General features: G+C 33.2%; 1 pseudogene across 1 annotated transcript; it reads right to left on the bottom strand.

Moving 5' to 3' along the window:
- Window positions 1-32,222: 32,222 nt before the first annotated feature.
- Window positions 32,223-59,152, bottom strand: LOC309630938 (3-ketoacyl-CoA thiolase, mitochondrial pseudogene; annotated as a pseudogene). Its single transcript has 2 exons — window positions 59,091-59,152; window positions 32,223-34,357 (listed from the first exon to the last, which is right to left on the bottom strand). The product of its transcript is annotated as a 3-ketoacyl-CoA thiolase, mitochondrial pseudogene (transcript).
- Between the last annotated feature and the right edge of the window lie 8,122 nt (window positions 59,153-67,274).

The following is a 67,274-nucleotide window of genomic DNA, read 5'->3' as shown; positions in this document are numbered from 1 at the left end:
ATTCTAGTGTGAGATCAATTTTGAACACTTAAGAAAACATTAAAATGTGTAATCAAAACTGCGATAATAACCTGAAAGGAGGGGGATGGGACAAGAGCATGTGACAAGATGCCCTCATCTAGCATGGGTGAATATGAGAAAACTAATTTAAAGAAGAATCATTTGAGCTGTCTTAAAAAATGAAAAGAAACTAACCAGCATGGGAATGTGTGACTTAGGTGATCAGGTGGATTTAGAAGTGGAAGCAGAGAAGAGGAGAGATCCCAGAAAATGTATGACAAAATTCAATATCCCTGAGATGGGAAAGAATATGTCACATTTCAGAAACTAGGAGGGAAATTAAAAGAACACAGAGTGCAGGCAATGAGGGGTGTAATATTGTCAAATTTTACTCTGGAATGGCATTTGCCCTGGAAAGGCTCAGCCCACCAGGTACTTCTGTGTGAAAACTTTCTCCTCATTCTCAAAGAAGAACAAATTATAATAGCACATATTTCAATTTTATTTCCTACTTATTCCTGTTGATTTTTTTTCCTATTTATTTTATTTTTCCATTCTTTTTAATTAAAAATTTAAATAATTTTTTAAAAATTGAAAGTACTTTGAATATCAATATATATCATCATATACAGTGCCATGAATATCAGTATCCCACTGTCTAGATTCAACAAATGTTAAAGTTTTTCTCTTTGTGGTTATTATAAATTGTGATATCTCATCATTAATTTCTTCATGGTGCATTTCTTATCAAAAATATTAGTTTCTTGGGCTTCCCTGGTGGCGCAGTGGCTAGGAGTCCGCCTGCCAATGCAGGAGACACAGGTTCGAGCCCTGGTCCGGGAGGACCCCGCATGCCACGGAGCAACAAAGCCCACGAGCCACAACTACTGAAGCCTGTGCGCCTGGAGCCCGTGCTCCGCAAGGGGAGAGGCCACCGCAGTGAGAAGCCCGCGCACTGCAGTGAAGAGTAGACCCCCGCTCGCCACAACCGGAGGGAGCCCGCACGCAGCAACGAAGACCCAACGCAACCAAAAATAAATAAACAAATAAATTAAAAAAAAAAATTAGTTTCTTACATAACCATAATGCCATTATCACATCTGAGAAAACTAGTATTAGTTACTAATATTAACCAATATTCTGCCCATATTTATATATTCTAAATTGTTCTCAAAATATATGTTACATACTTTGTTATTTTATTGTTTGCTTGAACCAGGATCCAGTAAAAGTCACATAATGCATTTACGCTTTAGTTTTTGAAAGATATTTATGATGAACATAAAATTTGGGGCTATTTTTTTCCCTTTCTGTCCTTTAAAGATGTTCAACTCTCTTGTGCTTTGTTTTTTACATGTATGGTAGTTTTTGATTGGATGCTGGACATCCAACTGGATGCTATATTCCATTATGGAGTGTTTGAATATCATTTGCTGCCTTTGATAATTTTAGGTTTATTTTATGCTTTATTAGCATGGATCTAGTGTACCCTAGTGCTAGTTTATACTTAATACTAAGGTGTGACTTTTTAGGTTTCTAAGGATTACTTGGGGGTGTCTTCAAGGTTTCTAAGGATCACTCAGTGTTTTATCAAGGTCTCTAAGGATCAGTTGATAGTTCATCAAGGTCTCTCAGTCTGGGTGGAATTTAAACATCTCTGAGCCCTGTGTATGTTCCAAGAATTGTTCAATCTATAGCTCCCTGGCATTTGATCTTTACTCGTGTTATATCACCTAACCCATGTGCAAATCAATATTCAGACAAGCCTGAGGGGAACACAGCAGGTTTTTGAAGTTCCCTTTTTTGTTGTTGTTTTATTTGTTTGTTTCTGTGCAACTCCATTCTCTCTAGTACTCCACCTCAAATATTTCAGCCACCTTGCTCTCTGTCTTCTTAATTCAAAGAGACCTCCGTTCTCTGCTTGAGTTCCTATCTCTTTTCCATGATCCAAAATTTTCCTATGAACCAAAAGCCGGAATGATCACTAGCGTCATCTGATTTATTTTCCTTCTCCCAGAGACCACAGTTCTGCACTGCTTATTGCCCCAATGTCTAAAAACAGTTGTTTTGTATACATTGCCCAATGTTCTAGATTTTTAAGGCATGTTGCCTAATTCTATGCCACTAGCTCCTTCATCACCAGAAGGCTTATTCATCTTTTCTAAGTTGTTTTAGTGGTAGTGTATCTACAGTTAAAACTTGTTAAATCCTAATGGAAAGCAGAAATCTAATCTGTTTTTTCCTTGGTTTAGTATTATTTAAGCTTCCTGTCTTTAACAATGTCTCTAATAAACAACATATAACTGTAAATAACAATACTTAAAAACTGTGTTATGGTCAAAATGACCAAAGATGTTAGTGAGTTTCAGTTGACTAATATACCAACTATATAAATAAATTAATCAGTAACTACCAATATACTCTTCTTAATTATTTATAGTTATATAATTTTAAGTATTATTTTTCTTTAGAAATAGAAACTGAAACATATGTCATAACCACATTGATCTACTTAGGCTTCTCTAATATCCACAGTCTGAGAAATCTGGACTTGCAAGGAATTTAGAGCGCTAATATTATATATATAATTATATATATAAGTTATTATATATAATGTATAAATTATAGCATATACAATAAAATATATGATATATAACATTTATAATAAATTATATAATAATATATATTATATATATGTGTAATTTTTTAAAGCATGGTGCTTCTGCTAACAACTGTGCCTTAGATTTTATATATACCAGTAAACTAGGTAAAATGATTCTCTGTGTAGAACAATGATGCTTCAATACTAGTATTCAGCTTTATTTTCAACAAGTTTCCATTGCATAAATTCATCTAAATTAGAAATTTCATAGCTTCTCTCACAAAAACTTTAGAGTAATGAAATGTAAAGTAAAAATATTGAGAAGAGAAACTAAGGAATAGAAAATAGAAGAAAATATTGCACAGGTTCCCTTTTTAAAACTAACTTCTCATACAGAGTGACTATTTCTGTGGCTGAAATTGTGATTGCTTATATTCTCACTGCTTATAAATGTGTCATAAAGATTTACCCAAAACTTAACACTGGGATTGATATATGCAACTACATTAAAAGATTTTTCTGAAGACACTTTTAACATGAAATGAAATTTAATTATGGGTGCCAAAGCAAAGTTCTAAGCAAAAATGGAAAGTCTGCTCAAACTCTTATAAATTATAATTTTCCAAAGCTTAATTTCAAAATAGACCAACATACTAAAATACTAAAATGGCAAAATAAGAAGGTACAAAAGGAACTACTTTAACCCTCTTCTATGTCATTTTCTGTCTTCCCTTTTCAAATAATTCTTTTCCAATAATCTCAGCTATGTAGGTAAGACCTCAACAAATACATACACTATTTTAACACCTGTAGTGTGGTATGACTGTGTTCTCTGCTAGAAACATACCAGTGAATAATGCTAAAGTATTGCCAATCTGGTAAAGAATATAGTGTCAGTGTGTTCTTATTGTTATCTGGCTTTTTAGCGTCTAACCTTCCAAATGGCATTATGTGCTTCATGGTATTTTTCCTTACTGTTGTTTTAATTAAAATGCCCATTCTCCCAGCCAGCAATTGATAGAGCATTGATTTTATTCAGTTACATAGCATTAAGGTATAAAAGACTCAGTCTCGATATAAAATATTAATACTTTAAAGAATGTTTGACTTTTTTTAAATACAAAAGAATGAATGAATAGGAGAAGCATTTCGTTCAAAGTGTAAAGTGAACTGGAGAATTGTGGACAGACATTATTGCACTCAGATGATTCCAAACAGGAGGAAGGAGACTTTTGAGACAGGTAATATGTCAGTTTATTCCTAAAAGAGGCTCGTTCAAATCTTGGTGATTAGAGACAATTGGGATTATAAATATCCTTTGCTACAATCTCCCAAACAGAAGGCTGCAATGAAAGCAAGGATCAGTAATAATTAGGTTAAATGTTCAATCATGTAATTACAAAATGGCACCGAAAAGAATCAAACAACAGGTGTTAGTAACTTTCTTCTCTGAAATTGACTTTGAAAGCATATATCATATGTTTAAGTACACAAAAGCAGCTTCCAATAGAGACAATACAGCACAAACATTTCATTAATCAACTCAACTGTTTTCTCTTTTAACATGTGCTATTGTTTTTGTTACTACATTTGTAAGAATAATCTAAACTCATTTTTATTTCTGTAATTATAATGCTTATTTCTTGGTCTTTTCTGTCACAGCTTTTCATTTCTCAACTTTTTTCACACTCATTTCACTATTGTATGTCTTTATGTATTGCTTTCAAGAAAATGACTTGAATGATTTCTGAGCCCAAAAGACAAACCTGTATTTCTCTGACTTTCCAAAACAAATGACAATGTGGCTGAATATACGTTCTTGGTCCCTCTATAATCCTTTCAAAAGTTGTGTAAATAGTATTGAATTGTCTTCTGGCATTTAGTGTTATTGAGAAAATATATAAGAAATATAAATTTTGTTCTGTGGCTGGCAAACGTTTTCAGCCTTTATATTTCTATTTGCTGGGAAACTTTATAATGTTATCTACATAACTGTCATTGGCATATTTTCTTTCTTCTTTGATAAATAGGGATCCAGTCCCATCCATATTTTCACAATAGACAGGTTTGTGGTAGTTTTTGGCTTTGTTTATTAACCCATTTCTTAAAACTATAGGTGAAAAAAGCCATTTGTAACCCAATTTATTGTGTCTAACAGGCATTCATCTCATGTGGTCTTCCTCAGCTGAAGTAGAATCTTCTTTTTTTCCACCACCGCCACTATTTTAACTGATAAAGTGCAGCACATTTCTATTCTTCAGCATGTAAAGCTATTATGGACCTTAATGTCTATGTACCTTGCCTAGAATGTTTCATAAATGAAGTCAGTACATCACTTCCCCACCCCATCCACCCATTAACATTCTCCCAGTTCGTATCTTCTTTGTTTTGTGATGAAGAATGGAAAAGAAAGTTTTAGTCTGCATGGGAGAGTGACACGAGAGATACCTCAGCATATCAGCTATCTAATGCTATGTAAAAGTTCCTTCAAAACATAGTGGTTTAAACAATAATAAATGTTTATTGTCTCACACAATTTCTCTGAGTCAGGAATTTGACAGAGGCTTAGTTGGTAGGTTCTGGCTCAGGTTCTCTCATGAGTTTGCAGTTAAGATGTTAACTGGGGATGCTGTCATCTCAAGGCTTAGTGAATCTGGAGGATCCACTTCCAGAATGACTCACTCATATAACTGACTGGTAAATCCATGGTCGCTGTTGGCAGGAGGCCTCAGCCCCTTGACTTATGGATACATAGAGCTATTGTAGTGTTCAAATAATGGTTTTTGATGTCCCCAGTCAAGCCAAGGACATCATCACAAAAATATAAACTTCTTTTCCTTTCAATTATATGAGAGAAGTAGAAACCAAGATAATCATCATAAAAGAATGTAAACTCCAGCTGAAAGGACAAAATATGTATAGTAAAAGAAAGTTACAAGATAGGATGTGCTAATTTTTCAAAGAATGGAAAGTTGAGGGTAGATTCATTAAGACTATAAAACTTTTAGATAGTACCTTAAGAAAAAAACAGTACTCAGAAAATTTTTTTGTAATTTGTTATTAAATTGACTTATTTTAAAATATTATATTGTATTAAGAAAGAGGAGATTTAAAAGGGGGGCTGCAAGTCATATTCATAAGTATTTCAAGTAAAGTACAAGGGCTAACCTTACATCCTTACTTACTGATTTTGATGATATAATGTTTGATAACAGAAATTTTTAGTACTGATCTAGCTCAGCTCTGTGGGCCAATGTGCCTCCTTCTGTACTGCTCACATTCACCTCTGGAGAATCCTGAGAAATCTGAAGCATCTCTGTCAAAACACTAGACTCACAGCTTGCCAGTCTGTTTTCTTTGGCTCAACCTTTAATTATGTCTCATTGCCTGTTATTCCATAATTGCCAACAGCCCTCAATGGCCTGAGTTATCTGACAGCTGGGGAATACATGATGACTGAAGTATGTGCGTAGTGAAAGATCACTCAGTAGCTTACAGAAGAAAGACCAAACTGAACAAAGATAAAATGAAATGCAAAGAAACTTAATTAGACAAAAAATTTGCAATTACTGATTACAGAATAGATAAAAGAAACATAAATTGTAATTTCCACAATTTAAAATTCAACAGAGAAACTGAAAAGAGGACACTGTTGAAAATTACATTCATGATTTTGAATAGTTAACAAAGAAAGTATGACATAATAAAGAACAAAAACATAAAAATTACTTGTAGGTATAAAAACAATGTCATGGAGACAAGAGCAAAGGGCATCATACACAAATAATAGGAGACACCAAGGAGAGAATGGCACAGATTGTAAAAATATATAGTCAGACAAATAATAGAAGTAATAACCTTATTTTAAAAATAATTAAATTACTAATTTTTAAAGAATGTCAGGCTCGCTAAATAACTTCCCAGTTGGAACTATAGTTTTTCATGGAAGACAACATGCCAACACTAATCAGCTCTTGCAGGGTTAATTAATTAGAAGAGGGGGAATTGCTAGAGATAGAGCAAGAGAGAGAGAAAGAAGGAAGAAAAATAAGTGAAAAATAAAGAAGGAAGGTAATATGAATATAACTAAAAAAATTGCTAAAGTTGAAGACAAAAAAAAGTTACTAGCATTTTAATTGGAATGTTACTTAAAAATGAATGAGAACCAGAGTGACATCTTTTTATTATTTGTATAATCATATGTCTTACTGAATGAAAAACTGAATGCCAGAAAGCAGTGGAAACACCTTGGAGAGCTTTGAAAAAGGAGGCTGAGAGCCAAGAATTCTGTTTCTTGTCAAGATGTTATTTCAGATAAAGGCAAATAAAAAGAATTTTTAAATGCAAGGTCTCAGAAAATATGTACAATTTCTGAGAATGTAGCTCAAGGAGGTACTTCAACCTAACAAAAATTAAATTAAAGCAATGATTTCCAGAAAGTGAAGGAAGAAACTTATGAGAAAGATTTTTCAAATAATTTATATTTTAAGTGAAAATCAAGATTTGCTTTTTTAAAGAGGCAAAAGTTAAATCAACATAAAACTGGTTAAATTATTCGTCAGATAGAATACGGAAGTTGAGAAAATTTCATCAATATCAAAATTGATTTTTTAGAATTAGATTGATGATGACTTTATAATTGCTCAAATTTTCAGCTTATAAATTAATTAATTGCAAGCCACACACCATTAATGTGAGTGTTAGGCTCTGTCCAAGTTAGTATTTCATATGTTCAAACCCTGGAGTAAAATATAAGTTGGAACGCTCAGTTGCTCTATTTTTTTGTGGGAGTATCAGCTCAAAATTATTTCGTACTACAAGTATGCCCTTGCCATGCCCATGTTGTAAAATTTCTTAAGTATTCTTGAAATCATTTCTGTTTCTGGAACTATTTCTTTAAAACTTTCATTAAGTATTGTTTTCTTTCTTTTTAAGTGTCCTATTTTTAATTAAGGGGAATTGAGAGCTTTCATACTTGACTCCTAGTATAGAGACTGTTTTTTTGCTGTTGCTGTTTATTTCTTTGTTTCTTTATTTAGTTTCAGTTAGCTGACTGATTTATTGATTTTCATTCATGATGATACTCTAACGTATTTCCTTTTATAAAAGCACCCTAAAGAGTTACATATTTATTAGGTTGATATTCCTAAGGCAGCTTTGTGAATTTGAGCTGAGGGAAAAAAACTGAAGGCAGATTTAAGGACCACTTATGATTTACTGGCACTCAGTGCTTTGAAATATTTCAGGCTCACTAAATAAACAATAGGAACTGTGGTTTTAATACAGGATATAATATTCCAATACTAATTTCATCTTGATGAAACAAAAGGAAATTTTCACAGGATAAATCAACATGGTCTGAGGGGTACAAATGTGACTACAACAGTAGTTTTAAGACTTTTCTTTAACATAAAAATAATCACTATTATTTGATTATCTTCATTATCTTGTTATCTTAAAACAATAAATTTCATAATTTAAACTACATATTCTACAATAATATCACTAATAAATTAATAAAAACACTTTTCTAAATATTTTTCTATTACTTTCAAACACTATATGCATCTTAAGCTTATTGAACAATGAAACAGTATAGAAATCTTTTGTTTTATTCTGCAGATAGCACCAGGCCACAAAAAAACTGTGCATTGTTTTTTTCTAGCTCTGATGATACTAAGCTGTCTCAACTGTTTGTCAATATTCTATTTATAAAGTTGGCTTCTTTTAGTCTTAGCATGTTGAGACAGTGTAAACAAAATTCGTTTGCAACACCTGGCCTAGGATATTTAGCTCATGAGAAATCTTGTCCCCAAATTATAATAATTCAGAGTTTCATCTCATGGCCATGGTGTAAAAACAAAGCCACCTGAGAGTGTCTTCATGGCAGTAGGTATACTAAGAGAAAGTTTAGTGATTACATAAATATATGTAATTATCCAGTGAGTGGTGTCATTTCTGTTTGCAAGTCCAATTCAGCAAAAGATTATTTGAAAAGTAAATTGTTGCCAAGAGCCCTTGTGTTCCAGATCTGCTTTACATAGGCTAGTTTTTAAAGTAATAGCTAAAATAACATCACTATCCTGTAGAAATCAGCTGGCTAAATTACCTTAAAAAGGTTAAGAATTTAATCCATGTAATATTGGCGTTGTTTCCTACTTTCAAATATAAAATTAAATATTTTGTTTCTCAGAAATCAAGTCCCAGGTTGTTTTTTATAAAATTTCAATGTTTCCCTAATGGTGGTGCATATAGTTATTTGTCAAAAGAGAAGATAATTTGAAGTTTTTGTACCATATTTTTAACAACGTTGAACTTCTTTTAACATTTCTGTTAGTGCAGATATGCTAGAGACAAATTCTCTTAGTTTTTATTGTCAGAAAATGATTTTATTTGACTATATCCTTGAGGGATATTTTTGCTGAATATAGAACACTGGTGGGATAGTTGTTTTTATTTTCTTTCAATGTTTTCAATATGTTTTTCATTTTTTTCCAGCAACCATTGTTTCCAAAGAGTATTCACTAGTCATTTTAATCATTGTTCTGAATGAGATGTGCCTTTTATTTTTCCCTGACTGCTTTAAATTTTTCTATTTATATTTGGATTTTAGCCAAATGTGTCCAGGTGTCATTGTCTTTGTAATAGTCCTGCTTGGTGTTTTCTGAACAAACACACCTCAAATAACAATTGAGTTCTGTTTCTGTTAGCCATTTGAAGACTACCCCATACATGCCCCACATGCATGGTTCAGGGGTTAGTTTATATACAGAATTTAGGGCTTCCTTTCTCTGACTCTCTCCTTTCATAGATACCATCCCTTATTTTCTATCATTTGTGACTGCCATAAAAAATGTCCTATAGATCTTCAGAACATCAAGATGATGGGTTTTCTATCAGAGATTTAACTGTCCAGCATGTTAAATTGCTCCGTTTAAAACACTGGGGCCTTGGGGGCTTCCCTGGGCTTCCCTGGGCTTCCCTGGTGGCGCAGTGGTTGAGAGTCTGCCTGCCAGCGCAGGGGACATGGGTTCAAGCCCTGGTCTGGGAGGATCCCACATGCCACGGAGCAACTAAGCCCGTGCGCCACAACTACTGAGCCTGCGCATCTGGAGCCTGTGCTCCGCAACAAGAGAGGCCACAATAGTGAGAGGCCCGCGCACCGCGATGAAGAGTGGCCCCCGCTTGCCGCAACTAGAGAAAGCCCTCGCACAGAAACAAGGACCCAACACAGCAAAAATAAATAAATAAATAATAATAATTTAAAAACAAAAAACAAAAAACAAAACTGGGGCCTGTTCTCAGACTAGACACCATGAAAATGAGAAACTCACTCAGTACCTGTTCTCCTAAATGTCATGTGCTGCTCACTTTTTCACTTTGTTCACTCTCCAATGCTTTCTGGTAGTCCCTCACACCCTCCAGATTTTATAGTTATTTTCCCTGTGAGGTTTAGCTCGATGCGACCAAAGTGGGGCTATCATGACTCCTGTTTAAATAGGGAAACAAAAATAAATATTTGGTGAGACGATTACTCATGCTTCTTACAGTAGAATAGCAAATAAATATTAAAATATTTTCATCCCTCTGATTAATATTCGGGAAGTTTATCTTGTGGTGAATGTGTGCATGCTGGGAAGATTTGAAGGTGAGGAGAGGGAGAAAAGAGAACTAGAGTAGAAAAATGAGAGATCTGAGGGGAAGAAAGGTATGATGTTATGTTATATCATTAAGATCTCTATCTATGCGTGTGTTACATATTAAAATATGTATATATAATATATATAAAATATTACACCATTAAGAAAATCTGAGGTATCTAGCTTTAAATAAAACTATCATGAAAGTGATTTGGCTGAATAAAGGGATGAAATTATAGTTATTAATATGAAATACTCATAATGTATGCATGATTACCAAGTAGCACTCTAAAGATTACATATATAATGTTTCAGAGTAATTTGTTATAAACCCTTATTTAAAAACACTAAACAATACAGACTACATAAGGAATTAGAGTTGTTCAGACAAATTCCAACAATTCAGAAAGTAAAAAAGAAAAAAATAGAATTTAATTTCCTTAACAGAAAAGTATAATCTATTCAAAATCTATATGACCCATTAGACTACATGAGTACCTGGACCTTGGTCCTAGACAATAAGTTGCAATTTACTTTATGGCTGTCTTTCCTGTCTCATTATTTGTGTTCTGCGTACTTATGATTCAGTGATGCAAGGAACTAGCTAGAAAGCCAAATGCCTATTCTACTCTATCACCAGTCCTTAAAAGCTGGGAGCAAGACTTTTGATTACACAGATTCTAGAGAAAGTGTCAATTCAAGGCAGACATTAGATGCAAACACATTTAGTAAAATTATGCTAGCATCTGTCATAAACTAAATTTGCCCATCATTTTCATATAAAGTAATCTAACGCCTAGAGCAAGACCCCATGTATGTTTAAATAATAAAAAAAGTAAAACATAAAATTCTAGTAGATAGAATTGCTCATTTTAAGCATCACACTTAAAATACATGTGTTTTCAGATAATAAGCTCACATTAGTGCCCCTTCATCTAAATGTGTGAAATACAAAGCCATGTTGTAACTGCTTATTTTAATTGTCTTTGTGCCACCAGCTGTGGTATTTTCTAATGGCTGTATCTGCCCCACTGAGTTCGTGATAGGTGTGTGTCTGTCAGAATGAAAGCGAGAGCAAGAGCCAGAGAGGTAGTGAGAGAAAGAGGATGTAGTCATGTGCAGAGATAGCTGGGGGTGGTGCTTGCCCTTCTGTGAGCAGTGAACCTCTACCAACATCTGTATTAAATTAAGTTTTTCAGGTTTTGACCATACCCTGAAATACAAGATTTCATGGCCCTGAGTTCCTGAAAGAGTTCAAATGTTGATTTCTGAGTGAAAATAAAAGTAAAACAAGGAATTACCCCAATACTGCCAATACTTTTAGTTCTAGTGATTCAATTATTGCACCAAATATTCTGGTTATTAGCTATAATATTTATTATGATCCATTTAGAATAAAAGATAATGTCAAGAAAGGAACCAAGATTAGGACTTGTGGACAGAGATGAAAACCTTGGTAAGAAAGTTGCCCTGTGATAGATTTTTCTAATTCTCAAGCAGTTATTTTTTACTCAGAACTTAGAAAATGACTGAAAACGTCAAGTTGTACATAGCAACCTACTAATAAAATCACAATGGCACTATACTAATATTTATTTGACATATCTTGGACATTGATAATAAAATAAAAGGAATGTATTTTAATGCAACCCTACTATATTTGAAATGTTTTCAGTTGAGATCATTCTGATCCATTCTGTATCTTTTAGCTTTTGCCCAATCAAGACAAGCAAAAATTAGTAAAACCATTTTGTTCTGTAACATTCCAATATTACATTGAATTACAATGTTTCATTTTGCTTCAAGTACTTATGCCACAATTTTTAAAATGACAAAGCATAAATAGCTGATGTTTTATGTGATCAAATTTTGCTTTCCTATCCGAAACTTACCTTGCTGTAATTTAAATCTTATTAATGGTCAGTATATGGGGTGTTAGAGCATTTTAGTACCATGTATATATCAACGACATTAAAATGTATAATTCTGGCACTTTTTTCCCTCTCACATATAATTGTCTACTCAGCATAGCTAGCTGAATTGGAGTAACAGTCCCAACTTAATATGTCCAAAATCAAACTCTTATTTCACCTATAAAATATACTCCTCCCATACTCATCCCTACTTCATTAAGTATCAAAATTCACACACAATATCTTAGTAGATAATTCAGATTATTTCTCTAAAATGTGTCTAATGTGTGATGATTTTTCACCATCTTCTTTGCTACTATCCTGATCCAAGCAACCATCATATTTTACCTGGACTTTTTCCATTCTAACTGATCTCCATGCTTCCTTTTACCCCTCTGCAGCAGCCAGAATGATTCTTTTAACCATAAATTGGATTATGTCATTCTTCTATTCTGTACCCCAATAGGCTTCCGACTTTATTGGATTTTTCAACCTTCTAACGATGTCCTACAGGACTTCTGTGATCGATGCCCTGTTACTTCCATGACCTCAACTCCTAGCACTCTTCTTCCTTGCTCTCAACCTGAGTAATTGATCTATTTCCTTGCTGTTCCTTGAACATGCTAAACAATTGTTTACCCTCCATCCTCGAGTCATTGCAGATGCTGTTTTCTCTGAGCAGTACCTTCATTGGCTAGCATATATAAAAAATATATATATATATAAAATACTTCTTCATACCTTCCATCATTCCCTGTCTCTCTGACCTTCCTTTATTTTACTGTATAGAATTTACCATCATTTGATGAATTATAGATCTGCATATTGTATGCCTCTTCCCATTAGAACATAAGGTCACAGAGAGGAGAGACCTTTTTTTTTAAGTGTTTTATTCTAAGTGTATGGAAAAGTGAGAGATACCGCAAACTATGTGCTCAATAAATGATAACCTGAAAATGAATCTTTCTTATCAGCATAAGAACATATTATGTATCTTCCAACTTTAAAAGTATTTATTTAACCTGATAATTCCTCTAATTACTACCTCATTTATCTTTACTAGTTGAAAATAAAAATTTTAAAATATTGGTTATATTCACTGTTTCTATTTTCTAATATCCCATACTCTTCAGTCAGTGATAAGACTTTATCATACTGACCTATAACCATTGTTTGACACCCTTGATTATGCACTCTTTTTCTTTTCACTTTTTCTCTAGGACAGAACTACCTCTGAATTTGCTACCTACCATACTGGCCAGTTCTCAGTCTCTTTTGCTGGTTGTTTCTTCTCTCTTGATATGTAAATACTGAAGTAAACTAGTGGGTTTTTTTTTCATCCTTTCCATTCCCTCTCTCTCTCTCCTCTCTCTCTCTCTCTATATATGTATGTATATATATATGGATGTATATGTATATATACCCCTTCTTAAGTCATACCATCCTATCTCTCTTTAGAAATTATTTTACTAAAACTCTAAAATTTAAATCCTAACTTCTCTTTTGAACTGCACACTTACATACTTAACTGCCTACACTTCATCTCAACTTGTATGTCTAAGCATTAAATGGTTATTACATTTAAGTTTTAATTTTTTTCCCAAACGTGATATATAACAAGCAATTCCAATCTCAATAATGAGTATCATTGCCCTTTAAGCTACTCAGGTCATAACGTTAGTGTTATTGTTATCATGTTAAATATATCCCAAACCTAACCACTTCTTCTTTTTTTTTAAAAATAAATTTATTTATTTATTTTTGGATGTGTTGGGTCTTTGTTGCTGCGCGCGGGCTTTCTCTAGCTGCGGCGAGCGGGGGCTACTCTTCGTTGCAGTGTGCGGGCTTATTGCGGTGGCTTCTCTTGTTGTGGAGCATGGGCTCTAGGTGTGCAGGCTTCAGTAGTTGCAGCACTCGGGCTCAGTAGTTGTGGCTCACGGGCTCTAGAGCACAGGCTTAGTAGTTGTGGCTCACAGGCTTAGTTGCTTCGCGGCATGTGGGATCTTCTCGGACCAGGGCTCGAACCCGTGTCCCCTGCATTGGCAGGTGGATTCTTAACCACTGCACACCAGCGAAGTCTCTAACCACTTCTTAACTCCATCACTAATATCAAACTAGCCAAGCCACCGTCATCTCTAATTTGTACTAGATCATTAGCACACTACCTGACCGTTCTGTTTCTTCTCTTGCCCTCTCCTAGGTAAATCTCCACGTAGTCCCAGAAGAATTCTTTTCAAGCAGAAATAAGATCATGTGACCCCCGAGCTCTTAAACATTTCAATGACTTTGACTTAACATCCTCAGTTTCCAACGCGTTCAATGTATTTCTGCCTCACTGACCTTCTTTTCCTTCCTTGGGCATGGAAAGCATGTTTCCTATTTAGGATACAAGTTTTGCTTTTCCTGTTCACCCATTCTGTACTAATCCATATTTCCTTAGACTTCCCATGGCATACTCTTTCACTTCCTTTGGGCATCTGCTCATCTTTTACAGAAGTCCACCCTCTTCGAATGATTAAATATGTGTTTCTTTTCCTCTCTAACCCTTACTCCTGCTGCACAGATAATTATATACTTAGTAATTTCATTTTCATTTCTGTAACTGGAATATTAACTTCAGGACCACAAAAGTTTGTGTAGTACATAGTAAACTCTCAATAAATATTTGTTAAATGAGTAAAAGAATGAAAAGATGGATGATTCAAAAGCTACAACCTTGGCCAAAAACAAAGAACAAATGGTTAAATTACTTTCAAAACATCACGTATCTACCAGGAAATAGCACACCCACTTTTAATGTGATATATGTATTCTTTCACAATAGTACGTATTTCTGTGTCTCTACATATACATGACCTCATGACTTCAGAAGCCATGCCAGAATAGTTGTGATGGTGGGAAGTGAGAGAAAGAAATAGTACTAGACTATAACCAAATATGTTTTCCCCTTATTCTAACAAGAACCTTTCTTTTTAAAAATCTTATTCTCAAGTTTCTAATTAAAGACTATTTTTCTTACAGATCACTACTATTCTTATTTAAATATGAATTATACCAGCTAGATGAACAAACCATATTTTAATTAAGAAGATGTGACAAAGAGTGATAAGGTATAATACAGATCTAGAAAAAAATTAATCTGTATATTAGAAAATTTCTTCTCTACAGATCATATAAAGGGAGTGTTTGAAAGATGACACAATTCATTATGGTTTATTGAGTATAGTTTGCAGAGAATGTTAAGGAGCAAAGTAGTACATTAAGCTGTAAGTCAGAAAATAGTGACTAGTTCAAACTGAGTCACTAATTAGTTCTGTGACCTGTGGCAAGTCACTTAACCTCTCTGGATCTCAGTTTTCTTATCTATAATATAAAAGTGTTAGATTCAATTATCTCGAAAATCCAGTCTATGTCTGAGATTATATAAGAATTTGAAAAAAAAAGTCTCTGGGGACTGAAAGTGATAAATGTTATCCCTGTCTAGTAATAGGAAAAATATGAATTTATCAAATTGGTTCAGTTAACTTTAGACCTTAGTCAAGCTAAAAGTTTGAATAAATTGATTTGAAAAGTCTGAACAAATTGAATAGACATACTGACTAAAAACCAATTAGTCTATGTGAGTTTCAGACCAATTTTGTTATATGATGCAGTGATAATATAATAATAATAAAAGAAAAACCAAGTTTTATCCCTACTAAACAACTTCTTTATGAAATAGTTAAGAAGTTAATTTCTGGGCTAAATTGTCCTTGAATATAAAATATATGGATGATATTCATGTAATATTCTTTCCTCTATCTTGTATTAAATAATATTAAATAATCTTGAAAATGTGAATTGAGAATTACTTTTCTGTATTGTCCTCCAGTTGCAGCCTCAACCCCACTCTTTCAAAATCTCCTACTTTCTCTCATCATATCTCCTTCTTAACAGAATAAACGTCTTATTCATTTTACTTTTAATGTCATTCTGAGGATATTTTTGTTGTATCAAGCTACTAAAATGTATCTTAATGATAAAGAAAAGTAAATGATAAAGCAGAATTTTAAGAAGGGAAAAATATTAGTACTGATAAAATTATTACTAAAAAAAAAGTAAATAAGGGTTTTTGGTTCTGCAGACTATCTGCTAGAACTGGATGGTCTTTTATATGGTAGCTACAGGTGACTACTGAGTTCCAGAAATGTGACTAGTCCAAACTGTGTGATGTAAGTGTACAATGTTCACTGGATATCAAGACTTAGCCACCCCCCCCAAATTATAAATATATCACTAATATTTAATATTGAATAAATATTAAAATGATAATATTTTAGATATTGGGTTAAAATAAAATATATTATTAAATTTCATTTACTTTTCTAATGCAGTTAGTAGAAAATCTAAATTAAAATGTGATTCACATTGTATTTCTATTGGAAAGCACTGACATAGAATGTTAAATCCTAGTATGTTCTTATTACAGTCATTTGAATAGTTAGAGATAGTACTAAAGGTCATCAAAACACTTAGTAAATTTTGTTTTCAACCAAAATATTTATTAATAACCTGTTATGGCACTTAATGCATAGGTTAACATAAAAAGATTTAAAAGAATACACTGTCATATACTTCTTGCTATACATGTGTCACAAGCCTAGTATTTTCACTATATAGAATGGATTAACCCAACTGAGAACGACTTTCTTTAAAATATTCCTATATATTGGGTTTTTAATTTTTAAAGTTTCAGAAAATGCTTTAATGCACCCTTCCATGTAGGTTTCTGCCACATAGAATTTTAGTAAGTTATGGTACTCTAAAATAGGACACTATAATATTTAGAATATTATATTACCTGCATAAAATAATCCAAAACAATAAAAAGAAGCAATTGCTAAAATGAAATACATCCTATTCCTCCAAATTATGAGCACTGATGAAAATAAAATGTTTAATTTTGTAATTCCATTCAGTACCTTTCATTACTCACAGACTTACCAGATATCCTTTAATAGTTTAAAGTTATCATAAGTGTGACTTTTTATGAGGTATATTTTATACTTCATTATTTTATGAAAAAAACATACTTTCATCATATATATGTATCCATTCTATTTCTTCATGAAAACTAACAAGATGTTTGAAAAATATATCTTCAAATATCAAAATATTTTTGAAGAGACGTGTGACAACAAAAATGACTTTTTCCAACAATGAGTAGAGATGTTGAATTTTTCTCTGAAGAAAATAGATATTTGATCACAATCAAATGGATGTTTTAAAAGTGGAGCAATTTGGGTTTTGGATATTTACATAGATTCTTTTTTATTTGACAAGCATGATGCTTGGTCAGGTTTACTTCAAAGTTGACATAAGTTTGCACAGTACCGCTAAGAGAAAGCATTGTTGAAAAAAAAAGAAAAGAGAAGAAAAGAAAACTAGAATGAAAGCACAGTCACTATGGAAGTTTCCTGAGTTTTGCTTTACAGTTAATTGAATTCTTGAGAGCTATCACCCACCTATGAATTTACAAAAATTGTTATTCTGAAGTTTAATTCTTTATTCCATTACACTGATGGCTTCACCATCTGCAAATGGGCATTAATAACCTTACCTAGTGTTTCATTGAATTTCTGTGCATGTTAAATGAGATAATGCCTATAAAGTACTTAGCATAATCTCCAGCACACATTTTAGCTTTCACAGTTTCAGCTTGCAACCTAACTCTTACAGTACAAAATACAAGTGTCTCTCATTTTATGAAGGCATTGATAGGCTAATTTTATTTTTAGAAAATATCGCATATCTACTTTTATGCATAGCTTGGTTTCATTGGAGTAACTATAGAGAAGTCATCTTAAAATCATTTATATATTCATGACTTGATTGTTATAGTAAGGCATATGAACAGTTGGGTTAATTTAGCATCTCATTCCAATATATCTTGAAAAGAAACAATCTTTAGAACATAAAATAGAAGATTATGGATAGATTAATAAATCTGAGTATTTGGTGAGGGGGATGCGTTTGACTCTCTTTTCTTGACATACTGTCTGCCACTGATAGCTGAATGGGAGATGGCTCTCTAATTTACTGGGGAGCTCTATTTAAAAATTTTCAAAAAAATTTTATGTCCCTGGAGAAACTAGCTTTCTGAGCACCATAAATATGAGGTAATCTCACCCCTCAGAAAACCAAACCCTGCATTTTTCATTTCAAGCTGTTCACTGGTACAGCTGAGATTAAAAGCTTTTGACTCACAGGAAATGCTTCATCTTACTCAACTAATTATTTGTTATCCACTGTGGGTGTTATACAGTGTACATTAGAATACATATTTTGGCTGCTCAGACTTATTTTTCTTTCAATTATAATTTTACCTGTATTCTAGTGAGCTGAGTTTTCAATTAGGTAATGTACTGTTATTTATTTATGTGCACATTTTTCTTGGTATTTGTCTGCTTATTTGCTCATTTTTTTTCTTTTTAATAGATAGGGAAAGATAGCATTTATCACTTCGAGACCCCAGAGAATTTTTTTTGTAATCATAGTATTTCAGACATGAAATGGACTTAATATATAATTGAATCCAACATTTTTATAGTATAGATGAGAAAACTAAGATCTGGAGAGGTTAACTGAATTGCCACAGGTCACAAAGTTATTAGTGGCTAAGTTTGAGCCAGTTACTATTTTCTGACCTGCATCATAAGTACAAAGTCCTACTGGTTTTGCTTCAATGTATTTTTCAAATGGTTCTCCTCTTCATTGTCAATACTACTGCCACATATGAGACCACAATGTTCTCATATAAAGGTTTAATCAATTTCATCTCAAGAGGTTTTCCCACCTTCATTTGTGCTATTTCACAGCTGTTGAATATATTGAGGATATAATCCTTTCTCCTTCTTATTCTCCAAATTATAATCTTAGATTAGGCAAAAGCTTTTATTAAACAGGACCAAAGCCAGAAACAATATATGAAAGTTAGTATGTCTAGTTATATATTATTTTTAAATCCACTAAGGAAATCTTTGCCATAACAAAAGCAAAAGATGAATGACATAATGGGAAAAAATGAACGCAGCGCAGGTAGTATGTGACTAATATCCTTCATTTACAAATAATTCAGTGAAAGAAATAAGAGGTGGTAGGAAAAAATGAGAAAAATATATTAAATAGATATCAAAGTGATGGGGATGTGAATGAAAGTCAATCCTTGTATTCTCTCCGTATCATGTAAAGTTTATCTGGTTGGGTTCAGTTAATGTTTATAAAACCCAGTTTACATTTCAGTAAAATGAGTCTCAGAGAGGTTGAGTTGTTCAAAGTCAGCATGTTCCAGTTAGTTCATGCATGATAATCCAGGCCAGGCCAGGGTTCTGAGACATCTTTAGGTTAGAAGTGGTCAGTGAGCCTTAGATATTTTAGAGATGTTGGTGATATATATATATATATATATATATATATATATATATATATTATGATACTAATCCTTGAAATTCATTGTCCCAAAGTGTATTATTGGAGAGGGAGGTGAAATTGGGTGGAGGAAGCACATCAATTTCTGGAAACCTCTAGGACTGTTTGTCCCTGGACTCCTGTCTCAAAGCATATGACAAAAAATTTTGCCCCTCTTTATAATCAGAAGCCACAGGAAGACTGATGATAGGTAGATACAGATAGATTTTTTAATATGAAACATTGTATACATTTGGTGGGGAAATTCTCCTGGCTGGGATATATTGAATTGTTTTACTATATCTTATGATTCCTTTTGATATCAAAATATCTCTTCAAATTTTGAGAAACTAGTTCCTATGCTTTGGAAATTTCTAGCAGTCAGGAATTTAATGATTTATTGAAGTCTGCCATTATGGAATCATTATATACTATGTGTTTTCTCACAGTGATTTAAGTTAGTGTTTCCAGATGACAACCATCAAAAAAAAAAACAACCCATAAATAAGCAAGTATATAAAAATTTGTCAAGAAGATTATTTGTTTTGGTATTGTACTCAGTCTTAATGCTGTCATAAGTGTTAACAGGTGACACTAACTTAATTTATATTATTTTAAAAAATTCTTTTGGAATTGACTTCCATAGAGGTTATTAATCCATACAACCAAATGATTTCACTTCGTTTGCTACTAAATTTCATTCCCTTTCACATGGGCACAAAAACATTTGTAACATCTATTTTAGCTCAGAATCTGATAACAAATATCAGTTCTACTCTCTAATTACAGGGGCTTCATTCAGTGTTCATCACCCATATTCTGAATGCACTCATAAAATTAGTTTGGTGTATATGAAAAGAAAACAACTTCATTAAGAAAAATAAGAATTCAACTCTGAAGACCAATAGAAACATTTTTGATTTTTACAATAATAATTATTTTGAGTAAACAAAATAACCAAAACAAATTATCTGACTTTTTGATGGATGGAGAACTATAATTCTCTCAATGACATTCTTCAATAACTTATTTTAGCATTTTGTTCTTTGATTCTTCAAATAACCATTTCTCATTTTAAAAAAATAATTTCTAAAAGGATGTAAATGATCCTTTGATATATACTTGATTTTTTTTTACAAAGAGAATTGAAAATTTTTGGACTATATTTCCTCTAAAATTATACATATTACCTTAAGAAATTATTTCTAATCAATCCTAATTTCATTATATATAATAAAGCTAAAAACTTTAGAAACTTTTTCTAAAATTAAGTATTTTTAAGTAAGGCTTACAACTATTTGAATCTTTAAAAAAAAAGTTCTTAGCTATTAAGCTATTGTATCTACTAGAGATCTGTAATTTATTCTAAAATTCCAACGAATAATCCAAAATGAATAGAAAATTCAAAATGTGATTTATTTTCTCTACATCAGATATTTTAAAATTTAAACACATAATGAAGTGGCAATTTCATTTTATCAAATAAAATGCACTTTCAGTTTCATTACTAGATAGACCAGCCACTAACTTAGTATTACCACTGGTTCAGGCACGCAGAGGAAATTTAATTTTCTCTTTGTATTCTGGTTGACTTCTTCCCCTCCTCCTTGCACACCTGGAGTATTATAATCTTATAAATGCAAGATTGCATTACATTCCCTCTGTAACCTCTTCTCAATCAAAGCAAGTACAATAGAAAGAGAGTAACCATTTCCCATGGTAACATCCCTCCAACAGTTTATCAGCTCACTGTGGTATCATACCTTCCAATAATCTCAATGCAAGATATCTTTACAAATGGGTCCTGTAGATTCTTTACACCATGAAAGTCATTAGCAAGGATAATTAACTGAGACTGTGGTGATGAATAGAGCTGCATTACTGATCAGTGTAATAGAGAACAGAAGCCACTAATTACAGATATAGAGCCTTGGAGCTACCGAGAAATGTAATCTAACATTGCTGCCCAGATTCCACACAGACTAATATAAGTGCACAATTAAAACAATAAGGTCTTCCCACAGATAATGCTTTTGGGATCATTCCAGGTGTAAGAAAATGTGCCCATCTGCATGAAGTGGCTTGTGATCTAGTAAGAACAATGCCTTAAGAAAAACTTCTAAAAAATTAAACATACCTTAATATTTTGCTAGGTACTCTCATCACAACCTTGGTCTTCTATCACATACTTTAGTAATTTCTTTGAATTTTCAAAAGGTTAAAAATAGTTTCACCTTTATATGAGTATACAAACAGCATAAATATAATAAATCTTCACATCCATAGAGTTAGTTAGAATTGTCTGTTCCTTAGATACAAAGAAGGCATTTTTCAGCTGCACAGAAAGTAGTAAGTTGTAGAGCAGTGTTTCCCAAAATACTTGATGATAAGAATTATATGAGGCCTTTGTTAAAATTCAGATTACTGGAAAGTACCCTGGGCAATGAGAATAGGATCTCGAAGGGGAAGGCTTAGGATTTCAATGAGAGCTCTGGATGATTTTTATCATTGGGCAACTTTGGTGCAGTAGAAAGAAATTGGTTTGGGGACTTTAATACTGGTTCTTTGAATCCTGAATTTACCTTTTCATAGCTGTGTACCCTAGTGAGAGCCATTTCTTCTCTCTTAGTCTCAGATTCTTTATTTTTAAAATATGGAAATATATTATCAGTGCATATATTAGAAATGTATATAACTTGCCTATTAATGTGTTTGTACATTGTACACATGAAGCAAATATCAGTTCCCTCGCACTTTCTTCTTACCTTTAAGGGTTCTTTTTATTCAGTAAATATATATATAGTCTCACTAAGAGTAAGGAAACTATATATATGTGTTTCAAATCTATTATAAAGAAGAGGAAGTAAACTCAGGAAAACAGCCTTCTATTGGTCTTCCTGGCTTTTGTGTATGACAGCACCAAATGAACATATCTGCCTGGACAGTGTCCTTCTGTCATGCTTAGAATTTGGTAGCTGGTACATCCTCTAGTTTTAAGTCAAGAGAATTTTAACATAAAGCAGGGGTTTACATCCATTTATATAAAATCATTTGTGATAACATTCTACTGCTAGCAAAAAATTTTAATAACGTCAGGTAACATATATAAATTTTAAAAAATTATCATTAAAAAGTTATCATACATAATATCAGCAACTATCCAAGTATTTAGAAACAGCTTCTCATTATTATTACTTTCATGGAATGCAAGAAAAATGTTTTGGAGTCTAGTACCATAATTTGGAGTCAGACTCAAAGAGGTAATAATTAAAAAGTGCTTATCACTGAGTTATTTTGCTATGATTAACTTCTTGATTCTAATAAGATTATAACTGATAATGGTAGCCTCTCAAAATTGTGTCAATAAGAAGCCTTGCTGGAAGAGTTTCCTGTTTGAAAGGGAAAATGTGGTCTTTTTCTCCAAAAGTATAATCCTTACCCTTGACTGGTAATTATATACCTGTTTACTTGACAAATATTTCTTGATGACACACATATAGGCCAATTGGAGAATAGAAAAATTATGTCGACACAGAAGAGGTCATAAGGATCTTCAGTTCTACAAGTTATGCACATACATTTTTACAAAATGGCTCAATGATTGACAAAGAAAGGAGGTACAACTGTGAATTCAGAGGAGGGCTAGATTACATACAGCCTGGATGACCAGCTAGGCACTATAACACTTCATAATTTATTTAATGGTGTAAGTCAGTTCATAGCTAACTGAGCTAATAATTAATAACAATTGGGCTAAATAAGAGCCAATAATACCAAAAAAAGTGTTTCCTAGCTTTTGTATTATATTTATGTAATTTCCTGATATATATACCCACTGGTCAAATTAAGCCATCTCCAAAATAAAGTTAAATAAAAAATTGAAAAGAATATTTTGAGTTACTCGTAGCTCTTTTTTCTTTACTAGTTCACAATTTCAACACCAAACCATTTTAATGTATTTGTATTTTGACAATAATAATTTCATACATACACGGAGTTGCTTTTCACTATTCATCATACTGTCCACCTTTTATCAAACTGGCTAAACTCTCATGCAAAAAATATCTTCTTACCATAGACTTCACTATCCACATTGTTTTTAATTTCACTCCTCGTAAAGATGCATTAACTCAATGACAATGTCAGGCTAAGCTTTTGCAATAAATTAATGAACAAAACAGCCCATGGAGTTTACTTCTTAATGGAGAGACATAATAAACAACAACAACAAAATATTACCTTAGAAAGTAATAAGAGTGATAGAAATGATAGAGCCACATAAAGCAGATGATGGCTGAGGGAGAGTAGAGTGTTAATTAAAAATAATCATGACAGGCCTCCATAGGATTGTCATACTTGAGGAAAATGTGGAAGAGGTGAGGGACAGAATAATCCAAGCAGAGTCAAGGACTAGCGCAAGGACCCTAAGGTAAGAGCATGTACAATGTATATGCAGAGGTGATATTTAATATCAAATAAGTTACTAGTAGAGATAAAACCTCTAAGTCATGATGCATGCAAGGTATGGCTACTGGGGTTCTGCATTGAATTTATTACTTCAGAGCTTTAGGCTTCTAGTCAAACCATAGATGTTCATATCTCTTTTCAATTAACTCTATTAATCCTCTTCTACTCTGGAAAGGAATCCACAATTTTCAGCCATAGAAAAGCTATTCCTTCATGAACTCTTTTTGAAGATGGAAGACAAACAGAGAAAAATGACAGGATAGTCAAGGCGTATCCTGAATGTTTGAAGCAACAAAAGTAACAGAATTGGAAAACAGAGTATCCAGTTCCAATTTAACAGTAATGATATCCTTTACCCAGAGACATTGATATTCCCCATATCATTCTTTTTATGCAAATCCTAAAAATATAAATAAACAGCAAACAAAATGCAAATTTTATAATTATTTTGCTTCCCTCTCAGACTCAATGATTAGCACAGGTTCAATTTTTAAAGGGATGAAAAGAACAGAAAGAATAATAAAAGATTGGGGGTTGTAAATAATAGCAAAACTAAGTATCTGAGGCAAAATCATTGAATTAGACATAAAGCAAAGCTTTGAGTTTCCAAGAAGTCTGTAAATGGGAAGTTTTAGGCTCTATCGTTCTCACAATAGAATAATAGCATTTTCTGCTATTAGCTTCAGCTTTTTTCTAAAAGTACCACTTTATAGATCTTATTATTCTCCCACAGATAATTTCTATGTCTAGTAAAACAGAGAACATTACAGAGGTATGACAAAATTTTATTGCTCTTCAAAGGCTAAGAAAAGTATTTTTAAAAGTTCAATATTATAAATCAGTGACTGGCATAGAGTAAATATTCAATAAATGTCAGCACCTTCTCAACGCCTTCATTTTCTTCACCTGTTCTCATTTTATATGTGCAACTAATTATACAGTTATTTAGAGATTTCTAATGAGGCTCTCCCTTGTGCATTAAAAAATGGGTTGAAATAACATTTGATAGAAATATATTCCGTTAAGTGGTTCTGTGTTACTGTCAATAGTGTACTGCTTCTGCCCCTAGACACAGAGATGTAACACCTCTCAGAGGCTCACTTATTACCATATCTAATTAGTTTGTTTACCTTAATTAAAATTTTGGCAGGTTTTATTCGAAACCTCACATTTTAACTACACAATAAGAAATTTATAGGTACTTACAGGAACATTGAAAAGTGTAGCTTGAGAAGAATATGAAACCACTAAGATAAAGACACCCCTTAAGGAGTAAGGAGATTAAGAAGTCTTAAAGCTAAAGGGTCTAGTCAAGGCTTCAATAGTTCACCATCAGCACCCCACCCTCCTCCACCAAGTAGTCCTTCACCCTGTCTGTGATAGGAAAAAAATGTTTAGATCAGTTATTTCAAGCAGTCATGAATTGTAGAGAAAGCACTGGAGTTTCAGTTATATGCCAAAAGGTAAAACATCTTTTTAAATGCCCTTTCTTACTCACTAATTGCTTTACGTGCTTAATATTTAAAATGCCTACAATATAAAAAAAGTTTAGTAAAGAAGAAAGGAAATCATGAGAAAGGAAATAATATACTCAGGGTTAAGATTAGCAGTCAGAAATGCCCACTGTAAAGTCCTGAGTAGATGCAGAGATGCACTAAAATGTTGACTCTAAAATTCCTGGTGGTCAAAGCAATCAGCATAAAATTCAGAGATATAGCCTCTATAAGATTAGAGAGGCAGGGACAGAGGGGAGCCTGTGTTCAAAAGAGATATACCTTTTACTGATAACAGAGGTCTAAAAGAAATGTCTCCTTTGGGATACTGTAAAGCGGTAGCTGTTCCACATATTGACTGATGTCCTCAGTAACATTGACACAAAAGGAAAGCTAACAAGTTTCTTACGATTGTTTCTCTTAACATCCAGAACAAAAGCTGGTGGTAAATGCTTATGTGCAATTCAGAAAGCAATTCTATCAGGGGCTAAGACATTGCTATCCAAGTATATAGTTCCTTGGTGGTCTCAAACCCAGATTTAGTCCATTGGGAATCTAAGAGAGAATAACCTTTTTAGGTGTGCATTCATCATGATGGGAAGAATGTCTTTATTTCACTCTTTCAAAAGTTACAGGATTAAAAAAAAAATTTTTAAGGTAATTCCCCAAATTAAGCTCCAATAGAAGTAATATCATACTTCTGTAAAGGATGTCAAACAGTATGATGGTTTAATGATCAGTGTTCCAAAAAGGGAATCACCATGGGAAATTGCTGTTTTGATTTTTTTCTTCCTGAGGCCAAAGCAGTAGTAGCATTTTTATCTGGCCATATTCTCTATCAAGGTTCACTTTGAAAACTTCAAAGGCCACATTTGGAAAAAGAAAATAGCTCTCATTTTCATTCCTCTTCCCTTTGAGCCAGCATGTAAAAATGGCAATCCTTTTAATCCCAGGGAAAATACTTTTAGACAAACTATGTAGGTGTTCTTTTTTTTCCTGGGAGTATATTAAAAGTAATGTGGAAGAACTATTATAGGTAATGCATTGGCACAGTAAAGCATTAAGAACAGAACAGGTAGAAATCATCATAGTTCTCTACCAATTTAGACTTCTTACATTTAAGACATGACACATTAATGGAAGCCTTTAGGGCAACAATAAAGTTAAATAATATACTCAAAGATAAAATGATCTAATTTTTCCTTTTAATAACAATTACTCTACATATTGCTAGAGACTATAAAATAGTAATAGATTGATTTAGGATGCTGGCATCTTATATGAAATATATTCCCATTGTATATGAGTGCATTTTAGTTCCAATCTTTTTTTTTTTTTTTTTTTTCTTTTTCCAGCATCAAGGGACTGCTTCTTTGGGAATAAATGGGAGACCAACATGAGGACCATACAACACCTAGTTTTGGCAACCAAAAATTTCCATTCATCTTATGGTTTCAGTGGTTTCATTCAACATTCTACCACCTCACTGAAAAGCAGGGCAATGGTGATAACCAAGTGTTATCTTTGAACTAAGGAGTAACCTACTTTAAAGTGTCCTGCCATTAGTTACAGATAACCTAATATATGTCCCTGTATATTGTTATTATTATTTTTTCTGTTACAAAATCTTCAGAGAAAGAATTTCTTAGAGTAAGTTTTTAATCTAAAATTCTCAAATTTGCTTTTTATTGCTACCAGTACCAACCTTTCAGATAATTTTAGTAGATTACTATGCAAAGTTTTACAAGTTTATATATTCTTATATAAGACAGAAATTTCCCAGGATGGTATTAGTATTATTGATATATCATGGCAAAACTGATTAGACAACATAAATCTGAATAAACCTTTTATACATGAAGTAAATAGCCATGGATAAAAAATAATATTATTGGGCTTCCATAGATATTATCTTAAATATTCTTTATAGTTTATTAACAGATTTTTCTGAATACTTAACTCTATGTGCATTTTATATTAATATATAAACCAGATTAATCTAATTTCTCTAAATCCTAAGAAAATCTCCTAATTATATTCAAATTTTAGATTTTACAACTAGCCTGAATTTCAGATTCTGCAATTTCCAAATCATTAAAAATCAAAATGTTTTCTAACGTATGGCAAAATCTGATATGAATTGACTCTAATGCTGTATATGCAGTCTTTATTAATCACACTTAGTTTGAATATTCATATATTTTGCTGCCAAAATATGTGCTCAACCAGATTCCTCAATGGATATAACGTGCAATTTATTACCTTTCTTAAATGCAAAAGATTCAGGCTTCTGTTCCCAGGGGATACTGGACCTGGATAGATATATCACTGTGGGTAGATAGATACATTAAATGGACAAGTTGAGTGTAAAATAAATGGAGTACTCATTTTAACCCACTGAATAAAATAATAATTTATGAAAACATACTGATATAAACAAACACTCAAAGAGAGAGCTCTCCTTACAATAGGAAGCTAGTTCATATATGTATATATATTATAATATAGTATCATATATTGTATTGTATATATAATGTGTGGTTATAATTATATATATAATATATAAATAATATACATGATAATATATAATGATGAATGTATATATTATAAAAATATATACATATATAATTTTAAAATCATCAATGGTTGATAATACTGGTGACTGAAAGTTTGATGAGCATCAAGATTTTTAAATAGTTTCAAAATATCTTCTTACTATTCCTAAATTGATCACATAGGAAAATATAGTAAATTTATAGTGAAGAAACCTAATAAACATCACCTTAACCATGTGACCAAATTTAACATCACCAATACTGAGACAAACCAGAATCATTTTCCTCTTGATCTCATTTATTGAGAATAAGAGACAAAAAAAATCACTGAGTATTCTGCCACAAATGTATACAGTGAATTTGATTATGAAAAAAATCATATCAGATAAACTCATATCGAGGAATATTCTAAAAAATAACTGATCTTTATTTCTCAAAAAAAAAAGAAAACTTCAAGTAAGGAAAGACAAAGGCTGAAGAACTATGCCAGGTTACAGAAGAGACATGACAAGAAAATGCCATTCCAGCTCCTATAACTTTGATAGAGATGATTGGCAATGGAATTTATTCCAATCAAAAAGAAAGAAATAGTCCTGAATATTATCAAGTATATGAAAATGGTGCTAATTTTGAAGCAAATGAAATGAACTTTTAAGGGAAATAATTTAATAAGGGAAGTTAAAAAGTGCCTTTCTATGGCCACTAATGGCTGGAAATGGTAGAAGAAAAAGAAGCAAATATGTGAACATAATGAAAGAAAATGAGAGACAATAAAAGAAAATGAAATACAGGCAATTATGGTGAGGAAAATAAAAGTCATCTAGAAATATTGAGTCCTAGATATCCAGGAAACAATTAAGTGAGTTACTGTAGTATGGTATAAACATAATTGGTTTTAGTCAATAGAAAAAACAGTTTGAAATAGTTACATTTAAGAAAATTTAAATGACTCATTAGAAAGCAGAATATATAAAGTTTCGAAAGGTAAAGCAACTTTAAGTAAAAAATGCATGTTTTGTGAGAAACAGATCAGATTCTTGAATAGTTTAATGACTCAAAGAATCCACACTTGGGTCTCAAGCACATTTTCCTGATAAGATACTTCAGTTGTGAAGGATTTTGCAATGTAACCATCATGTTAGTTTTATATATTTAAATAAATATAAATAAATAAATAAAGCATGAAAGAATGAAGGAGAAATTTTCTTCTGCAATGAAATATACATATATGCAATTAGTTATTACTTCTATATTTTTTGTCATTAATGATAATGACCATCCACCAAGCCAGAACTGGAGACTCTTTTGTCTCCCAGAATCTCCTCATTAAATCAACCACTTGGACATGATTTTTCTTCTTTTCATTTATTGTTACAATAATATTTCAAAATTTTATAGTTTAGCCAGTAGATTAATTCCTTATTTTCTAAATTTCTTTTCTGATTCCTACTTGATTCTTATTAATTCATCATTTCATCATTCACATTCCAGAAAGTCTTGTTTTTTCTTAAAAAAAAAATGTACTGATGCCCTCTCATTGAAGAAATTTCTTTAGTGGCTTCTCATTGCATGTGGAATGAGGTTCAATTCATTATCATTGCCTATAGTTTTGAATAAAAAAAGTCAACACAGTTTTTAAAAAATTAAAATTCAGATGCTTGAAATTTTAATTATCTTATAAGCCTTATATTTATACATGATCAGTGAACAGAGTTACATACTACTACAAATAATAATAATAATAATTATTATTATTATTATAGTTATTCATCTTGGCTTCAGTAGAGGGTACAATTTCTATAAAAAAAAGTAATTGGATTATAGATATTAAAATCACCAGATGGGGAACTGTGGTACTAGTAATGTTCTTTTTTTTTTTTTTAACATCTTTATTGGAGTATAATTGCTTTACAATTGTGTGTTAGTTTCTGCTTTATAACAAAGTGAATCAGCTATACATATACATATATCCCCATATCCCCTCCCTCTTGTGTCTCCCTCCCACCCTCCCTATCCCACCCCTCTAGGTGGTCACAAAGCACCGAGCTGATCTCCCTGTGCTATGCAGCTGCTTCCCACTAGCTATCTATTTTACATTTGGTAGTGTATATATGTCCATGCCACTCTCTCACTTCATCCCAGCTTACCCTTCCCCCTACCTGTGTCCTCAAGTCCATTCTCTATGTCTGCATCTTTATTCCTGTCCTGTCCCTAGGTTCTTCATGTTCTATCTTTTGATCTGAGTGCTGGCTATATAGGTCAGTTCAGTTAGGGAAAAGCCATCAAGTGTAAAATTATGGTTTTTGCAATTTTTGGTATTATATAATAATAGTGAAAATGTTAACAGTTGTTTGGAGATTTAGGTTAAAAGGTACAATAAAGAGGAGGGAAAAGGGATAAAAGAAAATATATATTAATATAGTCTCATTTTAATAAAAAGTCCCATGAAAGATCTAAATTTTCCATGTATGACTGTTAAATTACGGTTAATTTATCTTAATGATTATCATGAGGTTCTTATAGTAGCACTTAAATTACATATAAAATATATAATCCTAATATAGCTATTTATTTTCTAATCAAGAGCATAAACCTTCCAAAAATTCCCTTCTACATCTTTATAGCTGAATTTATTTTTCTGATTTTTTTGTTTTTGTTCAAATGTGTCCTTCAGTACAGAAATGGATACTACATTTATCCGTATTTATTTAGGTCTTTCCTCAGCCCTACTGCCAACCCATGTGTCTTATTCTTAGCTCAGTGAGCTGGCACTAGTTTTGTACCTCAGGATGTTTACTCTGGCTAATTTAGCTACTGATCTTCTAATGTCTGGTGTTTGGCAATAAAGTCCCAGTTGGAGTTTTCAACCAACAGCAGTTTGTATTTAGTTTCTGATTCTCTGTTTTATAGTCTTAGTACCTTCCCTTCTACTGCATGAAGACAATTGCTCCTAGGGACACCTGAACCTGAAATGAACTGAAAATATTTTACAGCTTTCAACTTGCCAGCAGTAGAAGAAGTATTCATACCAATCCCAGCACTCTGAACAGCTGTTGCTATAAGGTGATGTTGCTAAAGAATCCCCAAATAGAACAAGGCAAATACCATCACTGCAAGGTTTCCACTATGTTTTGGAGATATCCAGCTGGAAACTTAATTGTAATTTAAACAGAGAATGCAGAAACAGCTTTCTTGCATCTATTCACCATACTTTTATTGAATTGGATAATTTAATCAATAAGTCACAATACTCCCTAGTGCTGTGCTATGTAAAATTCTGGGAGCAGAGAAATTTGATCTTTGCTTTCTATTTCTTCCATCTTCCTGTATTGCATTCCTCTAGGATTTAGGTAATATATCCCCCATTCTAATCAAGTCTTTAAACACATGCAATCTATTTTCTGTTCTTTGTGTTAGCACCCTACCTCCAAATACCGCCAGGAACACCACTGTATTTATTCTTGTTTGCAGCATTAAAGGGCATACATATGGTGAAATGTGAGGTGTCTTGGTAAGAAGGTGTATTAGAGTTCTCCAGAGAAAACAGAACCAAAAGACTATATATATATACAGGTATTCCTCGCTTTTTGAACATTTGCTTTATGCCACGTTGCTTTTATGAAAGACCTGTATTAGTACCTGTTTTCACTAACCAACAGAAATCTAAAGAGGTTTTGCACTTTTAGGAAAAAATTGCTTCTTTGCTTTAGGCCATTTCAACGTACAAACGTTTTCATAGGAACACTCTATTTTCAGAGAAAGAGAATGAGAGAGAGGGAGAGAGAAAGGGAGATATTTATTATAGGAACTGGCTCATGCAATTTTTGAGGCCAAGACGTCCTACAACCTACCATCTGCAAGCTGGAGAACCAGCAGAGCCAGTGGTGTAATTCAGTCCAAGTCCAAAGATCTGAGAACCAGGAGGTTTGATGACTGAGGACAGGAGAAGATGTCCCAGCTCAAGCAGAAAGAGAGCAAATTCATTCTTCCTCTGCCTTTTTGTTCTGTTCAGGGCCCTCAAAAGATTGGATAATGCCTTCCTACATTGGGGAGGGTCATCTGCTTTATTCAGCTCACCAATTCAAATGCTAATCTCTTCCAGAAACACCCAGAAAAATGTTTTACCACCTAACTAGGCATCCCTTAGCCTAGTCAAATTGACATGTAAAATTAATACCATCACAGTGGGTATTAAAAAGAAGCCTATTATACAATTTAGGCTTTGGTTGAGTTGTTTGGAGGAGGGTTTAAGGAAGCAGTACCTTGCAGTGGATTGTATACTATCAGGAGCTGGAAGCAATTCTATGATAGGGTATCTCAAAACATCTTATCCATGGCAATGATACACCAGAGTGAGGCTAATCCTGTAACTATTTAAGAAACAGCCATTGCTCATATTAACCAGGGAAGGGTTATACTTGTGAAGCTGTGGGTTGGGTAGTGCTTTGTCTATGCTCAGCCATGATTAAGGAATGGTCTTGTTTTTGTCTTTATCCATAATGATCACAGAGTGGTCTTATCTGAGTTTGAGGTTCTGTAAAAAAGTTTATTTTCAGCAGGAGACGCGGAAACCTAGCTGTGAGTGCCAGGACAGCTTGAAGCAACACCAAGGCCTGGCTGAGAGTTATGAGGCCACAGCCTGCATGTCAGGGGCTTGCTCTTTCTCACTTGTTTCTATTAAAGAATGTTAATAGAATATTCCATTGTAAAGTATAAAATGTAAAAAGAAAATCATAAGAAAATTTAAGAATTCCTCATAAAGGTATTTATTCATGGATTCATTCATCTATTTATTTTTGGAAATGAAGGCAACACATTCAATTTCCTTGCAATCATATGATCTAAAGCATGTGTGGTGGTCATTGGCCAGAATATGACTTTTTTAAGGCCTTCTATAATTAAACTTCAGTTCAGAAATATATCACATTTAGTGCAAATTTGAGAAAACTTATTTCTGGCCTCAGCTCTTAACTCATGATAAATACATCTTTACCTCATCAACCCTTGCTCACACTCAATCACTGTTTCAGTGGCAGGGCATAGTCAGTTTTAGCAGCTGCTCTAAAGGCTCCCTGTTCTAATGTGGCCTGGCCAAGTAAAGTAACTGTGGGCCATGGTGGGCTCCTTTCTCTCCTCAGGCTGGGCTCTGAAGGATTAGTGTCATACCCTGGCCAACCCCAATGCAAGCTTATGCCCCTGCACGTTTTCCACTTCCACATCTTAATTCATGAAACATGTGTGCAATAATGCTTGATCCAGATCCTCCCAATGGCTGATCCCAAGTAATGGCTCCTCCATTTAAATTGGTTATACCTGGGTCAAGATCCAAGCTCTTCTCAACTGCCAAGTACTGGGGAGCAAAATCTCCATTTACCTCTACCAAATCCACGCCCTTAAGACTCAGTCTTCTTTTCTTTAGTGCCCCATTGGAGGTAGGGACAAAACCAATATCTATGACAGAGAGATCACATCTAGATACAAAATAGCTCACAATTCTTGCCAGTGTAAAGTTATGCTTTTCAGCAGCATCTTTACTAGCTATGAAAGCATCAGATACTTCTGGTACATTTCTTACACTGATGGTCCCTTCTCCCTTGAAAACTGGAGGAAGTTTATTTAACTGCTCCAGGCTCGTTGGGACCAAACCGGCTCATTACTTGAATTGTTTTCCTGCCCTTGTCTTTACCTCAACTGGTACCATCTCATTATTAAAGTAGCCAGCATCTTTAGCAGCTTTCCATCTCTGCTCTGACTACAGGGTGTGTTTGTTACATTCTTCTCTGCTAATTTTATGTTTTGCAGCAAGAGTCTTTGCAGTAATTCCCACGGGGAGTTGGAAATGCTGCTCTGTTAATGCTGCTTGCAAAGAATCTTCCAGCTTGAGATCTGATCAAAACTTGGCTCTAAAACGCACGTTTCTGACACAGTAAGGAGCCATGTTTTTGGCTCCTCCACACAAGACAACTTCAGCATCTTTAACACACATTTCCTGACATCCTTTCACAATGGACTGGAAACCAGAGCCACAGAGCCTATTAACAGTGAGAGCTGAGGTCTCTTTAGGAACTCCCACATCAAACTGACGTGCCTTGCCAAGTATGCAGCATCTGAAGAGCTATTTGCCAGTTTATTATAAAGGATACAACTAAAGAACAGACAAATAGAAGAGATGCATAGGGCAAGATATGGGGAGGTGGGGTGTGGACCTTCCACACCCTCTGGGCACCCACCTATGCCAGCACTTTCATTTGTTCACCAACTTGAAGCTCTGATGGGTTTATTCTTCATTCATAACAGAAAGATTTGCAAAACAATGGAATTCATTTTTAATAGTAGAATTTTTGTTAATCAAATTCTGGAGAGGATAGTATCATTTGATGCAATGGGAGTTGTAGGTAGAAGTTTTAATCTGCCTCTAAAAATTTGGCAAATATAAGGTTAATCTCCCCTGCCCTCCTAGTATTTGCACTTGAGATTTTCTTTATATTTAGTTTCTAAGTTAAAGGGATCCCAAATGAGAGGAATTGAAGACACATGTTTAAAATATAAAATTATAATTTTCAGTGCCATCACTATATTTTAAAAGTTCTATGTTTTATGTTGCATTCATAATACTTCTATAGTATATAGTTTAAGAGCCATCTTATCTTACTTGATTGGAACAATTATTTGGTAAGTTAATTGAAAAGTAGGTTAAAGTAGGAACCATATACAAACAAAAAATGCACACATACCTTAAAAATTTTATTTCAAGTTAAAACATACGCATGCACCTTATGATGTAGGGACAAAGCCTTTCTTCGAAACTTAGTTTACTGATTTATTTTCCACATTTTGCATAAAAGACATCCTAAGGCCTCACACAACATCTAGCAATGGTTTCATTAGGTAAAGTAAGAAGTGCAGAAGGTGTGGAGCAAAAGAGAGAGGCACTTATTAGCCACAGTTATTCAGTTGGTATATTTTCAAAAGGGAATTGAAACCTTCAATTAGTCTCAAAGATTATGTGAAGACATATTAAGAGAGTTTCTGTATGTTCTATAAATAAAGATACAGTCCACTTAATGAATAAGGCTTTTATATATTATCTGCAAGGGCTTATAATTATTTTTAAGTATTTTATAGCCTTATGTCATAAATCTTAGTGTCTATTCATTAGATGGGTGGGTTTCTGTTGTTGTTGTTTGTTTATATATATATGTGTGTGTATATATATATATATATATATATATATATATATATATATATATATATATATATCCCCTTTCCTTACTTAAGGTACTACTGCAAAGTATTTTGGGAAATTTAGAATAGAAAGCAGAATTCTCAACAGCAGGTCCATTTAGTTGGTTAAAATATGTTTATAACTAATCTTTTAAAATATATACATGTAGAAATATAATTTTCAGACAATGTTCATCTATTTTATATATATATATTTCCCCCATAAACACCAATGATATGTTGACATCGATCCTACTTGTTAGCTATGCTGTTGGTCAAAACAGATCTGACTGCTCTCTAACGGCATTTGGCAGAAGTAAATGGAGATTAGGGGATAGAGAGATCAGTTCAGGCCTTCAAGACAATCTGCAGCTTTCAATTCCAACCAATCAGTGACACCTGCATGTGGTAATCATTCTCCTTGGTTACAAGTGCTGGCAGAAACTAGAGACCTGTTTTTCAAGCTTAAGCAAAACGAGCTAAATATAAATGTGAAAATCCGCTTCATTGTAGAATTTTCATCTTCTTTTGAGGAAAAAAAAAGGACAAAAAACAGGGTTGTTTTATTCATATTTTCAATTATTTTGTAGTAAGGTCAATTAAGCTTAAACACACCAATTAAGGATAAGCATGTTGGGGATAATATTTATCTTCTTGGGCCCATGATAAGAATTCAAACTGCAGTCCAGTATCCAGCATGGGACTTTAAACTGCTGTGCTGGTGCCCACTACACCAGTCTCCTTTTTAGTTACTTGTTAGAGCTGTGTGAACCTTTCATCTTGTGAAACTTGCCAACCTCAGGAATATTTTATGAGTTACCAGCTTTGCAACTTTTGTAGAATACATTCAAACATAACTTTTACGGGCAGCAGAACTGTAAAATGTCTCTCCAAAGATTAAAGAAAAGTATATACAAAGGAAACCATGGAAAGAAAACTAGGAGCATTCTCCCATCATTTCCCAGCAAACTCTTGTTTTCTCTAACTTTAAATGAAGTCAGGCTTCGACTTAGGGGTCAGTAGACCATCCTTCTGAGGTTATCATTCTCAATTGAATCTGTCTCCAGAAAAGCAAAAACACTATAGGTAATAAGCTTCTTCCATTTTTTAAATTCAGCTATTTAACTGCCATTCTTGGGTAAAATAAGATATTACTTTATAATGTAGTATTTTTCTTTTCCTTTTCCCCTCTTTTCCAACTAGTTATCCCTAATCTTTTAACAAATTCTCATATCAAAATGTAATATTTATTTAATAGATGATGAAATATGCCAAAGTTTTTTTTTTAAATAAAGTTCAAAGAGCTTGTAAGAAAGCCACACTATTCTTTTTCCAAATGTGAACAGTAGTGCATTGTTATAATGCCTGTGGAAACCCAGAAGGGCAGCTGGATGCTAGATCTGGTGAATAGGATAAGCCTGGATTTAGATCTTGAATTAAACCCTTTTGAAAATTTGACCTCAGAAAGATTAAAACTGATTTTGTAAGCAGATTTTTGGGAGTATACCTACACAGTTGGCCTTACTTATGGCAAAAAGAGGAAAACTAATAATTATAGAACACCTAGTACATTCCAGGGTCTCAGAGTCACAGATAGTTTTATTTGTTATCTTATATCCATTCTCCTTCTAGATATTATTTGAGGTCAGTTTTAGAGTCTCCATGGGAATTTGCGCTTGGATTCTTTCAGAAGAGGAGCATGCATGAGACAAATCAAGCAAATATTGAATGGTGAATATTCAGAACCTGTCTATTGAATGAATGTCAGAAAATTTGGAGAATTTATAAGAAGTAGTTCTTTTTTCTCCTGAACTAGAAATTTAGGAGCTACTGCCATCTTGCTACCAGAAAGAGAGTCTGAGGGTAGTTGTTCCTACTCACTGAAAACAAAGTCAAGATAAGATCAGAGAAAAACCAAGACCTAGAATATTGTTTAAGCCACTGCATCAAGCTTGATCAGAAGTCACTCCTATCCACGGACTTTTCAAAGGATCAAGCACTGGCTATGAAAGCCACAGCACAGCCAACTGCACCATATTTGTAAACTATGTGGTCAGCAGAAGCAACAACATCCAACACTTACTACTCCCCACATAGCAGAGAAAGTTAGCTCTCCCAACTTGCCTCTGTTAGAGCACACAAGATTTTATCAGCATGTTGTTCTTGAAAGGGAAGTGTCAGTTGTTTTCTTTAGAAGAAGATGGAAAGAGAGAAATGAGTAATTGCTGCTCATCTTTCAGATATAATAACCGGTTAACATGAGGACACGATTCACTGCAATATGTCTCACACACTATGAGATAAGATGGTGGCTCAAACTGGATAAAACCATGGCTTAAAGCAGAAATACAAACTGAAGGCCCACCCAATCTATCCAATTTACTTTAAAGTAATTATTAATAATCCCTTTAAAAATGATAAATCTGGAAAAAGCCTAAGCCAGACAGGATGCCAGGATAATAAGTATAAACCAGCACTGTCCTGAAAAGGAAATTATCAACAAAACAAAAAAGACAACCTACTGAATGGGAGAAAATATTTGCTAATGATATGACCAATGAAGGGTTGATATCCAAAATATATGAACAACTCATACAAGTCAACATCAAAAAAACCCAGTCAACTCAATTAAAAAATGGGCAGAAGTCCTGAATTAACATTTTTTCAAAGAAGACATACAGATGGCCAACAGGCATGTGAAAAGATGCTCCACATTGTTACTAATCAGAGAAATGAAAATTAAAACCACAGTGAGATATCACCTCACACCTGTCAGAATGGCAATCATCAAAAAGACCACAAATAACAAATGTTGGAAAGGATGTGGAGAAAACACTTGTACATTGTTGGTGGGAATGTAAATTGGCTTAGCCACTGTGGAAAACAGTATGGCAGTTTCTCAAAAAACTAAAAATAGAACTACCACGTGACCCAGCAATTCCACTTCTGGGTATATATCTGAAAAATACAAAAACACTAATGTGAAAAGGTACATGCGCCCCAGTGTTCATAGCAGCATTGTTTACAATCACCAAGGTATGGAAGCAACCTAAGTGTCCATCAACAGATAAATGGATAAATAAGATGTGGTATATATGTACACAATGAATACTACTTAGCCATAAAAAGAGAATGAAATTTTGCAATTTGCAGCCACATGAATGGACTTGGAGGATATTAGGCTAAGTGAAATAAGTCAGACAGAGAAAGCCAAATACTGTATGACATCACTTATATGCAGATTCTAAAAAAGTAAAACTAGTGAATATAACAAAAAGGAAACAAACAGAAATAGAGAACAAACTAGTGATTACCAGTGGGGAGAGGGAAGGGGGGAGGGAAAAGACAGGGGTAGGGGATTAAGAAGGTACAAACTATTATGTATAAAATAAGCCTCAAGGATGTATTGTACAACACAGGAAACATAGTCAATATTTTATAATAATTACAAATGGAGTATAACCTTTAAAAATTGTGAATCACTATGTTGTACACCTGTAACTTATGTAATATTATACATCAACTATATCTTAATTAAAAACAAAATACACAGAACTGTCCTGGGAAACCCAAGATGTACAAATCATCTAGCTACAGGGAATAATAAAACCCATGGGTGAGGTATGTACAATGACCTGTGACCTTTGGCTAATATATAACGAAAACATGACTTTATTAATTCACTTAGTAAACATCGTTGTGTAGACTATCATGCACCACTATGATACATCATAAGAATAAAAAGATAACCAGAATAAAATTTCTAACCCTAAAATAACACGTGTTTATCAATGGAGAAAGACATGTTTTCAGATAGTTATGACACAAGCATTGCAAGTAAGGTATTGGCAGGGATAAAATAAGCAGTCAGAATGAGTACTGACCTCTGTTTGGGGAGGTGGGAGAAAAAGTAACCAGAAAAGCTTAAAAAAAGAAGTGAAATTTGAGCTGTATAACAGTGGAGTAATATATATTTGGCAAGTAACTAAGAAGAAAAAGAAGAGTTTAGTCTTGAGTAAGGGAATGAAAGACATGGAATCATGGGGTCTAAAATGGCTTAATAACTTTAGGTTAATTTTGTCATGAAAATATTAAATCTTTCTAAGACTTATTTTCACCAAGGTGAAATGACTAAGAATAATATTGAGAGGCATTTTAGTTAATAAATATATCGCATCTTTTCAGAATCCATTCCTTGGTAGATTTTCAGCAAGTTCATTGGCACTCTAGGATTTCTGAGATTGAAATAAATTTACAAAGGTCAGTTTTTATAAGTGAATTTAAGAAAACATTTCTTATTTTCAACATAAAAAACTTTGATTTAAATCCTGAAAGCCAAAGGTGTTATATTTTATTAAAACTGGAAAAAAAATAAAAGAATAGGAAAGCAATTCCCTTAGGAATTAAAGAACATTTTTACTCCCCTTTTATACACTATGGCAGTTTCTACTTTTAGTGATCCTCTTTAAAATATAGAAGTAACCTCACCATGAAAATTTTATGTGTAGAACCAAAGAATAAACAGCTTTCACTGATTCCCACCTGTATGCACACAGAGCCAAAAGAGTCCTTTCACTTAATTAAACCAAATTAAATTTTAGAATAACTTTAGAAACACTTACCTTCAAAATAACTGAGGTGTGCACTTCTCTCTAAACCCTCTGCTTGCCAAGTTTTTCCCATTAGAGAAGCTTTTACATTATGTCATTAAAATCCTTCTTCTTTACTTAGTATAAATTGTTCAACCCAGAGGTTGTTATTTTTACCTAAGTCCAATATGTTCTGTTTTCTCATAATGACCTACTGTTCTAATCTCTTATTTAGTTTATGATGTACTTTGTTTTTATTCTAATACATGGTATTAACGTTTGGTATTTTAAATGTCTGGACCATTAAGTACATAATGAATGACACAACTTTTTTTTTTTTTTAACTTTCACAAATGAGTTAAATAGGAAGAGAAAAATTTAACACTATTTATGATCTATATAGAAATGTAGCATAATGTAGAAATTTAATAACACCCTACTTTTGTGATTCTATTAATTTGCTGGGCTGCCATAACAAAGCATCAAAAATTGTGTGGCTTAAACAACAGAAAGATATTGTTTCACAGTTCTGGAGACTAGAAGTCCAAGATCAAGGTGTCCGCAGGTTTAGTTCCTACTGAGGCCTGTGAGGGAGAATCTGTTTCTGGTGGTTTGCATGCACTCTTTGGTGTTTCCTGGCTTATATTGCATCAACCTGGCCTCTGCCTTCATCTTCATATGGAGTTGTGTGTGTGTGTGTGTGTGTGTGTGTGTGTGTGTGTGTGTGTGTGTGTGTGTCTGTCTGTCTCCATGTCCAAATCCCCTCCTTATTTTCAGGATGCAATCATATAGGATTAGAACTCCCCCTACTGAACTCATCTTAACTTGATCATCTGCAAGGACCCTATTTCTAAACAAGTCCACATTCACAAGCACTGGGATTTAGGACTCCAACATCTTTTTGTTATTAAACCCATAGGAGTGACTGGGTTTTGAAATGTTTTTCTTAAAGCAGACTGAGAAAATGCTTAACATGGGTCATCATGCCTGGGTTTAAATCCATCCCCTACCATTCATGAAGAAATCATATAATTTCTTCATGTTCTAAGCTTTTGCAAATATACCTGGGTATTTAGGCTCTGCTTTATCTTACCTGTATCAGGAATGAAGATAAGATGTCAAGGAAGAAAAAATTAGAATGAAAACTTTTAAAGGGTCTTAAAGAAAAGCAGGACTATTAAGAAGAGAATAGAAATAAAGTAAAGAAGTAAAAGGTGCCCAAGGAAAAGTGGTTGGTATGGAAGAGTGACAAAGAAAATCCAATTTATAATTGGATTTGCTGAAGAAGATCAACAGTTCATGAGATCTTACTTCTGGTTCTGTCGTCTGAGAGGTGCTAGAAGACAAGGCAATCAAGTAACAATCACAGACCCAGAGCCAGATCCTGGTTTCTAAATACTCTTTCTCCACTAATAGGAACTAGAATTTTTTGGAGAAATGTCTGATTCCAGGCTGGAGCAGGAACAGTACAAGACGAACTTGGATGACCTTGTTTCTGAATGTAAGTACTCAAAATTGAGACACACAAAAAGGACACAGAAGCCAACTTGAGGAACTCCCATGGCTAATATGACGCAATTCAGCATTGAATTAAATAATGATAGTAAATGATTATAGCTTCTTAAATGAATCAACTTACTATTTTTTTTTTTAAACTTTTTTATTGGAAGTGTTCCTTTAATTGAGTGGATGGAGCTTTTCTCCCAAGTTAGTTTTTTGTTTGTTTGTCTGTTTATTTACTTTTGGCTGCGTTGGGTCTTCGTTGCTGCGCGCGGGCTTTCTCTAGTTGTGACGAGCGGGGGCTCCTCTTTGTTGCGGTGCGCGGGCTTCTCATTGTGGTGGCTTCTCTTTGTTGCGGAGCACGGGCTCTAGGCACGTGGGCTTCAGTAGTGGTGGCACATGGGCTCCGTAGCCGTGGCTCCTGGGCTCTAGAGCGCAGGCTCAGTAGTTGTGGCTCAAGGGCTCAGTTGCTCCGCGGCACGTGGGATCTTCCTGGGCCAGGGCTCGAACCCGTGTCCCCTGCATTGGCAGGCGGATTCTCAACCATTGCGCCACCAGGGAAGTCCCAATCAACTTACTATTATGCCATATTTAATAGTTTATATATCTATATTTATATGGAAAGCCCTTTCTTATAGTAGAGGCTCAAGTAATAAATAAGAAAGGAATGAAGAGATCCCCAAAATCACCATTTAACAACTATCAACATTAATTGAGGCAAGACTCATCAATGGATACTAAAAGAAGTGAGTGATATTTTGAGGTGTCACAAAATATTTATACGATCTCAATATAACTCCTTACAAGATAGTGGAAAAAAATTGACAGGAACAACTTGATAAAGTGATCAGGTTAATATAATGAATCATGAAACATTTCAATAACATATGCTAACTGACATAAGGCATTGAGAATAGCACGATATTGTTTCTGTGGTGTTCCTGACAAAAAAACCCATCTATAACCTGGACATATCAGACATTCCAAAGAGAGATGCATTTTATGCAAAATTACTGTTCTCTAAAAAATAAAATTAAAAAAATAAAGTTAATCTGCCAAAATAAAAGCGACTCAAGAGACGTGACAACTGAATGCAAGGCATGATCCAGGATTTTTGGCATTTTCTGTCATATAAGTTGCATTATTGGGAAAATTGTCAAAATCTGAATAATGTCTTCAAATTAGAGAATAATGCTGTATCAGTGTTAATTTCCTAATGTTGTTAAGTGTGCTATATTCAATAAAGTATTTACAGAGAAAGGGGCATAATATCAGTAACTTATTCTCATGAGAGACAGAGAGAGAGAGATGAGGGAAGAATCTGGGTGAAGAGTATATGAGAATATTTGTATTTATTCTTGCAACTTTCTGTATATCTGAAAATGACGTTAGAATTAAAAAGTTAAAAGGTACTCATATAACCTCTTACATGGTACAGAGTAAGACTTGAAGAAAGAGCAAAAGTGTTACTCTTGAATTAAGAGAAGAAAGAAATAGGTTGTAGCTTGTAAGAGTGAAAAACTATGACACAAGGGGGATAAAGGAGAATTTCAGCACCACTTGGACTTAGAAGATTTGCAGAAATGGGTACACCAGGAAAGGGCAGCAGCAGATGCAATTGGGAAGTACTGCCTTTATGAAATTTTTCCAGGAGCAGAGAGCAAGAAACGTGAAGAGGTGTTTGCAAAGAAGAAAGTGAACATGTTAGAAAATACATGTAACCTGAAAATGTGGGCTGAGAAAAAGAGGGTTTTTCCAGTGGGCTGAAGTCTTGAATTATGCATACAAGGGCGTTAGCTAGTGACATTTTTCTTATTATTTTTAATATAAGCATGATAGAATGATAGAATTGGCAAAGTCTAGAGAAAATGGGGTTACAGAAAGTATTCATGTGCCCAGAGGGCCAACATGTCCTGGACTCACAGGTTCACGCTGGCATTTCTAATTGTTGTTGTGTTGTCTTAATGACAGAAGATCTTGAATTTCTGCTCCCTCATTGCTGTCACCTACTTGAGCCTTTTATTTCTTCTGACACCAAGCTTTCCAGATTTTCAGCTTGTTTCTAATTTTGGAAAACTGAAGTCATCTACTATCTTTCTGATGATCTAGGGTACAGAACGATTTTGCAGGACTCAATTACCAGATTATAGGTCTTCACTTTGACTCTTGGAGCTTGAGTATCTACCTAAATTATGGCCTCTGTAAATTGGATGGACTCTATATGTGACCACATTTGAAAAAATATTTACTCCCACTTAATTTCATGGCCCTCATTTCTGTTACATTTTAAAGAACTTCAGCTACTCTCTTTCAGTATTTAGAGTTTCAGTTAAAATTATAGATAGAAATAAAGACTTACAAAAGACATCTGCCTATTGTCACCATTACTTTTTTTGGATATCCCTTTTTTGTTCACCCCGAATTTATCAGGCCTAACTTCTTACGTTTACTGACTTCAATGCATAAACATTATTTTATTATCCAAGGGAGAAAACTTCTTTCACCTTATTTTTCTAAAGAATATGTCAAAATATGATCTTTTGGTTCTTATAGCAGAAAATAATGGAAGTATTTCTATTTCAATATATTTTCTGTGGTTCACTTAAGCTTAAATAGGTCAATTATAATTTACATATTGTGTGAATATTTGTAAAATGCAGAATCTATGCATTTTATTATATAGACTGTTTTAGAGCTAACAAGTCAATTTACATATCTAAATCAAAATTTACTAATGTTTTATTTAAACTCAATCATGCTTTAAAATGCTCAGAACCATCACAAGGGTTAGATGATCTTATACAAATTTCCCTTTGCACTAACTATTTTGCAATCTATTAATGATATCCTAATATTCTAATTGAATATTGGAAATATACATAGATTGAATCTTAAAGTGGTTATTTTGAAGAGACACATTTAAATATGATCAAAAGATGGCATCTGTTATAAGGAATCAATGAAAAGTTATTGAACAGGTACCAACTTGTCTAGATAATTGGTTTTCATCAAGTTTCAATACAGAATGACACAAGTGTAGGGAATGACAGAATATTTGGAGCATTGGTCATCCAAAAGAACTTGAAAATAATTTTCAAAATCCATCAGGAGTTAAATCCACAGGGATGGTAACTGTGAATGATTATGTAAACATTCATCAGGGTAACTACCAGGGTTTCACATCCCTTGAACCACTGAGAACACAATTCCTATTTCTAGTTGCATGACTATTTGCAGTGTTTTTCAATTAATATGCTTCAAAAATATGAATTTCTGATTGTGCCATAATTATGCATAACCCAAAAGCACCACATAAGGATAAAAGATTTCAACTGATTTTTTAAATAAGAATTTATTTATGTCACACATGCACCCCAATGTTCATTGCAGCATTATTCACAATAGCCAGGTCATGGAAGCAATTTAAATGCCCATCGACAGATGAATGGATAAAGAAGATGTGGTACATATATACAATGGAATATTACTCAGCCATAAGAAGGAATGAAATTGGGTCATTTGTAGAGAGATGGATGGACCTAGAAACTGTCATACAGAGTGAAGTAAGTCAGAAAGAGAAAAACAAATATCATATATTAACGCATACATGTGGAATCTAGAAAAATGGTACAGATGAACTGGTTTGCAAGGCAGAAATAGAGACACAGATGTAGAGAACAAATGTATGGACACCAAGGGGGGAAAGTGAGGGGGGTGGTGGTGGTGGGATGAATTGGGAGATTGGGATTGACATATATACACTAATATGTATAAAATAGATAACTAATAAGAACTTCCTGTATAAAAATAAATAAAATAAAATTCAAATAAAAAAAGAATTTATTTATATCATAGTTCTTTCTCAAAAATTGCATTATTGAATTTTACCTATTTATACATGACATGCATTTTAAATACACAAAAATTCCAAAATGAAATATAGAATGTTTTGAATATTCAGATTAAAAATGTAGGTGAATAGGTAGGTTGATGAATGGATAGATGAATGAATGAATATTAGATTAATTGAAATATACATAGATAGCTAGATTGCTAGCTCCAGAGAAAAGTCATAGTGAAATGGTAATCTCAAGCGTTCTTGAGTCCAAGCATTTGCATTCAAGTACTACATAAGTCGTTTACTACCAGTGTGCACTAGGAGGATTTACTTAACATTTCTGTCTTGTTTTACTTATCTATATAATAGATAATTTTATCTGTGATTAATTTTAGTACACCCATTAATATGAATGTACTGAAGATTAAATCAATTAATCCAGATAAATGTACCTATAGGTATTATTGCATTAGTTTGCTAGGGCTGCCATAACAAAATACCACAGACTAGGAGGTTTAAACAACAGAAATTAATTTTCTCACAGTTCTGGAGGCTGAAAGTTTAAGATCAAGATGTCAGCAGATTTGGTTTCTCCCGAGGCCTCTCTCCTTAGCTTGAAGATGCCATGTTCTCACTGAGTACTCACACAGCCTTTTCTCTATGTGTGAACATCCCTAGTGTTTCTCCCTCTTCTTCTAAGGACATCCTATGACTTCATTTAACTGTATTGAAATTTTTAAAGGTCCTATTTACAAATACAATCACATTGAGGGTTAGGGCTCCTGTATACACATTTTGGAGGGACATAATTCAGTCCATAACAGGTATTAAATATTATTAATGATTGGTATATGATTGATTATTTGGACCACGATTAAGCAATAATGGCCAAAATGGCAAAACTGAATTTATGTTTCAATGAATAAAAGTTCTATTTATTGTACAGCTAAAGGTCTGAGAATAAATACATAATGAATAATATGCAGTTCCTCTGCCTAGAACCTAACTTCAGCATGGAGATGGCTCTTTCAAACTATAATCAACAGTTTGAAAGGTGGCCCCCAGTATCATTCAAACTAATGCTGGGCTCAAGTATTCATACTGTTTCAATTGTGAGAAATCAAGTAAATATTGCCTCACCCACTTTTGTCTGGCTTCAAAATATAACATTATGTTTAAAGTTACCTGTGATGGCAAAAGAAATGATTGAACACTTTTTGCTCAATCTATACTATTCAGTCAATAATACTGTTATCTAATTGCAATTGATATCCTGATGGAAATAAATGCATTAAAATATTTTTTAAATGGGGCATTTTTTATATTTATATAGTAATTTCTTAATAGAAAGATCATTTTGATAGGGATGGAATAAGATAGTTACACAGCTAGAAACCCCACGAGGGGGAGATAGATAGAGAGGGACTTCAGGAGGTGACCATAAGCTAGACACCAACCAGAAAATGCCCAGAACATCTGGCAGCTAAGCAACAATCAGAATACTCTGAAACTAAGCACACTTACTTAGGCTACTACTACAGAAAAATAGATACAAGACCTGCATTTGGCCTTGGGAGGTCTATAAGATAACAGACCCTAAGAAAAATTGCATTCTTGCATGTAGCCAAAACAGGATAATAGGTGAAAGGGGAAAGAAACTAGGTGAAAGGGTCCATTATGCTGAAACTTCAGATGAATTACCATATTTTAGTATATGCTACCACCTTTTACTAATACACATATGATTTAAATAGTGCCATATAACAGTCCCTTTTAGACTATATAGAGTTAAAGGAGGAACTAATGATGTAAGCCTTGACGTCTGCCTAAGAGGGAGGAAGAAAGTGGTTTTCTCCCCTCCCCACTTTTTCTTTGATTATAAAAATGTAGCTCTCTTTGTCCTCAGGGCTTTGCTCCCTTGCCTGCCTGCTTGTATCTCTTACAAGCTTCCTATGCTAATAAACTCACTCTTTGCCTATCACTTTGCCTCACACTGAATTCTTTTTGTGCTGAGACAAAAGAACTTGAGCTTCAGTAAGTCCTGACACCAGGTGAGCAGTTTTAATTAAAAGACAGTGGGTTCGAGTTCCTTCCGAAGTCAGGGATTGTGGGTTCAAGTCCAATCTGAGGTGTGGCTGGGTTCAAGTTCCAGCTGAGGAGGAGTGAGGTTTCCATTTTAAAAGGAATTACATTACCAAAATATTTTGATATCACTGTAGATTTTAAAAATTCAATAGTTTATTAAATTGCCAGGATATATAAAGAATTCTGCTCTTTCAAGTAAAATCAACGGTTAATAAAAAAATTTGGGCAAAGATGAATGTGTGTACACACATACACTATATATATACACACACATATATATAATATGTATGTATATGTGTGTGTAGTGGGTGTGGGTGTGTGTGTATAGTCTTATGACAAAAAGAAAAGTTAATCACAGAATTCTTTATTTTTCTCAATTGAATAAAAAGTCGGTGATTATGTTCCCTGTATATCAGGTTTGGCATGTTTTAACCTTCTCAACTTTATCTTTAAATAATTCACAAGCAACCTTTTTATGCCTCACATATTAAAAGAGTGCATTTGCTTTTTTTGTTCTCTATGATTTTTATTGTATTTCCCGTTTAGCCTTATCAGTTTTGAATACTTGGTTCATTTCCATCTCTATCTTTTCCCATTCCAATTATTTTCAACAAAACTGACATGCGTTTTTTGTCTGCTTTGTTTGACCCTTAACATAGTTAAATATCATCTTTGAAAATTGATGGTAACACAGGAAAAACATAAAGCATTGGGTTATTTTGGTGGTTTGAGTGTTTCAAAGAACGGCCACTGCTCCATTGTGGAATACAGACAAGACAATGATGAGAGGGCAAATGCCAATGACTGATAGCATGTAAAAGGCAATCCTCCAGGATTTCATATGAATCTTTGGAACCTATGTTTTGTTTTTAGTTCAGTTTTTCATAGAATGATCATGCTAAGATGCTTCTGTCTTCACAATGGTTTTCCTCATGTTTCCCTTTTATTTTTTTAAATATTCACCTTGGGTTTCAAGGGAGGTTACATATTGATGCTCTACTATTTTCCAATACATTTAGTTAAAAGGGAAATTTGATTTGCTATATTTTTCTGTGTGTCTGGGGGAATTTAGTTAAAAGGGAAATTTGATTTGCTATATTTTTCTGTGTGTCTGGGGGAATCTTGCTGATATTATGCATATTACACTCCAAATGAAATCTCGTCAACATGCCACAGACACTTTACTGATTAATATACTAAAATGATTACTTTCCAAGGCATGCTCTATATACAAAAACTCCCAGTAGATATTTGTTTGAAAGACATTTTACTGACTCAACATGTGTATCTGTTTTTGAATATTTTACGGAAAAATAAAACATCTGTGATTGACATCTGTACTTTTAGATGGTGTTTCTAGCAGTTTATTTGAATTAGATATATTCAGAAATTTTTGAGGAATATTTCATTGTATAAACACAAATTGAGTATGGCAATCTGATTTGGGTTATTTAGCTAACTCTTAATGCTAATTATCATATTTTAAAATATTTTGATAATGGAAAAGTGCTCCAATTTTGAGTGATATTTTAATGGTAGACATTTTGAAAAATCCATTCAAATAGAGAGTACGTCACACTTATTGTTGATGTTTTCCTTCATGCTGATGAAGCTAATTAGTGCAACACTTCCAACCTCTTTCTGCCCCTTTTCCTAATTCTGTTTTAGGAAAGGTGTTATGGCTTGTCTGGCTTGCAAATTTGGCAATAGAAGAACAAGCTTGCTCACTCAGCTCTATTCTTATGCCTCGTGGAGACTATCTACTCACAGAAAACTCACATTTTGCTCTCTTCCCTCCAGGAGCAGATTTGTTCTTTGGTAGAGGGACATCTTCCCTAGCCTGACACTGCTGTTCTGTGGAGCTCTGTAAACAGTCTAATTTGGCTTTCTCACCAAGATCTACTCTTACCTTAGCCCTTCAACAGTAATAAAAGTAGTGTGTTAGATGTACTAGCTTCATGTGGCTTGTCACTTATTTCTCGACTGTTTCATAATATTGCAAACATGAAGGTTCTAATAATTTAGAATGAGCTTAATAGAATTTGCTAAAATTAACTATAATTATATGTCTAAATTTTAATATTCTTCTTCCAAATTTGGCAGAAAAAAACAACAATAAAGAAAATATAGATAAGTTACATAATATAAACATCAAATTTTGTAGATATTATGTATAACATAACAGATAATTTCTAACAGATAACCTTATTTCTCTTTTGCCCATGAAATAGTTTTAAAAATTAATGCACGTGCAATAAAAATAGAAACAGAGAGGAATGTTGAAACCTCTGACTAAAGTTGTGAATGAGTCTATTTCTTCCTGTAGTTCTATCAGTTTTTGTTTCACGTACTGTGGATTTCTTTAATTTGGTGTAAAAACATTTAGGATTGTTACGTCACCATAAAGAATTGACATTTTATCAGCATAAAATTTCCCTTTTTATCCCAGCTAACATGTTTTGGCTTTTTGTCTAATATTAATATATTCATTTTAGCATTTTGTTTAGTGTTAGAATGCTGTATCATATTTATCCTTATGTATGTATCTTATTTGTATATTTGTTTAAAGTGGATTATGTATAGGCAGTATATCATGGAGTCTCGCTTTTTTATGTATAATCTGAAAATCTTTGCCATTTAATTGGGGTGTTTAGATAATTTACATTTAATAGAATTATGTAATTTTATATATCTCATATATAATATATAATTGAGTTTAAATTTATCATTTATTTGTTTTCTATTATTCCATCTGTTCTTTTTCTCTTTTCCATATGTTTCTGTCATCTTCATTTGTTGGTTTTTAATTATTGAAAACAATAGTTGTTTTAGAGTTGACATTTATATGATTTTAACTTATCACATTCTGTTTTCAACTAATATATTACATATGCTGTAAGAACCTTATGTTCTGTTCTTACAGGACATTTATTTTGCCCTGGTAGCCTTTTTGTTATTGTTGTCAGATGTGTTACTTCTACATATGTTATAAACCTCCCAATATATTGTTAATATTTGTTTTTTAATTGTTGACTTTGAAGATTGTTGTCTTTTTTAAAAATTGTTTTTTGTTTGTTTTGGCTACACCATGTGGCATTTGGGACCTTAGTTCCCCAACCAGGGATTGAACCCATGCTCACTGCAGTGGAAGCATGGAGTCTTAACCACTGGACTGTCAGGGAAGTCCCTGAAGATAATGTTCAAAATGACAAGTCATTTATATTTGTCCACATATTTACCTTTTCTCAGTGAGCTTTACTCCTTTATGTAGAGTCAGACTTCCATCTGAGTGAGTTTTTCTTTCTACTGAGGACTTAACATCTCTTGTAGTTCAGGTCTTCTGGTGATTAATTGTTTCACTTTATATATGTCTGAAAAAGTCTATTTTTCCATCATTTTTTAAAGGTATTTTTGCTAGCTATAGAATTTAACACTGATAGGGCTGTCCCTCTCTGTTTGTTTTTCCTTTTGGTCATTTAAATTTGTAACTGTTTTTTGCAGTTTTTGATGAAAAGTCTTCTGTAATTGTTCTTTGTTTTTCTCTGTGAAATGTTTAATTTACTTTAACTGTTTTTTAAGATTTTCTCTAAATAATTTAAGAAATTAAATTATGATGTATTTTGTCGCAATATTCTTTTTATCACATGCTTAAAATATACACATAAAAATAATCAAAAAAATAAATAAAAAACAAAGAACAAAAACAAGAAAAAACCCACAAAAACAACAAAAAAGTAAAAGTAGAAAAATAAAAATATATACATTTTTGGAATAGTGGAAAATATTTCCACTATTTTTGATGAGATTCTACTTATTTTTTTCTTTTTACCTAGAGTGCATTTGTGTCTATTTGTAATATCTAACAAAACTCTGTTATTGAAGAACCAGTATGATATATTCAAAAAAATTATTCTAGATATGATATAGGTTTGACTTTTTATTTTTAGGTCTATGATCAATTCTTTTAATTATTTTGTCAAGATGTAATTTACATGAAATAAAATTCACCAGTTTTGTGTGTATAATTTGTTCAGTTGTAGCTAATGTAAACAGTTGTGTAACAACCAACAAAGTGACACAGAACATGTTCATCTCCCTACAAAATTCTCCTGTATCCCTATGAAGCCAATTCTCTCCCTCTCCTCTAGCTATTGGCAAACAGTGATCTGCTTTCCATATTACACATTAAAATTTCAAACCTGTGCTCCCTTTTAGGCAATGTATAAAATTAGTACTTTTTGTATATTTTGTCCATTTTTTAGTTGTTTATGGTGGAAGGGCTAATCCAGTGTTAGTTTCTCTACCAGGATGGAAGCAGAAATGTTTATATGATTTTTACTTCAAGATCAAACACTGAAACATATAATAACTCCTTTACTTGACAATTAACTAGATTAATTAACTCACAGCAAATGAAATAGTCTCAAAGCCTGAATTCAGCTTGACATTTATTTCAGTAGTTTTCACTGAGATAGAGGTATTCTCCTACTCTGAAGTTTTATGATCAGAAGGTCAAATGTGGTTATCAAAATATAATTTAAAATTTTTCCAAAATGCTTTGTATATAATTTTTTAGATTAAAATGTTCCCTTATATTGTACCACCTATTTGCTGTAACAGCAATTTTTATTGCAGATCTAAGCTCTTACATATATAGACATACAAATTAACGTTGCCATTTTAAACTTTTCATTTAAAGCTAACAACTGATTCCCGCATTGTGGAGAATATAGAAAAACAACAGAAGTGCCCAAGGAAAGAGTATGTATAAGAAAGACATCTTATGGTAAGCATGCATGGATATCAGCAACTTACTTTTCAACAACAACAGAGAAGAATCACCAGAGAAAGGTATGCATTTTCTTTTCATAAGAATGGATGTTACTTTCCACGGTCCTATATATTCTCCTTGATTTATTTGTTCTTTTTTGGATACTTTCACTGAACTTCTGATTCTACCTCCAAGAACAATTCATACAATTCTTCATGGAAATAATAACAACAATCTACAATATTTTATCCATTTTTGCAAGCTAGTATATAGAATTACCCACTCATAAGTAAAAGCACATACTGTAGGAAAAAAATCCATTAAGGAAATTTCGAATCAGTATTTCTATTGAAATTCACAGCACGATAAAAAGCAAAGCTAAAAAAAATTGTTACCACCATTATAGGATTGGACTTAATGGGAATCTAGGGTATTGCCCTGTCAATGTCAACAACAGAAATTGATTCACTTTGCATTCTTGTCCAGAAGAAAAATCAGTCTAATGTGACATTAAATTACACTTTATCTTGTGTTTTAAGAACTTAGAGAATTTTATTTTTAGGGTAGCATAAGTCGTGGACTCCAAGGGAAGATGCATACACCTAACAAACTATACATGGAAAGACGAAAGCACAAACAGCTCTCTGAATTCCAAAAGAAAGCATAGGTAGATACAGTAAACCACTGGCAACAATGCAATAAATTATATTAATCACAAAGTTCTAGGAAAATTGTCTAATTCTACATAAATATGTCTGTATGTTGAGAGAGCCACTGAAGGTTATTTAATTTAGAAATTCAGGATTTCTAAATTTTTGTTGTTATCGTTATTGCTATATATTTACTGGTCTTCAAACCTTAAATTAGGGCTACTTTCCCTCAAAGTCTCTTAGATGTTCACATAGATTTATAATTTATAAATTAACCCAGAATTAAGTGGTTTAATAATGGTTACAGAACTACTATTCATTGTGTACATATAATATGTCATTCAGTTGTGTGCCATGAAAACTGCTTCTAGGCATGGAGAGGTGATATGTCTTGGTGGTTTTCATGGTGTGAATACTACCACCAAGTCTGCTTTCAAGCTGTCAATGTGATGTCACTGAACGGGAGTTGAAAAAAGATGCATACGTGTGGCTTTTGCATGCCATTGTGAGCTGGTTCCAGTACAAAATATGTTTGTTGGGAGGATATTCTGCAATGCTTTGAAGTAACGATAATCATCCTTTTTTAAAGATGTGGAAATTGTGGTTTTCAGTATTGTTGAATTTACCAAGTGCATGCAGCTAGAATGGGAGAGAAAGGATTCAAACTCCAGGTCTCTCTCCCTGCAAAACTTAATATCTGTATACATGCATGTTCAAACTCACACAGACACACACACACACACAGACACACACACAAGGTTGGATTTTTACATAGATAGAGAAAGGCTCTAGGAATATTACTACAGTTATTATATATTTGTATTAGTTATTTGCCTTTCCACTCATTTAATCATATGGACTCACTGAAAGCAAACAAGAAGTAAATAATGAAACTTCATTGATTCTTACTTATGTTTACATCAGGTTTTGAATCTTTACTATATAAGGTTAAACAGGAGTTTTTAAATGATTAAGATGTGTGATGGAGTGGTATGTGGCTAGAACTAAGTTGCTTTGGTGTTTCTCAAGCATAACAATGCTGTGCAGTGCCTTGGCATATGAAACTCTCTCCTAGTTCTGTTTCTGTCAAATATTCAATTTATGTGACAATTACTAAGCTACCATTTTGGGTATATCTTTATATATCTGTTTTTTTCTATAAAATCAATGGAACATGTATAATTTACTTCCATAACTCATTTGAATCTATGTAGGTCTAAATTTATATATAAGGACATATGTTACTGCCATTCATTTGATAAATAAATTAAGTCACAGAAAGTCATTTAATATTTGCATACAAAATAAGGCAACTTTGATGAGTGCGTCTTCTATATAACAATTCACTGTATTAACACATAATTCTGCAAATGAATACTTACTAAAGCATTTTAGAGTCAGAATTAAGACTCTGAAATCTGTAGAGCAGTGGGCAAAAAGAGTGGTCTGACCAAATTGGAATTTCCATTTTCTTTTGATAATGTATTTGATATTCTTTCTAAAATCATGACTCTTGTTTTATCTCAAAGGAAGTTTTACAGATTTCATAATGCTACCTTTTATTTTGGTTTTAAAATTCTGGTGGAAGAAAAGCAATCTAATGATGTGTTTCAAATCTACTCTATCCTCTATAATCAAGTTACTGAATGCAGTTGCTTTGGTAACTTTGATTCGTTGGAGAGACTCAGACCTTATATTATTCTTGATAAATTCCATCTTTGGAAACATTATACCGCAGTCATGAACATGAATACCCTTTTAAAAAATTGGCTTTTAGGTATGAGAGTGATTAATTTCTTCAAATTCTGAGTCTATGTTTCCTCATTAAAGAGGAAACATTTTACTGGGGAATGCATCTATGCTAAGCCCACTTAGGAAGGTGTTTTCCTATTCAAACCTGGTGCTAACAGTATTGTTCTCCTCAAGTCTTTTATATTTCTTATCCTTTGAAAAGGGGTTACAATATGTCTGCAATTTCTTATTGACTTGGAATTTGCCTAATTGTTTCCCTAAGTGTATTTCATGGAACTGACCTGAAGCATTAATGGGATTTACATAAAGAAAAATGATGGTCAAATAAATTGCAGAAATGTAGAGCTGAAGAGAAGTTAAATGTTTTCTTAATCACATTTATTTACTCACATGAAGAATTTTCAAAAACAATACAAAATAAAGCTAACAAAAAAAACTACGTTCTCTGAAAATGACTTTAGGAAACTCTGCCATATGTGAATATGTGAAGGACGTGAATGCAAATTTTAACTCCCAGGAACAAAACCCAAACACACTTTGGGTCTTCTTTTTCCTGAGAGGAAATGGATCACAATCAAGGTAGATAATATTTTAAAGTAAACATAGAATCAAATTCTTATTATACATGCGTTTGTTCATAACTGCTCCAATCCTGGTAAGCAAAGCATGACTGATATCTTTAAAATATTTCTGTACCCAGCTTATTGTTCATAATTGAATCTAGACCCTAGACTAATTTTCCAAGCTAAACTTTCACCTCTCTCTGACCTGCTCATCATGCTCTGGCCTATTTGCTTCTCTCTGCCTCCTGAAAATACCAGCCTAGTTGCTGCATCAGTGTTTGATATTTCTAATACATGATTAATATGTATACTAAGGTTGAACCAATTAGTAAATATATTGCAAATAATGAAAACCAGTATTTTCATGATTGGGGAAAGAAGTTACAAATAAGGAAAAATGGAGTGAAACTTGGGATGTTGGATTGGAATTGTAGAACTCATAATTAAAAGAAAAATCAGATGATAAAAATCCATTCTCCTCCCCCCCAAAAAGCAACCACAAAGCAAAAATAACCTTCCAAAATGAAAATACGAATTAGTATTTATTTTAATTACTAAAATACGAATTTAGTATTTATTAGTATAGTATCCTATGCAAAAATTTCCAAATATGATACAAACGACTGAGTATCTTTTTTTATGTAACAATTTCTCTTGGATTATTTTTTCTTCTCTTTTTAAAATTTTTTGTTCTTTTGGTTCTTTCTCTCTCTCTCTCTGCACACACACATGCACACACACACACATCCCTATATACAGACAGACATTTATGTATATTTTGGCCTCTGTGAGAAATAAAATAAAATAAAACAGTGGAACAGAGCAGCATGTACACTATAATCTAAGAAGACATACTAAAAATAAAAGTATACCTGAATCTGTATATTGAAAGGGCTTGTGTATCAGTGAACATTGACCTAGAAACTTCAACTTCAAGACGGGTCCTATCAAAATTGTCAGGCAATAAAGATAAAAGAAGAAATGTTTAGGGCCTTCAGGCAAAAGGACCAAGTTTACTAATAAAGGAAAAACAATCAGATTGGTGTCAGACTTCTTGATTTTTGACAGAACAGGAAATGTAAGTCAACAAAGAATTCAAAAAATAAAAGTGATCCAAAGATTTTACATCTAGCCAAGTTGCCGTTCAAGAATCAAGTCTATAGGAAGCCACTGAATATGCAAAAACACAAGGAGCACTTAGAATCCTCCTGAGAAATCTACTAGAAAATGAGCTTCTTCCAACCAAGAAATGATAATAAACATTTTAATAAAATGTATGCATTGAATATATTTAATTATAGATCAAAGAGTAGAAGTTTGGAACAAAGGCTATAACCAATATAAAACTGACAAACATATTGACAAGATGTAAATAATACAACTAAAAATGTGGAAGGAGAAGAGAGGGATGGCGAAAGTTAGAATAAGCTCATAGATTTTTATATAGTCATATGAGAATCTGTTTCTGTCAGCTTGGGCTGCCATAACAAAATACTATAGACAGGGTGGCTTAAGTAACAGAAATTCATTTTCTCACGGTTCCAGAGTCTGGAAATATGAGATCACAGTGCCATCATAGTCAGATTCTAGTGAGAGTTCTCTTCCTAGCTTGCAGATACTTGCTTTCTTGCATGTCCTCACAGGGGAGAGAGAAAGAGAGCTCTCTGATGTCTCTTCTTATAAGAGTACTAATCCTATCATGAAGACCTCACCGTCATGACCTCATCCAAACCTAATTATTTCCCAAAAGCTTCATCTCCAAATACCATTACACAGGGGTTTAGGGATTTAGTATACAAGTTTGGGGAGGATGAAATTTAGTCCATAGCAGAGTCCAAAGATTTTTTTTTGGTAGCTACAACACCCATATTAAAAGTTTAAGCAGGGAAAAAAAGGATAAGAGTACTACATATGTTATTAGTATAATCATAGCCATTAGAATAAAAACATGAGCTTCATAAATGCCAGAGCAATAACACTGGACAAAGAAAATAAAACACACAGAGGAATGGAACACAGTATATATAACATAAACAAAAAATATCATGATAGAATCAAAGCCAAGCATATTTGTTATATCAAATATATGTGAATGCAATTGACACTGATTAAACATACAAAAAACTTTAATTGGCTGATAAAGTGAAACTAATTTTAAAACTGTATTCAAGGGGCTTCCCTGGTGGCGCAGTGGTTGAGAGTCTGCCTGCCGATGCAAGGGACACGGGTTCGAGCCCTGGTCTGGGAGGATCCCACATGCCGCGGAGCAACTAAGCCCGTGCGCCACAACTACTGAGCCTGCGCGTCTGGAGCCTGTGCTCCGCAACGAGAGGCCGCGATAGTGAGAGGCCCGCGCACCGCGATGAAGAGTGGTCCCCGCTCTCCACAACTGGAGAAAGCCCTCGCACAGAAATGAAGAACCAACACAATCAAAAATAAATAAATAAATTAATTAATTTATTTAAAAAAAAAAAAAAACTGTATTCAAGAGGCATACCCAAAGCAAAGTGACTCTAAAGACTAAAATTTAAAGGATGAGAAAACTATACCATCCAAGAGAAAGTAAACAAAGAAATCAAGTATTTCTATTCTGATACTAGAGAAGGCAGAGTTCAGACACCAAATATTAGATATAATCAATAAAAAACAACTTTAAATTCTAAGAGCCACACTCATAGTAAATATATAACAGTTATGACCATGTGCACAACAGTGCAAGAAATGAGCGCAATCAACTTTATAAATAAAATATTATATGAGAGCCAAAAAATAGAAAGAAATTTATTCATAGAAGAAGAACTTAACACACCATTATCAGCTCAAGTAATGTTAAGTGGCAAAAGAGTAGGCAAAAATATAAAACACCTAAACAGTATTATAAAAAGATCATAGATCTTATAAAAATATACCAGCACTTAAAACCCCATATTAGAGAATATAATTTCATCTCAGGTAAACATAGGACTCACATAAATTGATCACACATTAGAACATAAAGAAAACATCAATAAATTCAGCAAAGAAATAATGCAAACAATATTTTTATCACAAGGCAATGAAACTTAAAAAATAAAAAAAAGAAATTAATAACAAAAACAAATTTAATTATTTAAATAAAATGGGTGAATTTCATAAAAAATGCAACTGATCAAAACTGACAGAAGAAAAAAATAGAAGACGCATATACCAAATAAAGAAATTTAATTTGTCATCTATCCCACCAAAAGAAAACCCCAGGTCCAAATGGTTTGGTGAATTCTGTCAAACCTGAAAGAAGAAATAGACCCAATTTGCATAAACTATTTCAGTGTATAGAGGAAGAGAGACCATTGCCTAACTTGTATTATGAAGCTATCATAATTAAGAAAAATCTAGTAAAGACATTACAAAAAAAATTCTAGACCAATGTCCCTTATGAATATAGATACCATAATCCTAATTATAATATTAGCACATTAAATCCAATAATATTTAAAAGTGTAAGCCAAGGCCAAGGGGGATTTATCCAATACTGCAAGATTGGATTAACATTTAAAAACAACCAATAGAATTCACTATATTAACAGGATAAAGAAGGGAATGTATTATCATTTCAGTAGGTGCAGAGAAAGGATTTGACAACTTTTAAAAACATTTAACACCTATTAAAGATAAAAAATTGTCAGTATAATAAGAATAGTAGGAAACCTCCTCAGTCTCGTAAAGGGCATCTGTGAAAATCCCAGGGCTAATAATACACTATATAGTGAAGGACTGAATTATTTCCCCGAGTTTAGGGACAAGTGATGACACCTGGTTTCACTACTACCATTCAGTATTGTACTGAATAAATAATGCATCTACCTTTCATCATTGCTTCAATTTTCTCAATGAAGTAGAAACCCAGGTTATTATTTGAAACACTGAAGACTGAGGATGTTTTATTTGGGGTTTGAAGAGAAAGGAGAAGAGTGAGAAAAAGTGAACTCTGCATGTGGATCAATGAATTTGCAGTGGAAGTACAATATCATGTCTGGTTTCAGCAGGGCCTGTTTTTGTTGTAGGCCTGGCATGATGTTCCCCATCGAGATAGATGAGGGCTTTTCTCCAGATGCACAGTGATGAGAGACGGTTTATACTTCAAAGTTGTGCTTCCTTTAACACATTTTCCAAATATGCTAATTATGCTATTTTAGAAAGGACAATTATTTATTTAAATGGTTATTAAATTTTGTAGTAAACTGCTTTAGAATCTCTCAAGTCAAAATTAATGATAATGTAAATATTTTACAACTGATAGTTTTTTAAAAGGTAGACACCCAAATTTAGTAACACCCATGGAATTAAGTATAAAGTCTAACTTTAACTGAAAGGAGACCATTAAACAGAATTAATTTTCTGTGAATTACATGGATAAATTTTTTTCACATATTTCTCTTTAAATTATTTAACTTCAATATATTTAAACAAAAAGTTGTCATCAAAGAAATTACATCTTTTTTATAGAAATAGTAGATTAACACATGACTAGTTAATATTTGGCATTTTAGACCTCAGGAGTGAGTCATATTTTGGTGAGTCTAAAGATATTCTTAGGCATCCTTATTACTTGAACACAAATGGAGATGCTTTCATTATTATGACAACATTGTCAGCATATTGCTTTAACACAGATTAATGTTATAGAGAAGAAGTGCATTAAAAGACCTTTTTAATTCAGGCCTGTTACCAAGAAGTAGCAGTAATGTTATTTATGGTTTAATAATTGTAAATAAATTTATATTTAATTTTTGCATGTGAAATCATAGTTTACCAAAAAGTTAGGCAATTACAGCATGAACCACCCTCAATAAAATACACAGATTGAGATTCTATGACACAGAATATCAAGCAAGAGTAACAGTATTAGAAGACAATGTACTTTAATAAAAAAGCATCTGATAGAATATGCTTTGCTTCCTATAAACTGTTGTCTCCAATTTCTTGGCAATGTAAATTAGTTCAGAAAATGTGTTCCACAGTGTGTGGTGTGACCTAGATCATAAAATAAAGGAACAAAGAGGGAGAGTGTGCTTAAGTGGACTCATTATAATAGTTCAATAAAGTGTGCATGCTTTTCAAATAAGTGCTGTTCAGAAAATCAGTTGTAATTTGTTAATAATTCAAGCCTTTTCTACATAAATAGTCTAGACTGATGCATTTCCTTCTTACTCTTTTTTTTTTTTTTTTTTTTTTTTGTAGGAAAAAGAAATCTTGTAGCAGCAGAACTCAAAATGAAAGCCAGTGTGGCTAAACATAGGATACTAGGATACAAATCATGGATCTTTATGTTGCATTTAATAGAGCTTTGTGTTGAGTGGATTTTCCTCTCTGGTACATTTTATTGTAACAAGTCCAAAGTTTCAGTGAGACCAAGTCAGAACAGATTTGAATGATAAAGCATGTGAGACAAGTGGCAAAGATCTCTCAAAACATGGAGGCTCAGGCTTGTCAAATGTCCCGTACCTTGCAAAACAAAAGAAATAAATAGTTGTACATAAGATAAAATCAGGTGAAATAGAGATAAGGAAATGGAAAGGAGGAAGCCAAGACATAAGAAAGTAAAATAAGCTAAATCCCTGGATCCTTCATAAGCAGATAAAAACAGTTTTTAAACTTTCTTATTTCATGTTATCCTTAGTGTCTGGGTAAGATTTTTTTCCTAATGTTCCTAAAACAAAAGAAATACACAGTATCCTTGTTGCATTATTAAGTAGTTAAGTACAAACAACTTCATCAGGATTTATGTTCTAACAATTTAGTAGTCATTTGCGAAAAATTGAACACAGAATATAAAACAAAATTATGTCATTAAATAATCACAATTATTTACTAATAAAATGTGTGTTTTAGCAGCTGCTCAAACCTTTCCCATTTATCTGCACATAGACCCCTGAATGCCATGCTGCCTCTAATTCTTCTTTCTCCTGCTCTGTTCACTCATTATTCCTTTCCAAAAGTCCCATCCTGAGATGGGGAGCTGTCAGCTCACATAACCTTGAGGACAGTGTAGTATAATGTCAGTTCTGATTATACCTTTTGCCTGAGTCTGATGAACAGCCTTACTAGAATTCTCATGCAAAACTCTGTAAATCCTTACACAGGCATGTAAACAGTAGACTTCAATAAAAAAGTGATAAATTTTAAGGGGGAAAGCACTGGAACCTACATGAATGCATAAGAGAAGCACACAACCCAGATTTTTGTCACGAATCGAGTAGAAATTCCCAGAGATGATATCACATAATTTGATACCTGAAAAATGAATGAGAGTATAGCAGATAAAAGAGGGGAGTGAGGAAATATAGTGTGACTCTAGTATAAAGAGTGAGGTTTGATATGTAATCTGTGTCATATCATGAAGTGTTTATAAATCGTATTATCGTAACATGCATGATGAGATCGGTATTAAAAGATGGTGGCTCTGGCTGCAGTATAGATTATGGTGTTCTAGCTAGGTTTTCTTGTTTGCAAGGAATAGAAAGTCCCTTAGACTAACTCAAGCAAGGGAAGGGAGTTATCTTGGTACCTGCTAAGCTAAATATCCAGCCGTTAAAGGAGAAAGTCTCATGAGTAACCCTAAATGAGAACAGTAATGAAGGAAGGTCTTATGGAGACTGCAGAAGATGGGTAACTCTAAAAAGCTCAGTAGAAAGAGAATACAGATCTTCCCCAGTACACTAATTTTCTTTACCCTCTTGTTTCCTTTTTAATTTGCTGGATGATTGTTTTAATACCCTATGTCTTTTCTATACTATTACCTCTTTTTGCACGTAGCTTCTGATTTTATGCCATTGTTTTAATCGGGATCTTTTTGTGTCTCCTAGTGTATCTTACAGTTTCCTTCTATTTATGCACATTTCAGTTTCAGGTCCCAGGATTAATTGATCTAAGTATTTCCCAGATTAGATTCCACAGAGAGAGAGAAAGAAAGATAAACAGACGTTGAGAAAGAGAGATTGCTAAATCTAACTTGTCTTTTAACAACAACAAAAATTATAGCTTAATTGCTTTCAAATCAATGGTTACTCCTATTAGATAAACTATAACTATCTAGAGGGTAAACATTTATGGAACATATTTGCAACACGAATAAAGCCAAAGAGTGGTACAATTTCCCTTAGAAGAAGCTGTGAATAAGACAGAAGCCAGGGAGAAAATTTAATGGTCTCTAATATAGAAAAGGGATGGCAGTGATCTAGAGTTAGGGCCAATGGAAAGAAGATCATTAGGTGGATTATAGAAAGGTTTGTTGGCCAATTAAACAATCTTGCTAACTGGCTAGGTATGAGGTTGAAGAGAGATAAAGGAGTTAAACATCAGTGACCATGCAAACTGAGGAGATAGTAGTAACTTTTGGTGACATACTGCATACAATAGTAACAGCATGTAAAAGCACCAGTGTTAAGCTTCTATACACACTTATCAAAAATTACTTTCTATGTTACATAATGATGATTGATGATGATAATATGTTAATTGTATTATTAACCATTGGAACTGATATTGATCTATCATTGATTTAGGACATGCACTCATAACTTGAAAAAAAGCTATTTCTATAATAATTTATTGATGCTAAACTTGTATTACAGGTTTTTCTAAAAGGCCCTTTCTGCGTACAGAGAATGTGATTACTCTTGGCAATTAATAGAATCCTCTCAATAGTGGGGTTAACTAGCCAAGACATCAGAATATAAATCTTTATAATCAAAAAAGAAGAAGAAGAGTACAATCCCACTTTGAACATTTAATAAATTAATTTTTTACACTAAGATAACATAAAGAAAACAGAAAAGGACTCTGAAAATATAATTTTGCCACAGCTTAGTTTTTGCCATTGTAAGAGAATGCTATTCTGGGACATCTATTTTATTATAGGCTGGAGAGAATTTGTTGATTTAGATATATTGCCTCCCTTTTTGTTACTGCCTAAAGGAAGCCTAGTTCTTTACTGTAGGTATATGTCACTGTGAGAATTTATAAAAATCTTGAAAAAATATATCCTTCTTCATGGTACAGTGCAGTACTAATGAGTCTTTCTTACCAAATCAAAACATTGTTTTTCTCTCCATAAAGTTTCATAACTAAGTATCAGAGATCATCTCTAACCCCATGCCTTTTAAAACTTGCTCCTGAATGTAGATTCTGGTTAGCCTAGGACAGCCCCAATTTATAGCTGTTGCCCCAGCTCAATTATTACCAGTGCCTCCCTTCACTCAAATATTTCCTGATTTGGAGAATATAGTGCAGTCAGCCCTCAGTATATGCAGAGCATTCACAGATAAGGAAGGCTGACTCTACTATACCATTTCATATGAGGGACCCGAGCATCCCTGGATTTTGATACTCGTGGGAGCTCCTGGAACCAATCTCTCATGGATACTAAGGGACACTGTATATGATTTTCCTGTTGATGACCATCACCTAGTGCTACATCAGTGCAGTTTTTAAATCTCTGGACCACAAATATATTACTCAGAACACAAAAGGTTAATAGGACATCACAGAAATGTCAATTTAGATTTTTCTGGAAAGCTGAGAAAAGTCAAAGAAGCTAAGATCTAAATATCTAGTATTTTTTTAATTTTACAAACATATATTTTCAGTAATAAAATCATTTTACTTAATTAAAAGCTTTTTAAAATATATATTGCGCTTAAATATGTTTAACATTTGTGTAATAAGAAAAAATCATCAAAAATAAAGTGTATATAAAATGTAGTTAAAATAAGTTTGCTTTGAAAATGAGAATTCAGACATATATTTGTTTCTATGCCTTCTTTAAACTTCAAACTTCCAACACCTCTTCCCCCATCGTTACTGATGGTCTTATGTGTATATTGCATTGATAAAAATGGAAGTAATCAGAAGTAAACTTATACAACTAGCTTCCTCTCCCCCTGTCCACACACACATCTTAACTACTTGCATCTGTGGCATGTCCTCTGCTTTGTACTTGTTCCTGTGCACAAGGTGTCCACGGTTCTGGAGAAAGCCAGTCCCTCTGTCTTGTAGTAGATCTTTCCCTCCTCTTACCTATTTAAGGATATCACTCCAGATTTTCTGCCCTTTAATCTGTTTGTAATTTCCCTCTTAACTGACTGGCCACTCCCTCTTATCATTCTTTAGCATTTCTTTCTGATCTCAAAGTAACCACTGGGGTGCCCAGGACCTCCTTGAGCCTTTTCTCTTTTCTATTAGGGCTCATAGCCTTACATAAAATATATGTGTAGGGTTGACAGGTAAAATGCAGGATTTCCAGTTAAATTGGAATTTCAGAAAAACAATCTTGTTTTAGTATAACTACGTCTATTCAATATTATCTTAAATATTGTGTGAATGTACTATACTAAAAATTATTCATTGTTTTTCTGTAATTTAAATTTAACTAGCTGATACATATACATACACACACACGTGTGTGTGTATATATATATATATACACACACATAGTCTCTCAGGCATGTATAATGTGTAACAATTCTCAATTTTTCTCAAATCTAGACATCTCTCTGAACCCAAGACTTGTATCTCCAACTTTCCACTAGATATATCCACTAAGATGTCTCAAATTTTGCATCTTCAAAATGGGATACCTGACTGTTCTCCCCAGATCTCTTACTTATTGGTGACAAATTTATTCTTCATGTTGCTGGAGAGAAAAGATATGGGTTTCCTTTCAAACTCTTATCCAAAGCCTAAAATTCTCTCTAACCCCTACATAGATCCCACCCTCACTGCAGTTAAGATGGACGTTATTGTCAAATTTGACCTTCTCGAGGAGCTGCTCACGACTATTCTTTTTAATATTATACTTACCCTCACCTTAGGCAACTCCCTGACTCCTTCTCTTAGTTTATTTTCTTTTGTTATGTATCACCATCTAACACAATATTTGTTTTACTTATTAGTGTTCTATATTGTCATTCACTTCTTACTAGAGAGTAAGTTCCAAGGGGGTAGATTAGGGTTTTTCTTGTTGTTGTTTCTAATGTTTTATCACGCTTGTATTCCTCAGAGCCTATAACAGTACCTGACATATGAAAAGTCCTCAATATATACTGGATAAAGTAACAAATTTATAAATATAAAATCTATGATAGTGGTAAAAGCAAAGGAACTATATAACCTGGAACTACAGATAACCCAAGTTTCATTAATGCAATGAAAATGTGTTTATTCAGTGAATCCTTAGGCATATTTTTGAGGACTCTGAATGGACATAGCATTAAATAATAATTTTTGATTATTGAAGCCTATTAGAACAATTATTATTATTGTTTGTGAATGTGTACTCAATTTCATTTTTTTAAAGTATCAATATTTAGGTAATAATTTGAATTATTTCTTAAATATCTTTTGAAAATAGATCACACACAATAATATGCTCTAGAAATAAAATACTTCTTTAATCTTATAATAAATTATTTTGATGTGCTCTTTTAAAAATAGATTCAAGTTATATAAGTCAAAGTGAAAGAAATACCAAGTCAGGAATAAATTTGTAATGTAATGGGATTTTACATTATTGAATTCCAAAATCCTTAATGGTTGTTACATGAGGGGTCCTTCTCGAGTTACTATTTTGGTACCTTTTCCTAACTTTGCTTCTCCCGCTTTTCGTTATCAATATTGACCAGCAAAATAAGAGCTCTAATATACTCCCTCTTAGAAAGGAGAAAGCTTTATATCTATTCTCTTTTGTACATACAATATGCTTCTTAATAGATGAATGAATATTTCAATGAATCATTGTTATTCAAATTATCTTTTAAGCCAATCCACTTAAACAAAATTATATAGCTGATATATAATAAGCATTTACTCTATATTGCAAAACATCTTACTAGGTTAGCTCATATAATCCTTATAGCTACACGTTTAATTTAACATTATCATTCTTATTTTATAGATAGTGAAAACAGAAGCTATAGAGGAAGGTAACCACTTGAGGTCACACTGCTAAGAAGGATGGAGAAAGAATTACTCAAGTCTGTACCTTTAACCACTGTGTCAATTACTTATACTTCTCTTTTTGTTCTTTGCCATCATACTACTCTAGACCACTGTTTTCCCTCTTTTGGACCAGGTCTCTAACTAGTTTTCCATTTCTGTCTTTTCTTCTGTATAATTTACTCTCCCTACAATAACCTAAGGAGAATTTATGGCTGCCCTGCTTAAAACCCAGTAGTAACTTTCCATTGCCTGAATTTCAAATCCTTAGTAACACTGACAAGTCACTGCATCATCTGCATCATACTGAAATCTACACCAGCGGCCTTCAGCTTTGTTTGCATAGAACAGACGCTTTTAAAAACTATTGATGTCAGGGCCACACCCAGGTCACTTAAATAGGATCTTTGAGCAGGGGGGCTCTCCAGGCAATCCTTGTGTTCAGTCAGAGATGAGTACTCTGCCCTTATTGCCTCCTTTGGAGCCACTCTTCACTCTGTAAGTTCTATGAGCTCTTTTGTTGTGTTAATTGATAATATGTTTATTAATTAATCTCTTTTGTGCATTTACAACTCAATCTACACTAATGTCTAATCAGTATAGCCTTTGCTAATATCCTATTTGATTGTCATTCTTAGAAGTCATGATACATAATTGGTTTTATTGTAAGAAAGCCCAGTAGTTAGTCGAGTACAGATAATTTACCATGAAGTTTCTATGCATATGATAACAAATCACCAGTTACAACTGTGAATGAAAAGTAAACAAAAATATTTTATCATATTATTTTGTAAATATAGATAGACCATCTTTGTATTGAAATTAAATATTTTGCATTATTCATATTTATTTAAATAACCATATATAATATACATCAAATAAAATTTCATGATTATGAGAATTCATAATTGAATTCATATTATTTACTGACCATATATTAGGGCACTGAACCAAGAGTTTGGGGGATGTGTAGAGTTCAATCAGATATGAATCTTACAAGATGATTATAATTTATTAAGAAGATAAACTATATATGAACTTAAATGATTGCATCCTAAGACAGGAAATCATGCAATATGAATGGTAGAGATAAAATGGTGTAGGATGAGGACACATAGTAGCAGAGCTCTAAAGCATAAAATATAGATTGTCTTAAGTCCCCAAAATATTCCAAAACAGTTGTAACAGTATTTCTCCTCTGAGGCAAAAAAA

This window comes from Balaenoptera borealis (assembly GCF_965194805.1).
Source record: "Balaenoptera borealis genome assembly, chromosome: 6".
Classification (NCBI taxonomy): Eukaryota; Metazoa; Chordata; class Mammalia; order Artiodactyla; family Balaenopteridae; genus Balaenoptera; species Balaenoptera borealis.
Note: the sequence above shows the minus strand (reverse complement) of the source record. Positions and strands in the feature narration are given on the sequence as shown.